The sequence below is a fragment of the Ambystoma mexicanum genome, chromosome 3q (genome assembly GCF_040938575.1).
Source record: "Ambystoma mexicanum isolate Mex_15411 chromosome 3q, UKY_AmexF1_1, whole genome shotgun sequence".
In the NCBI taxonomy this organism is placed as follows: domain Eukaryota; kingdom Metazoa; phylum Chordata; class Amphibia; order Caudata; family Ambystomatidae; genus Ambystoma; species Ambystoma mexicanum.
Window position 1 is genome coordinate 1,306,145,177 of NC_090926.1, and position 70,468 is coordinate 1,306,215,644.

Below are 70,468 nucleotides of genomic sequence, written 5' to 3' on the forward strand. Positions count from 1 at the left end.
TAGTGCATGTTGTCGTGAGTGCAACGTGACTTGTTAAAAAGGTGAAGGAGAGAAAGGGGTTGCAATGGACACAAACTTAAAAAAGTTAGGTTAGGTCTCTATCTTAAGGGGGATCACTAGTTGTGACTAAATAGCGCTTTTAAATAAACTACATGTGGGGCCCAGAATTGTTGGCAGTCTTACCTCTTACTCTCGAGTGAGTGTCTGTGTAGTCTCCTGGTCTCTCAGTGATCTGCTCCAGTGATCGACACCACAAAAATGCTACCATTAAAGTGTAAGCTGCCCATCCATTGGTCCCAGCCAAAAAGCGTTCCTATTGGTCCATGGTCAGCTGTTTGGGATGAGCCAGTGACGCGGCTCGATTGTTCCCCTCATTGCACTGGGTAGTATTTGGGGCCCATTTGTGCAAGGAAGTTACAGTTTTGACAAAGCCCCTTACGGTATTATAAAAGGGGGAGAGAAGAACTGTGTTCTGCTGGGAATACTCAGTTTCAAACACGGCTCCTGCGGTGCCTTGTTTCAAAATATTTGTAATAAAATTGCGAACATGATGTGTGTCACAATACGGGTGTTTGGGTGTTCCATTAGTCCCACAAAGAAGGTGTTCCATAGACCCATGGTGAAACCTAACACTCCTTAATTGAATGGGTCAGTAATTTATGTCTGTGGCCACACTAGATGGTGGGTCAACATCTCTAGTGATTGCTGTTCGTTAGGTGGTCCCTGAAGAAAGGGTCACACTGGTAATGGGGGCATACATGACAGGTCCTCTCCACTGGTAAAACCAGCTAGAGGAGGCTTAAGGTGTTCTCAAGGATGTTAATATACAAGCCTTGAGAAAGACCGCAAAGGTTGAAACTAGTGTCGGCACTAATGGAATAAAAGTATATCACATACTCTGTACCACATATGAAGTTTTAGCAAAGAATATGTTGGTCACAAGAGTGACAACCAATGCGTGATTACTGAAGGAAAAATAAATCAACAAATGTTGCAAACACCTAACATGTGTGGAAATTGATACTCATTGGATACTAAGAAACCACTGTCCAGTGCCTAATTTCAAGTTTTTGGATCTCAGGAACCCAGAACAACCCTTGCAAACATTGGGAGTTTAGGAGCTTGGTCCCTCCTCTGAGATCCACCTGACAGGCGGCAGGCAACGTAAAGAAGATAGCAACGCACACACTAGCGCAAGACCCACAGTCCTAACAAGCTCTCAAACCACTAACTAGTAAAAGTGAAAGGACTTAAGTACTGGTTGCACCTGTCAAATTGTCACAGGTTTCCCCCTTTCTCACCTGTCTTTGTTGTTTGTTGGAATCCTTTGAAGGAGTCTTCTTGCACACAGTCCGGGTCTTGTATAACCCAGTGCGAGCGTCTTCGGGTTTCAGCGTGCATTCGTGTTCCGAATCCAGGAACGCTTACAATGTCCGGGAAATCCAGGAAGTGCAGAAGGGTGTACTCGGAGACGCTTACAATGTCCGGGAAATCCAGGAAGTGCAGAAGGGTGTACTCAGAGACGGGTACACAGGAGTCTGGGATTTAGGATAGAATACATAGGAAGGGAATGATTGAGGAAAGGGAAATTAAGGGCCAGGAACCAGGAATCAAAGAACTCAGCGAGGGCGAACTACGGAGCACACGTCTAGCCACAGTAAGCGGTAGCGTTGAGACGCGGAGGGCCGCGTGGGCGTGGCTTCTTTATAGAACGTGCTATGTGTGACGCGGAAGCTGGTAGGCAGCGTTCATTGTTTGACGGCCATGTTGGAAGTACTGCAGAGTGCAGTCCCCGATGTGTCAGGGACCAGGAAGTCCAAAAGGGACGCATCCGACGGTTCATGACAGCATGCCTCCTCCGAAAACCTGTTCCACCGGGTTTGCCCGGGTGTATGAGGTGATACCGTCTGAGTAATCTGGGAGTATTTAGGTTTGAGGTTGGTTCCCAGGTGTGTTCACTTGGAGGGTACCCCTTCCACTCAATCAGGTATTGTAGCTGACCACGTCTGTACCTGGAGTCACATATTCGGGATACTTCATATTCCAGTTGGTCATTGACGATTATGGGGTTTTGGCCGGAGGGCAGCCCTGGATGTATGGTTTCATTAGAGACGCGTGAAAAACTGGGTGGATCCTCTTCCAGGAGTCTGGTAGCTTGAGTCGGAAGGCCACTGGGTTTATGATTTCTTTTATGGAAAAGGGCCCATAGTACCGGGGAGCCAACTTATTTGGTCGTAGATGTCGAGGCAGTAGTTTTGAGGATAGCCAGACCTCATCACCTACTGCGTACGAGGGCCCTAAATCTCCTCTTGGAGTCCGCATAATGCTTGGAGTGAGTTCGGGCCTTTTCTAAGTACTCTTTGGCTTCCTTCTGTACATTGATGAGGGTCTCAATCCAGGAATAAACTGTAGGAACTGGTGTAGGATGTGGGAGAACAGAAGGTAGAACTAAAGGGTGAAATCCCTGGCTACAGAAAAAAAAAGGGCTGGTCTTAACAGCCGAGTGATCCGAATTATTGTAGGCGAATTCAGCCACAGGTATTAAGAGTGACCAATCGTCCTGGAGCTTGGTAGTGAAGCAACGAAGATATTGTTCTAGGGTTTGATTCACACGTTCAGTAGCTCCGTTGGTCTTGGGATGATAACCCGAGGAGAGGGCGCGTTGAATTCCTCGTATCCGGCAAAGGTGTTTCCAAAACTGAGAAATGTATTGAGGCCCTCTGATATGATCTTGGAAGGGAGTCCATGAAGTCGGAATATGTGTTCCAGGAAGATTCCAGCACGTTCTGATGAGGATTGTAGTTTATATAAGGGTGTAAAATGAGCCATGTGAGTGAATACGTCAATGGTGACCATGATAGTTGTGTATCCCCTGGAAGGTGGCAATTCTACAATGAAGTCCGTAGCGATAATTTCCCAGGGCCTTGTTGGTAGCGTAGGCTGCAGTAGGAGACCCGCCAGTCTTTTGTTATGTTTGTTTTGACTGCAGAACAGGCTTGGATGTACAGTTGTACATCAGTTTTCGTTCTAGGCCACCAAAATTGTCTTTGTATTAGACGGAGGGTGTTGGTGATGCCACAATGTCCGGAGTGAAGGGTATCGTGGAAGAGGTTTATTATCCTTTGTTGTAGTTTCTGTGTGGAGATGACTAGAGCATTATCCTTGAACAAATATCCATCCTTGGTTCTCAAATTCCATTGATTCTTCCCTGAAATTTCCTTCAAGAGCTCAGAGGACTGGGTTTGCATCCAAACGTCTTCCAGGAGGCCGATTGCTTGAGCTACAAAAATCATATGGGGAAACATCTTAGGGAATAACCTATCTTCAAGTGTTTCGTAGTCGGGACGTCGGGATAAGGAGTCAGCAATGATATTCTGTGTTCCAGGGACATGATGGCTGGGCAAAGAAGAAGGCCCAATGGGCTTGCCGGCTATTTCTACATTCCAGAGCCTGTAAAACTTGAAGATTCCGATGGTCCGTGTGGACCTGAACAGGATGTTTTGCTCCTAGAAGTAAATGACACCACTCTGTGAAGGCTTGACGGATGGCTAACAGTTCCTTTTCCAAAATGGAATAATGGGTTTCGCTGGGAGTTAGAGTCTGTGAAAGATAAGCAATGGGATGTTCCAGCTTGTCCTCGAATTCCTGGTTTAGAACTGCTCCAATAGTGTAGTTAGAAGCATCCGTTTCCACTAGGAAGGGTTGATTGATGTTAGGTTGAGCCAGGATGGGAGCTTGTGTAAACTCTGTCTGTAGCCGTTGGAATGCTTCGTCTTGGGCTGTTGTCCAGAGAAAGGGAGTATCTTTTTTCAGCAATGTAGTGATAGGTTGAACTATCTCAGAAAAGGAAGGCATGAATTTCCGGTAAAAGTTGGCAAGTCCCAGGAAGGATTGGACTTGTTTCACTGTTGTCAGAACGGGCCAGGATAGTATGGCCTTTACTTTAGAGTGGTCCATTCCGATTCCTTCTGGACTAAGGACAAAACCTAGATGGTGAACAGTAGAGACATGGAAAAGGCACTTCTCGGGTTTAGCTAGGAGCTTGTGTTCACGCAGCCGCTGTAGCACTGCCTTAACATGCTCCTCATGCTTAAAATGGTCCTTAGAGAATATTAGGATATCGTCCAGGTGTACTATGACGAAGAGGAACAGCATATCAGAAAACACCCGATCCATGAAGCGTTGGAAGACTGCTGGGGCATTGGCGAGTCCGAAGGGCATGACCAGGTATTCGAAATGACCAAAGGGTGTTCTAAAGGCTGTTTTCCATTCGTCTCCTTCTCTAATACGGATCAGATGATCGGCACCTCTTTCTTAGGAACAAAAAACAATGAGGCTCCAGCTGGCGATTTGGATGGTCGTATGGTGCCATTTTCAAGGTTGGTATCCAAGTATTCACGGAGGGCCCTCTTTTCGGGTTCGGATAAAATGAACATTCTTCCAAAGGGAATTACAGCGGAGGGTTCAGTATCAATGGCCCAGTCTTCAGGTCTATGAGGGGTAGGGCCTGAACTACAGCAGTTGAGAATACATCAGTGTAGTCCTGATAGGCCCTAGGGACCTGGATGATATTTGAGACCGTGAGTGGGCCTTGCTGGTCTGTCAGTGTACTTCCAGAGGGTGTCGGCAAGGAATCCAGGAATAGACAATGAGACATGCAATATTCGGAACCCAGGAACAAGGATCCTGCCGCCCAGTTGATGTACGGGTTATGCCTTTGTAACCAGGGCATACCCAGCACCATTGGGTAATGAGCAGACTTTATGATGTTAAATTTGATCATCTCTTGATGGTGGTTTACTGAGAGCTGTATCTCCATATCTCTTTATGGGTCCTGAAGAGATAGGTCTTCCGTCAATTGCCTCTACAGGTTGCATGATGTCTCGGGTTTCATACGGAATGCAGTGGTTAATGACCCAATCTTGATCTATAAATATCCCCATGGCTCCACAATCCACCAATGCCAAAATAGGGTGGTTTCGTTCTTGGATGGCAATAGAAAGGCCTGTAAAATCACTAGGTTGTTTTGTCCAGGAGAGTTCAAGGATGGAATAGATGTGGAGCAAACATCTCTCTCCCGAAGCTGTGCTCCATCTAGGATCGGGAGTTGGTGTTTCCCGAACGCCATTGAGGAGCTAGAGGACATTCTCTCACTAGATGTTTATCAGAGGCACAATACATGCATAGCCCCGTGTGAATCCTTCGCATTCTTTCTTGCTGGGATATGGGTCCTCGGAAAGCCCCTATTTGCATGGGTTCTGGTTCGTTAGCAGGGGCAGGAGTGGGCTTCGAGGGAGTCTCTATGGAGGTCTTCTGGAAAGGCATTCTGGTTTCTTCTTTTCAGCCTTCCTTTCCTGGATACGGAAGTCTATCTGTAGAGAGAGATCCATAAGAGCCTGGAATGAACCTGGGTGAGCCACTCTGGCTAGTTCGTCTTTGATATCTTTATTTAACCCTCTTCGAAAAAGAGTAAAGCAGGCTTCTGGAGGACCAATCTGCTTCTTTAGCAAATTGTTTAAAGCGGGTTACATACGTAAGCATGTCTTGGGAACCTTGTTGGAAATCTAGTAGGTGTTCCTGGGCACTATAGACGTGTTCTGGGCGGTCAAACATGGTCTTTAGAGCCTGTATGAATCCGTCGTAGTCATCCAGGAGGGCATCTCCGGAATTAACTAAAGGTGTAGCCCAAGTTAATGCATTCCCGGAAAGATGCAAAATCATAAAGCCCACCTTAGCCCTGGGGGTAGAAAAGTAGTAGGGCTTAAAAGTAAAGTGGACTAAACATGAATCAAGGAATCCGTGAGGGGTTTTTGCGGAACCGTCGTATTTATCTAGTACACCGCCCAACAATACGCTTTCCTTGGTCGTGGAATCACGGGACAGGACTAATTGTTTTAATGCGGCATTCTCGGCTTTCAAATTCTTCACTTCAGTCCTTAATACCTGCATGCCGCGCATTAGATCTTGAACAGCCGCCTCCATGTCTGTATCGATTTCAGTTAGTTGCCGTCTCAATCTGTTACAGGTTTTCCCCTTTCTCCCCTGTCTTCGTTGTTTGTTGGAATCCTTTGAAGGAGTCTTCTTGCGCACAGTCCGGGTCTTGTATAACCCAGTGCGAGCGTCTTCGGGTTCCAGCGTGCGTTCACGTTCCGAATCCAGGAACGCTTAGAATGTCCGGGAAATCCAGGAAGTGCAGAAGGGTGTACTCGGAGATGGGTACACAGGAGTCCGGGATTTAGGATAGAATACAGAGGAAGGGAATGATTGAGGAAAGGGAAATTAAGGGCCAGGAAACAGGAATCAAAGAACTCAGTGAGGGCGAACTTCGGAGCACACATCTAGCCACAATAAGCGGTAGCGTTGAGATGCGCGGGACCGCGGGGGCGTGGCTTCTTTATAGAACGTGCTACGTGTGACGCGGAAGCTGGTAGACCGCGTTCTGTGTTTGACGGCCATGTTGGAAGTACTGCAGAGTGCAGGCCCCGATGTGTCAGGGACCTGGAAGTCCAAAAGGGATGCATCCGACGGTTCATGACACAGATGTCAGGAAGGGCAATGACAGCATAGCAGTAGAAACTCCCCAAGAAACTGAGAAAGATGTGGCAGTGCAATAAACAGAAAAATTAAAAAAAAAAATACAAAAACAGCAGCACGAGAAATAATACGATATATATGAGAAGAATTGTAGATGGAGAATAAAAATGTCGATGTAATGTGAAATGGGTTTCTTTCTTCAATATCCCCTTTCCATGTCTTTTTATTTTTGCCGTTTCATTAATCCCCGACCCCATTTTTTGTTTCTCTATAGGTACTACAATGATGGAGAACATGCCTTTGACAACTGAAATTCCTCAAATAGCTATCAATAGGAATAGAATAAGTGTGACGAGGGCTTACAGTTATGACTGTGGGCTCTATTTTGTAGCAATAGTGTTTAGTATTGTAATGTTAGGATTAAAGATTTTTTGGGGAGTGTCTTTTGTTATGGGAGATAAAAGCAAAGGGGGCAGGGGGAATAGCCAATTCAAGACGGGGGACACCTTTTATGGGATGGAATAAAAATAAAACCACACAATGCTCCCTTACACTACTAAAAACACAACCAAGGTAGCCTCAGAAACAGAAAGTGACATGTTTAATGAAAGTATGAATGTATTTTATGGGAATGATAACTTAGAACAGTTACGTCATTACAGCCTACCTAGCAACTGAACAGTATAACCACCTATTTGCTGGCCCAAATGTATAATATGTTCGTCACAGCTACCCCAAGTGACCTTTCAAATACTCCTTATTGGCAACAAACTACTGACCCTAGTGGAATTGTAAAGGCAAAAACATTCCCAATGTTCCGCCCACTGTCGTTCAATGCACGAAAGACATTATGTACCTCAGACAAATTGTAAAAGGTCTTTAGGATGAAGGAATACTTTTCAGAAAAATAGAAACAAAAGTGCACTCAAAATTATTATTGTCCTGAGCGTTCGGGCATGTGTTTTTAAGCATCCGTTGATCGATCGTAAAAACATTTCCTATGCACCTTACCGTGGTTTTCGTCACTTTTACACATGCGAAATCAGACAGCAGGGTGCAGCCATCTTGTGCTAATCTTATCCATTACTGCATCGCCCTAAGCTCAAGTGCCCTACCGGCACTAAATCATATGCTCCGCCCCAAAGCTGACATCACCATTTCTAGCGACATTCACCGCCTATCTCTGCGACGCTACTGTGCAGCGTCGCCAAACGTGCCCAGTCATCACCTACGTCCTGACGTCAGTTGAGGCAGAATCCGGAATATGAACACATCCTCTCACAACACAGCGCATTCAAATTCTGATTATAAAACACCATTTTTAAAGGAAACCGCAATACTGTGCAATTTCCAACGTGCCTTTATTTCACAATAAACGCTCTGAGAACATAAGCCGAATTCCAATCAACAATTTTGTTTTTTCTTTCTTTGTTCTGGATACACAAATGTTTATCGTGGGTCAAAAGGTGTTCCTTTGGGTATAAGCGCATTGGATGCACCGTGATTTTCAAGGATTCAGCATCAGCTTGTTGCTAGACCACTATAAACATGCGAAAGGGCATATGGGCACGGGGCGATCGTCCCAAAGGAGCGTGATGGTCATCCAGCCATGGAGGTTGATCAGCAACTGCCGGCTGAGGAAGCCATCAATTGGTATCTGGAAAAGAGGACATTTGCAGAACGGCAGAATGTAGCTGTGTAGAAAACATAACAGAAATGTGTCTCAGTAGCCGTTCTTTATTGTAATCGATCCATTACTTATGCACTGTGTCAAAACTAATGATGAACACAAATGTGAAACAATGCAAACACAGAGAAAAACGTGCAATGTTGGAGTCTACGATGTGCTTGCAAGGTTAGTGCTATGATGTATGTTTTGCTCGCAATGCGATGCTGATGCAGAAGAATTTGAAAAACACAGACAGCATTTTAACGCAACATTAGCCTAGAATTCGGCGTTGGTGGAACCTGTGCGTACCCAGACGTGGACTACATGCATTTCGGTGCTGGACTGGCCATGTGCCTGGGAACAATACAAGTCCTTTCTGTTTGTGCGTGTCCTCACAATATGCCAAAAACAAATTTGTCTACAGTAAAACGTACATAATATTTGCCATTTCCATTCTCTCGGCGTAACACAGAGTGTCCGTTCAGATCAACACATTTTCATAAAATGACATTACAGGTTCCTTTGTGCAGTTTGGAATGCTGAACCTTATCATATTTGATGATTTTACATACCTCCCCCCATTCTTTACATTTCCTTATGAATCCTCTGTTTATGCCAAGTTCGAAAAACAATACAAGGGATTATGCATAGCCACAAAGTTACTTGTTACCACGCATGGGAGTCGACAACTCAAGGCAGTGACCTTGATTCTTGAAACTAAATGTTAGCTGGCATACACCAATGCCGCTCGAAATTTCTGGAAAAACAAGACGTCCAGAGCGGGTCCCGCGAGGGGACCTCGTAATGGTGCGGAGTGGGTTTAACGGTGCCGGCACCATTACCGGTGCTGTTAAACCCATTCCCGCACATGTTGTAATGAGGCCCTATGTAAACAAACGGCCGTATATGTAAACTATTTCACATTATTTAGAATTGCATGTATAATACAATTGTGTAATCATAAAACTACCCCATAGGTGCTCGAAGTGGCTGTGGATTCTTGAAAAAAGGATGCAGAATCTTGCTCCTTCATTTTCAGTGCATTGCCAAGTGGTAAAGGGAAAATTAGATTTGCATTAGATATGTGGAAAGATCCAACTGTCAATAACATGAACTTTTGCAAGTATGTATGGCTCACCATTGGTATAATGGACGTGTCAGTGATGTGGGCAGTAATGAGGGTCTTTGCTTGTCAATATGCTCACCTAAAAGAATTGAAATGTAAAACAACCGATTACCATAATGGGGAAATAACGGGCCCTCCAAGGTCGGAATGGCCCGGTATATCCCCATTCCAGGAACCCGGAACCGGTATCCGGTATGGGGGTAGCCATGCCATTAAAAGTGTCTGGTTACCTCCATACTCGGAATGAGGCCCAGTGAAACGACTGAAAAAGCAACTCTGATGTTGTCTGATGAGAAGCGCTCCGTTTATGCTTATTGAGGAAAGAGGCGTCCCGCCATTTTCGTGGAGACACGCCATTAGCAGAGAACGTTGACACAAGACGTGCATTCGGATTGTGAAATGGGCCGTACGCGTCTAGCGATGTCAGCTTCAGGGGCGGGGCATATGATGTAGCGCCGGTAGGGCACTTGAGCTTAGGGCGATGCAGCAACAGATAAGATTAGCACAAGATGGCCACGCCCTGCTGCCTGATTTTGCATGTGTAAAAGTGACGAAAACCACAGTAAGGTGCATAGGCAATTTTTTTTTTACGATCGATCAACGTATGCTTAAAAACACATGCCCGAACGCTCGGGACAATAATATTTTTGAGCGCACTACTCCTTTAAATATGATGCATATAATGGCTTGGGATTAGACAAAATGGAAGCTCTATGCCACCCAGGGCAGTCAAACAAATGGTACTCAGACTACGACTGGGTGGCAAGCAACTAATGGCAGTTGTTACGTTTGCTCATGTTAGGCAGAAACCTGTGCAGTTCCCTCTGGGACCACTGCAAAAAGTTTAAGTCTACAGGAGTTAGCAGTAAACCCAATTGGTAGCAGTTTGTACCACCCAGATTTACCTGGTAGCTGTGGCTGAGCAGTCAGACTTCTCTCAAGAAGAGTTAGGCAGTATACAGAGTATTCACAATAGGTCAAAAGAACACAGTTGAACAAGCAAACACTGACCAGAGCTTGGTGTAAAAGAGATATAATTATTTATTAAAACCACATCTAGATAAACACACTGGCACTAATATTGAACAGTTCAAAAACACGATCACTAAAAAAGATATACACTCCCTTCAACGATTATTAGACAAGTCTTAAGTAAAGCAACACTTATTCTCAGACAGCGGTGAGCGCTTAACTAAGATGACACTCTAATCAATCAGGTTAAAAAGGGAGAGAAAGGCCGAGCAAAGAATGAAACAGATCAACACTTTTGAAAGAACACAGTAAGAGAGAAAGGCAGGTTAAAACCGTAAAGTCAAAGTTCAAAAGGCCGGACCCACTTTAAGAGGCTCCGGTCGAAAATGTGTCCAAGATCACACGGTTGAAAGCGCACAAAAGTCTCGTAAAAGGTTCGGAAAAGAGTTGGACCAAAGAAAGGGACCAGTTACAAGGCGGCCAGCCCAATCCAGAAGGTTAAGGAGTTATTATTACCTTGTAGCAATCTTTAGAAAGGGAGGCCTGGCGGACACGGTACCTTGAAATGGTGAGAACGCTCCAGCGGGGGAAGTTGTTCCTGGTAGTGGGCGCAAGTCGGTGCTTCGTCCAGGGGAAGAGAGGATCTCGACGTAGAGGAAAACGGGAGTCTGTTGCACTACCAGGGAAGAAACCAGCCGCGGAGTTCCCAATTAAAAGGAGCGGTCCTTTTATTTGCGGTCCAGGTGCAAGTGGCTATTCAGTTGCTGGGGTGCTTGGCACGGGCAATTCGACCACGAGACGTCCGGAGTGGCAAAGAAGAAAGCAAACTGGTTGTGCCCACCAGTCAAGGGAAGAAGACTCTCCAGCAGGGAGATCTCCTCTGTCGTTGGGAAGTGGTGAGTCGATTCAGCAGGGCTCCACCGGTGGTGTCGTCGTAGCAGGTCGGCTCAGTTTCTCCCTCTTCGGATTCTCAGGTCCTGTGGCGACTTCTGAAGTTCCAGTCCCCAAAGCCCTGCTTTTATGCAGAAAACCCCCATTCATTCAGCCTAGCTGTCAATCAAACATGCTAAGTGGTGAGCGGGGTCGCTCACCACTTGGGCCAATCACACAAGAGTGCGACCTGAGTTGGCAAGGCAACTTGGTCCAAGGTGCCTAAACCCCCTCCCACACCCGTTATGGTTACCCAGACAGTGGCACCACTTTGGAGGGCGTCTGTGTAGAAGCCCGCCAAAAGTGCAACAAAGGGCTCGACCTTTGGTTTGGAGTTACAAAGGCGAACACAAACGCCATTTTAAAACAGAGTTTTGGCAGAAAATACCAACCGGTGAATTAATATTAAATAAATAAACCGGCAGTATGCTAGAGGCTATGTTAAAAAGTATTAGCCTCGAACAATGGGAAAATCCCATAGAGATATTCACGGTTGAATATAAAAAGTAGTATCCACTGCCACCAGCCAAAACTCGACGAGGGAGGACGGGACAGTGCCCCCCCCCCTCGAACAACAGACCCAGGGGCAATCGAATTGCCCCAACCAGTACATCTACAATATGATGGTTTGTACAATTTGGGACTAGTAAAGCCAATGGTGACTTTACATGCCCTGGGAGACAGTAGTCAGTCCCAGGGTATGGAGTCTATGGTGGGGGTCACCTAGGACACCCCTGTGTTACTGCACGGAGGGTGCTGTGTAACACACATGAGACCCTATGGAGTAAAAGACCCCATAGCCCATCAAACACATTGACATTCAAAGAAATACCACAAATCATGTCCAAGAGTGGGAGAAAAAGAGTCTCACTCTTGGCAGGAGAAAAAAACAAACTCCAGAAATCTAGCAAAGCTGCTGGGGGACTCACTAGGTTAGGAAATGCAGCCTAAAGAGAGAATTCTCCCTAACACTCACCCCCCCCCCTCCAGACTAAGGGACAGGAGGATTTAATCCACTCCTGGATGAATCTTACACCTCTAGTCCATGACATACATCCTAGAGAGACCGTCAGCATTTTGGTGGTGACACCCTGACCATCAGTGCTTCACTCTGCTCAATGGTGAAATCAAACCCTTGCAGGCAGATTGAGCATCTCAATCGTTTTGGGTTTTCCCCTTTCATTTGCAATAACAATCTCAAGGTTTGGTGGTCAATCTGAATGACAAAAGTAGAACTTTACAAGTATAGCACTAAACTTCTTCAGAGCCCACACAATAGCAAAACACTCTTGTTCAATGGTTGCCCACCTTTTTCTACTGATGAAGCAAATGGGGTGCTCCCTACCTTTCCCATCCAGTCGACTGAGGACTGCACCTATTCCTACATTTGAAGCATCTGTTTGCACAATGAAAGTTTGGTGGTACTCAGGAGCTCTGAGTACTGGGGCTTGGCAAAGAGCCTTTTTCAGGGTTTCAAAGGCCTGATTGCATTCCTCATTCCACCTAACCTTTTTAGGGAATTTAGGAGAGGAGATGACATTCAGTGGAGAAGCTATGGACCCATAGTTCTCAATGAAATTCCTGTAATACCCAGTGAGGCCTAAGAAGGCTCTCATCTGGGTCTGAGTAGTAGGTGTTGTCCAATTTTGCACAGCTTCAATCTTACTGGGCAAAGGCCTTATTTCTCCACCTCCTACCTCATGTCCAAGGTAGACCACTTTACTCTGTCCAATCTGGCATTTACTTGCCTTTATGGTCAGATTGGCCTTTCCAAGAGCCTGCAAAACATGTCTCAGGTGGTCCACATGTTCTTCCCAGGAGTTGCTGAACACTGCTATGTCATCCAAGTATGCCATGCAGAAGTCCTCCATCCCATTCAGAACCTGGTTTACCATCCTTTGAAATGTAGCAGGTGCATTTTTCAATCCAAAATGCATAACCTTAAACTGGTATAAGCCAAATGGGGTAGAAAATGCAGTTTTCTCCTTGGCATGGTCTGTCAGGGATATTTGCCAATAGCCTGACATCGGGTCAAATGTGCTGAGGAACTTGGCTGCACCAAGTCTATCCACCAACTCGTATGTCCTTGGCAAAGGGTGGGCATCAATCTTAGTGACTTCATTAAGAGCTATGTAATCCACACAGAATCTCAGTTCTTTAGATCCTGCCTTTGGTACTAACACAACTGGGCTAGACCATGGACTAGTAGAGGGCTCTATTACCCCGAGATCAAGCATCTTGTTGACTTCACCTTTGATGTGGGTTCTTACATTTTCTGACATTCGATATCCTCTGCTTTTGACTGGCAGTCAGTCACCAGTGAGTATGTCATGCTGTCCCCAAGGGGTCAATCCTGGTGAAAGTGAGAACAGAGAGGCAAACTGATTTAACATAGTTTTGCACTCTTCTTGTTGCTCAGGAGTCAGATTTGAAGAGAGATTTACTCCTTCAATCTTTTCATCTAAAGGTAAGCCTCTGAGGAGATCAGGAAGAGCTTCACTCTCTTCTTCTTCCTCCTCTGTTGATGCTAGAAGCAAAGCTCCTACATCTGGTCTGGAGACATACGCTTTTAGTCTGTTGGTGTGGAAGACTGTTGGAGCCTCCTTGGGATTGCCCAAGTCCACCAGATAGTTGACCTCTCCAAGTTTACCCACAACTTTGAAGGGTCCCATCCATTTGTCTTGCAAGGCCCTCTGCCTTGTTGGAATCATATCGAGAACTAGCTGGTCCTGAGTAAACTCAACCATGTTAGCCTTTTGGTCATGCCAGTGCTTGACCAATGCTTGTCCAGCTTTCAAGTTATCACTTGCTTCTGCCATCATTTGTGACATTCTCCTTCGGAGACCTATCACATAGTCAGTCACTCTGGCTTGGGGGAAGGAGCACTCTCCAACCCCTCCTTGATCAGGGCCAATGGACCTCTGACCGGATGACCATAAAGAAGTTCGAAGGGAGAATAACCTACTCCCTCCTGAGGGACTTCTCTATAAGCAAAGAGAAGGCATGGCAGTAGAAGGTCCCACTTTCTTTTAAGGGGGTCCTCTAAAGCACCTATCATGCTCTTCATGGTTCTGTTGAACCTTTCAACCAGCCCATTTGTCTGAGGGTGGTATGCAGTTGAGAACTTGTAAGTAACTCCGCAGGTTTTCCACATGGCTTTCATGTAGTGGGACATAAAATTCGACCCCCTGTCAGAGATTACTTCCTTAGGAAACCCAACCCTGGTAAAAATACCAAGGAGGGCCTTAGCCACAGCCGGAGCTGTAACAGTCCACATAGGAATTGCCTCAGGGTATCTAGTAGCATGGTCTACTACAACAAGTATAAACCTGTTGCCTGAGGAAGTTGGAGGATCAAGGGGACCAACAATGTCAATCCCTATTCTCTCAAATGGGACTCCCACTACAGGGAGAGGCACTAAAGGTGCCACATTCTTGGAGCCAACCTTACCAGAAGTCTGGCAGGTGTGGCAGCTCCTGCAGTATTTATCTACTTCAGCCCCCATCTTTGGCCAATAAAAGTAGAGTGAGAGCCTTTCCTTACTCTTCTTGAAACTCAAGTGACCAGCCAAAGGAATCTCATGGGCTAACTGCAAGAACTGTGGTCTGTTCTCTTGGGGTACTACAAGTCGTTTGTTGTCCCCAGGTGCATACTCCGTTGGTTCACTGTAGAAGAGGCCATCTTCCCAGTGTAAAATATATTTGCCAGGCTCTTGCCCTTCAGCCTGAGCATCTGCCTGGTGGCGAAGACCTTCCAGAGTTTGACATTCTCTGTGTCCCTTACTGAAGTCTGCCCTGTTGGGTCCACCTTCTGCCAGTAAAGACTGCAGCTCAGGATGGTCAACAGGATCCAGATCTCCAATGAGTTCCTGGCCTTCCACTAGCTCTTCTTCAGATTCTAGTTCAACCACACAGGGTTGTACCTCCCTCTCAGCCTCAGCTGGAGGGGGAGTTACTGGTGTAACTTTGGACAACCTAGGGGAAGTCCTTGTTGGCTGTTCTGGAGTGCTGGCTGTGAGGTTCTTTTTAGAAGCTTTAGGTTTCCCTTTTCCTTCTAGTTTTTTAGAGACAGCAGCTGACATCTCCAGTGGAGCAGGAGTGATCTCTTTCTTCATCATCTCCTTGGGAGTACCTCTCATGGTTCTCTCCCTTGCAGGTCTGGTGAGCTCCTATAACCTTTTACTAGGAGGCCTGGGGGTATGTGACACTACTCCAAGAGTTTTCAGTCATTACCCAGCAGAACCCTTCCTGGCATCTCACTTTGTATGCTGACAGGTATCTTCACAGACATGTCATTACTCTGGATGAGAACTGGTAATTGGGGAAGCATCTGCACAGGCCCTCCAGCTAACTTGGTGAGGTGTTTGGGTGCCTTAGAAACATCCTCAGCCTGGAAAAATGATTTGTCCACCACGGTTATGCTGGCCCCAGTGTCCCTAATGGCAGGAGTCTCCTGACCATTCACCTGGACACTGTCATTATAATACTCTTTAGTATTATCTGGGATAGAATTATAGATATCTAAATTCTGTTGTTCCCACAAACCCAGAGACACTAAAGAAACACTGGCTGAGACTCCAATGGGTTCATCAGCCAGTAATAGAAAGTATCCACTTGTCATGTGTACTTCCTCCTCTGGAGCGAAGGCTAAGGAGACAAGCTGGACCCCTGAAGGTTTACCCTTACATATGGGATCTCCTTTCACATGGTCAGTAGAGCCACAAACAAAGCATTTACCAAATGCTTTCTGGAATGGTGGCTTGTTCTGACCTCCTTCTGGTTTGGCACCAGGAGGTACACTAGCCTGATTTGGTTTCCCTTGTGGCTTACCCTTTTGGTTTTGTTTGGGGCCCTCTTTGGAATTGGAATTATTAGAATGCTCTTTGGAGTCCTTTTTTGGCTGTTTTCCCTCATCCTTTTTCTGAGTAGCCCCAGAATCCTTGTGAGTGGCCCTGTTGGCAACCCACAAGTCAGCAGCCTTAGCTAACTTCCTGGAATCTAATTCCTTTGAATCAGCCAAGTACTGTCTGAGCTCAGGAGAGCAGGCATCATAAATTGACTCCAACATTACAAGATTCTTCATTCCTTCATAAGTGTTAACTCTGTAACCCTTAATCCATCCCTCTAAGTTTTTCAAACTTCCACTCGCCCAGGTAGCCCAAGGGGTACCATCATGCTTTTTGAGGGTCCTAAACCTCTTAACGTACTGGGAAGGGGTCTTCCTAAATCTAGCTATCAAAGCTAGCTTCACACATTCATAATCCTTCTTATCCACCTCCCCCAACTCCATTACCACATCAGTTGCAACAGGGGGAAGCCTAGAGAACAACCAGGGAAGTAACTCATTCCCTGTGATGTCCTGGAGCCCATGATTATACTCAAACATTTTTAACAAATTCAACACATCCAACTTAGGTTCATACATACCCACTAATTCCTTAGGCATCCGTGGTCTTTTGGGACTGGAACTCCTAGAGGAACCAGAGGAGAGAGAAGCATTTTCCACAGACAACTTCTTCATTTCTAGTTCATGATTAAGCTCTATTAATTCAGCTTTCTTCTGCTCAGCCTGGGCATTCATTCTTCTGAACTCTAGCTCTTGGTTTCTTTCAGATTGAGCAATAAAACGTTTGTACTCTAATTCAAGCTTCATTTTTCAAGTTCAAAATAAGCAGGGTTACATGTAGGACCTGGTATAGGCCCAGTAGGTATAGTAGGTAAGTCAGACACAGGCTCAGAGTGGCTAACTTCATTAGGTTCACTTTCCTCGTCTGACTCATTATCAATACTTTGATTCAGATCAAAACCCTCACTGTTTTCTACATTTGCTGTGTGGGTAGATTCCTCTGTACCACCCAGACTTTGGTTTTCTAACAATCTTTCTATAAGTTCCATTTTCTTGCCCTTCTCAGAGAGATTTGTATGTCTACACAATACTTTTAGGCAATCAGCAGTTTTGGCAGACAATGATTCTAGGGTATAACTCTCCATAGCAGACATAGTTAGAAAATCAGCTTTTTTTAGTGCTAAACTCTGTGGTTAGTTATCCTAAAGTGTTCAAAAAGCACTCTAAAGTGTATACTCAATACAAATCCCACCGCTGTACACCAGTGTTAGGCAGAAACCTGTGCAGTACCCTCTGGGACCACTGCAAAAGTTTTAAGAGTACAGGTGTTCGGCAGTAAACCCACACCACACAGATTCACTTGGTAGCTGTGGCTGAGCAGTCAGACTTCCCTCAAGGAGAGTTAGGCAGTATACAGAGTATTCACAATAGGTCAAAAGAACACAGTAGAACAAGTAAACACTGACCAGAGCTTGGTGTAAAAGAGATGATTATTTATTTAAAACCACATCTAGAAAAACACACATGCACTAATAGTGAGCAGTTCAAAAACGCGGTCACTAAAAGATATACACTCCCTTAGAAGAATATTAGACAAGTCTTAAGTAAAGCCCCACTTATTTTCAGACAGCGGTGAGCACTTAACGCAGATGGCACTCTAATAATTTGTTTTAAAAGGGAGAGAAAAGCAGAGTATAATTTAAAACAGATCCCAACACTTTCACAAGAACAAAACAAGAGAGGAAGGCAAGTAAAACCGTGAAGTTAGAGTTCAGAAGGCCGGATCCACTTTCAGAGGATCAGAACGAAATGTGTCCAAGGTCACATGGTTGAAGTGCACAAGAGACTTGCAAAGGTTCAAAAAGAGTTGGACCAAAAAAAAGGGACCAGTTAGAAGGTCAAGGCGGCCAGCCCAGTCCAGTCCAGAAGGTTAAGGGATTATTATTACCTTGTAGCAATCTTTAGAAAGGGAGGCCTGGCGGACACGGTACCTTAAAGTGGTGAGAATACTCCAGCGGGGGCAGTTGTTCCTGGCAGCGGATGCAAGTCGGTGCTTCGTCCGGGAGAAGAGAGGATCTCAGGTAAAAGGAGCGGTCCTTTTATTCGCGGTCCAGTGGTAAGTGGCTATCCGGTTGCCGGGGTGCTTGGCACAGGCAATTCGACCACAAGACGTCCTGGGATGCGAAGCAAAGAAGGTAAACTGGTTGTGCCCACCAGTCAGGGGAAGAAGCCTCTCCAGCCGGGAGATCTTCTCTGTCGTCGGGAAGTGGTGAGTCGGTTCCGCAGGGCTCCACCGGTGGTGTCGTCGTGGTAGGTCGGCTCAGCTTCTCCCTCGTCGGATTCTCAGGTCCTGTGGCGACTTCTGAAGTTCCAGTCCCCAAAGCCCTGCTTTTATGCAGCACACCCCCATTCACTCAGCCTAGCTGTCAATCAAACATGCTAAGTGGTGAGCCGGCCGGCTCAAAACTTGGGCCAATCACACAAGAGTGCGACTTGAGTTACCAAGGTAACTCAGTCGAGGGTGCCTAAACCCCCTCCCATACCCCCTGTGGTACCCAGACAGAGTGGCACCACTTTTGGAGGCTTCTGTGTAGAAGCCCGCCAAAAGTGGAACAAAGGGCTCGACCTTTGGTTTGGAGTTAAGAGGCGAACACAAACGCCATTTTAAAACCGAGTTTTGGCAGAAAATACCAACCGGTGAATTAATATTAAATAAATAAACCAGCGGTATTCTAGAGGCTATGTTAAAAAGTATTAGCCTCGAACAATGGGAAAATCACATAGAGATATATTTGCGGTTGAATATAAAAAGTAGTATCCACTGCCACCAGCCAAAACTCGACGAGAGAGGACAGAACAGTGCCCAAGAGTGGGAGAAAAAGAGTCTCACTCTTGGCAGGAGAAAAAAACAAACTCCAGAAATCCAGCAAAGCTGCTGGGGGGCTCACTAGGTTAGGAAATTCAGCCTAAACAGAGAATTCTCCCTTACAGCTCACTGATACCTCATGCGTCAGGGATGCCTAAGGTTTTAGTGCCTCAAGAAACTCCCATTGTGGAAGCACAATGTCTGATTCATCTTGTACTATGTAGGATAAAGGGCACTTTCCAGGCACACACAATCAAAATGAAACTGACGGGACGATATGTAGAAAAGGGACACCACCTGCAAAATGCTTCAGAGAACCCTTCCTGGCAATAGACGGAACAAGATTAACAGAAAACAAATGGCAGCAGTCAACATTCATGTGCAAGGCAGAAGGGTTGCGTGGCGTGTTGGAAAAAAGACTGCAATGGATGAACACGTGCGCCCAAATATGGACTGATCATGTCGCCAAACTAACGTGGGTTACCGCCCTGGAGAAACCAATGCAAATACACTGTGAAAAGAAATTTTAACTTTGTTTCCATGCAGAAGGAGACGTAACCATGGGTTCTAAGACGTATTGCAATAGAACTCTCATCATTCCTGACCAGCAAAAACGAACTGCGGCTCTAATGGACCATTACTGGGTATGTGGCAAACAGCCATATTTGCACCTCCCGCCTTCATGGAAGGGCGACTGTGCTTTGGCAACGCTACATTCCGCCCTGCTGGTGGTCCCTGAGGAACATATAGTAGGGGAACAAGATGCAACAGGAACTATCACAAGCACCCCAACAGGAAGAAGAAATATCACCCCTTGTGAACGTGCTGTCAGAAAATAAACTACAGGAGCAAGTATCCCGAAGGAAGGGAGCATCCAACTACATCTCTAAAGACTCTTCTGACCTCCTGGCACAGATGTCCGCAGAGTAAAAACTATTCAACTCTGCTGAAACCTTCTTTGCATAACTGATCCCCAGCACCCAGGCCCGCGCTAACACCAAGTGGCTCCAGATCGTGCGCTGGGTACTCATAGCTGGCAAACGACACGGAAGAAGGGTGCAATGTCATCAAGGTGGAACTAAGAGCACTGAGACTAATGACAATGCCGAATAGGTATGTGCTCGACCTACTCACAGCAATGAAAGGCAGTGTTCAACGAAAAATCGAGAGCGCATGCACTGTTTTGGGGTGTTTGATGTGGCGGGTTGTGTGTTGGGGTGTTTGAGGGGGGGCGATTGAGGGGGCAGGGGGGTTTGGTGAATGCTAAATAAATCTTGTTCACATTGCATAGAAGGCTTGGACATTGATTGCGTTGAAGAGCTATTAATTTGACAAGTGATGTTTGTGACATGCACCCATCGACCAGTTCTGTAATCCTTGTCAATCAATGCCTCTCTGGCCAACCTCCCCTCCCTCACCCCATCCCTGTGTGCATTGGCCTCAGGTACAGGCACATGCTCATCGTCACTAACAACCACAGGTGTTTCTGCTTCAGCATCCGGGGGTAGTGGAACATGCCTGCGGGAGCAGATGTGCAGCATGGCAGAGGGGAGTACAATTTACCCCACTTTCTCAGGCGCATACATCAGTGCCCCTCCTGTATGGTCTAGGCACCTGAAACGTGCCTTAAGCAAACCAAATGCCAACACAATGCGTGTACGCCTATGGGCAATGTTATATGATAAGTCATTTATAACGCGCCTATACACAAGTGTTTCAAGGTGCAACGAGGCAAGGGAGAGGGAACAGAGGGAAGACGGACAACGATCCTACTAGGCCAGGTGCCATTCAGATTGCGCAAGTGCATGGGAAGGGGGAAGGAGGAGGGGCCAGTGCAGTACATGGGATAATAGAATAAATAATATAAGTAAATGTACGACCAGCAGGTGGCAAGTGTAAGGGCAAGTGCAGGCAACAGGTGTCAAGTGCTGGTAGTGGGACTGTAGGGATACAGAAACAGTCCCAAGTGCGGGGGTTGCCAGGAAGGCAGTGCAGGTGTGCGACTGGTGGGGGAGGAGACCTGGGCCCGAGATCAGAAAGTGGCCAGGTAACCAGTGCAGTTTCAGCCAGGAAGTCAGCAGGGGAGAGGAGGAGAAAAAGCAGAAGCAAAGAGAAAGGTTTTGAGGTGCTTCCGGAACCGGAGATGATTCTCCACATGTTTCAGGGAGGCAGGGAGGCTGTTCCAGAGTGAGGCCCCAGCCGAAGAGAGATCTACCACCAACTCGTTGCTTGGAGAAGAGCCTGACCCTGAGGGAGGTGGATGAATGAAGAGCTCAAGAAGGAAGATATTTAGGAAGAGAGAGTTCAAAGAATTGAGGCCCCAGAAGGCCTTGTGGACAATGCAGAGGGTTTTGAACTTAATCCTCACAGCCACTGGGAGCCAATGAAGAGATTTCAGTCCTGGAGAGATACGATCCCTGGGCTTGAGGTCAAGGACAAGTCTTGCAGTCCTGTTCTGGATGAGTTGCAGAGGGCGAAGAGTAGAAGGAGGCAGATTTAGAAAGAGGCTGTGGCAATAATCCAGCCTAGAGAGAACCAGAGCTCTGGAGACAGGGAGCTTCTGGGGGAAGGAGAGGAAGGGAAGAATATCTCTGAGGAGGTGCAGCTGGTAGTGTGACTTCTTAGAGACGCCAGAGATGTGAGAAGAGAAGGAGAGTGTGGAGTCGAAGATGACCCCGGGGTTCTTAGCCTCACAGGTGGGAGCAGGAAGAGGGCCACGAGAGGCCGGCCAGAGAGTGGCAGGAAAGGAGGGAGCGGGTGTGCCAATGAGGAGAATCTCAGTCTTACTGGCTTAAGCAGATCATTGACGGCACACCACTCTTGGATGGCGGACAGACAGTCAGAGATGAGAAAGGGAGAAGTGGTGGCTGAGGGTAGCCTGAAAATGAGCTGAGTGTCATGCGCATAGCACTGGAAGTTGGGGCAGAGCGCGGCAATGCAGAGGGCAAGAAGTGCCAGGTATTGGTTGAACAGCCAGGGAGAGAGGTTAGACCCCTGGGGAACACCACAGGTAGAGATGGAGGAGAGGAAGGACCCAAGTTGAACCTCAGTTCAGCTCAGCTGGATTTTGACAGTTACGGACAGGGGTCATGAGCCAGGTGTACTGCGGGTATCTGGAATCACCTGCAGGGTGTAAAATGTGTATATTAGGGCTAGGTTGGTTCAGTGGATGTGCAAGGGATATACATCATTCACTAAGCACTATGGTCAAGTATGTGTGCAACAGCTACATGCTATCTCATTGCAATATCTGTATACATCCATCATATTTAGGGACATGCATGGGCTGACGTATACATGCAGCCTGTGTAAATGAGTAAGGTCTAATGTGGCAGGTTACTTTTGCATGCACTTGGTGCCAATGTACATGCAACAGTGTATCAAACACCAAGTTTATTGATCTGTGTGTGACACTCATGCTGACCAAGTAGGTTCTTGTTTCAATTGGTCCTTTGATTGTGGTGTCTTCATGTGTACCATGTGTGCTCTGCAATGTGCCCCATTTCCTTTGTGGTGACCTTACTGCATGCACCAGCCCCTGTGCCTCTTTGCCACAGTGGTGCATCCCTTAATTCAGGATGAGCCTCCCGTCATATCTGCCTGCTCACGTACTGTATTGTTGAGTGATGGGTTGTGCCAGTCTCCATGGCTGTTGGTGCGTTTGGTACATGGAACATTTGTCTACATTTGGACAGGCTTGTGAATGCCTATTCAGGGGTCATTATCTCAGGGATGCTCATGGTCGTGCCTTCACCTGCTCATCTACAGTGGTGTTGTGGATGTGCTTTCAATTGGACTCTCTAGGCATTCCTGTGGGGTGGCCAGGGTGAGATTGCTCTTTGGTGTCAGGGCGAGTAGCAGCATGGCAACACAGACAAGATGCAAGTGTGTGGAATTCACCTTATGTGTATTATGCCGTGGGGAACATGTGCAGGGGTCTTTGCGTGACACATGCATGTAAAACAGTGCTATGCTAGTGCTGGCTGTGTATCCTGCTGGCATGCAAGGATACCTGTGTGTCTGACCCTCCCCCCCTTCATCTGGTGAATGTTGGCATGCATTTCATGCAGGAATTCTACTCACCCAATAACCATGTGCGTTGGCCTTGGTGCCTCTCCATGTAGGCTGGCAGGGTACTGTTGCGCTGCAACATGGAGTCGTCGGTAGAACCTGGGTAGCGGGTGCAGCAGTGGCTGAAAGTCAGATCGGGGCTACAGGTCATCTGCACGTTGAGGAAATGGAAACTCCTCCGGTTCTTGTAAGCTGCCTCATGGTCCCAGGGTGCAACATGTGTGCAGTCTAGGGCTGCAATGATGTTCGGCACTTGGGCAATGGCATGGATATCTGCCTTGACTTTGTTGACCTGTGCCTGTGTGGCTGCCAATGCTATGTGCTCATTGACATGGCACAGCAGTGCATCCAGCACCTGCCCCAGCATGGCACTGAAGGTGCACTGGGCCATACCATGCATCATGGCAACTGTGTGTTGGAAGCTGCCAGTCCCGAGGTACTGTAGGATGGACACAAGCTTCACAAGTGGGGGCACGGCGGTACTGATGGATATCCAGCTGGCTATGTCATCCTGGATTGTGTCCAGCAACTGAGTGATGGTTGCCTTGTTCTGCCTGTACTTAGACACCATCTGCCCATCAGTCATGGCCCAGGTTGTTGGCCTGACCCTGGGGATGTCTGGCTGCCTTTCTGGTGTTGGTCTCCTCCTCCTCCTCCTCCTCCTCCTTCTCCTTCTGTGCTCCCAGGGCCCTGGACTGGTTTTCAGGACTCTGTAGTACCAGGCATAGCATGTACATGTCCACATCAAGGCTCCAAACGGAAACATGGTATTGGGGAGGGTGTGTGGGCCATAGGTGGGTCTTGTGTAGGCCTCTTGTGTGCATTGGTTCCACCTGGGCCCTTACTGCTGTCTCCTCCCTGCTCCCAACGGCTGCATGGTGTTGGGGAGGGTGTGTGAGCCATGGGTGGGTCTTGTGTAGGCCTCTTGTGTGCATTGGTTCCACCTGGGCCCTTATTGCCGTCTAATGTGTTCTTTTACCTCCAGCATTTGGCAGGGGGTATTTTCAGTGGTATTAGCGCTGGTTTTCCGGTGCTATGAGCACCAACGCTGTACTTGTGATAGGTCTCTAATAGCGCGTTTGGTTGCCGGCGCTATGACAGCCGCCTGTTTTTTGCACCGGTTGTAATAGCGCCGGCAGGATGTACAGTCGTGATCCGGAGGAGCGGTATTGGCGGTGCTAATACTGGAGCGGTATTGGCGGTGCTAATACTGTTTCCGCCGGATTTAAGAGTTACCGCCCAACTCGTGATGAGGCCCTAAGTCTCAGCAGGGGTGAGATTGATCGGAAGCCCACAATGAGCGCACACAGTAACAAACACAAATTACTCTTAGACAAGTGTATATGAAAAATATCTACACATTTATTTTCGGCGGACCAATAGACACAAGGAACTTTAGTTATGCAAATTCAGTCATCACACAAAATCCTTATACTATACAATATTTATACACATTACATTTCCTAATGCACTACAGTGGTAAAATACAGTCACAACCTGTAAAGAGAGGGTTGAGTTGACACATTTATAGCATTAGACAATTCTTCAGAGTAGTTCCCTAACTTTCGTGTTCAGCTCCAAGAAGAGTGGTGTCTTGTGCTCAACTTTACAGTTGTGCGTAAACGCGCAGGTGAAGCCAAAAAGTTGCCTTTTCTCAGCTTCCGAAGCAGGTATGAAGAAGATTCCGGTGCAGCAGGCTTCAGGGCACAGAAGGGCAGAAAAGCAAGGGATCTACAGTGACCGTCACCAACAGCTGGTGACACGGGAATCACGGATGTGGGCAGCGTTATGCACTCTCCTAATTTGGGACCCAGAGGAGCTAGGCCTGCAAAACGTGGCAGGAGAATGCTCGGGACCACAAGCAAGCAACGTCCCAAGTCTCAGGTTTGCACTCAAGACGATGGTGGTTCTGCAGGATACCCTAAGGTAGAGCTGGACAGTTCACTGGATCGCCCAGGAACACTTCCGAAGGAGCTCGTTCGGTGGGTAAGCAGGGGGCGCCGAGGGTAGTGGTTCTCACTACTCCAAAGGGGCGAAGTGCCTTGGCAGGCCTTCTTGATCGAAGAAGAAAGCAGGGATCCGACGGGACAGCAGAGGACGGAGGGTGCCAAAACCTTCCAAAGCGTCGTCAGTGGTTTCACAAGTCTGTTTCTTCATGCAGGAGGCTTGGCTCCTTCTGTAGTTCGGTGAGAACTCAGGTGATCGACCTAGAATGGATGCAAAGCCCCTTCCTCTTATCCAAGATTAGTTTTGCGCCAAAAATTGAGGACTTCCAATCGAAGATCTGCTCTCATGCAGGCATCCCAGTTGTGGACCAATCACGGTCGTCTCAGTCATTCAGGCACTCCAGACATCCTGGCACCAGTAATGTGGATTGGGACTAGACAGTCCCAGCCCTCTTGATGGGCACACACACGTGTCAGGCAGAAGCCCGCCAAAGAGATCGGTTTTTGCTGGAGGCTACATGCCCAAATAAGGAAAACCCGGGTTACTCCACCTGGGTGAAGGCAAGGGACAAAATGTCCATGGGACAGAACAAAAGACTTTGTGGCTCTGCCATTTTCGGACCTTGCCACAGTCTTGAACCAAATGCAGTAAACGCGGCATGATTCAGTAAAAAGAAGTAAAACATTATAAAAAAGTAACTGCTGCCACCAGTTAGTCCCAGATACACTCGTACAATCACTAAAAAATCCTCCAAGGCTGTCTAGGGTCCTAAAATAAAAAAGGACCTCAGCGCATGGTACTGGAAGGTACAATTTGCACTGTTAAAAAGTTACCAAGAAATGGCAACATAGTCAAAGACCAAGAGAAACATAGTTTCCCAGTACTGACAGTGTGAAGGACGAACCAGTTTCCCCCATGACAAGTGAGCAAAAGCCCAGGGGAGCACAGCGGAAGGCTATGCTCCAATGGCAAAAGTCAGGTTAGGATAGCCAGACAAAAGCAAACAGTTTGGGGGGTACATAAATGGAGGGGAAATGGCACCTGCCGCGCCTCATGGGAAGGAGCTCCCCCTCAGGGAGAAGTGATGACATCCAGGGATTGGTTTCAGGGGTTGTGTTCACTGGAAAGCTTGATGAGTTTAGGAAATGTATTCTATGCAGCATGCACAAGATAAGAGATTGCTTAAGCAACACGTTTGGCCACAAGCCTCGTCCAGTTTGCGGCCTTGGTTTACAAAACAATCTCGATTTGCTTAAATGAGTGCGTGGCCACTATCCGTATATGTATTGCATTGCACGCAGCAACTTGCTAGCACCATTTTTAAAACACAAGCAACAGAGACAAAATTACAAATAACCAATGGAACCCATTCCATCTGAAGCCTAACTCGGATATCATTCCCAACTAATTAAAACAAATGGTGTGCCTATGTTCCAGGAAGTGGCCTGTCCATGAGCAACGACAGACAAAAGAAACTGATCAAAACATACAATGGAGGCTCTAATAAGATAGGATTTTTAATGTTATTACACAATGGCTGAATTTCTGGTATGACATTTTATCACGCACAAAATATTTTGTCCAATAGTCCTTATTCAAATTAATATAGAACCCCTTTAACATTGGTAAGCCAACAACTAGCCATCTTTTTATCAAGAAAAGATACCATTTGATTTCCAAATTTGCAGGAATTAGATTTCATCAGAGCACAGCGAATATTTATTGAATTTGCTGTTACTACCATATTCACAAAAGGTACCTTTTTAAAGACATTTACATATCCTACAATGGAAAACCGGTGAGATCTTCAGCTTGCTCATCACACCAACAACGTGCTTGTAAAAATAGTGCTTAAATAGTGGGCATTGCACCCATTCTTCTATAATGCGCTCCCAGTTAAGCCGATCCTAGGCCAGGCCAGTGTCTCCAAATCTCAAGTAGTACAATCGCAGGAGGCAATGGTGTTGGACATTTTTCTGGATCCTGGTGGTAGGGGGAGACTAGAGTTGAAGAATTCTCCACAAAAGGGGAAAGGCTGCAGAGGTCAGTTAGAAGACACGCTTTCCTGGGAAATTGAGAGCAGTGCTTTACATCTGCAGCCTAACGGGAGATTACAGGTTTATGAACTGCCCAGGGCCTGGCTCAGCCCTGCTGTGAACAAAAGCAATCGTACTAAGTACGGCCGGAGACAACGTTTTGAGGTTGCAATATTTTACTCCAGTTTTTGAAGTTGGGAGTAGAAAAGGAATCTGGCACCTAGTGATTCATGAACAGCAAAGGATGCTCGTTACTGCAGAGTTGATCTTCAGAGCAGGCAGTCACAGCTGTATAGCTCCTTTCTCTGGCACAGCACTGATGGCACCACTGATATGGATGGACGTATTGTTACTTTCTTTGCCATCTCAGAGAGTGGGCATTTCAGACACAATGAACTGCATTATTAGATATAAATAAACTTCTGAAATGAGATACCCCAATGGGGAGAGGCGAGGTAGATGTAAGGGCACAGGGAGGGCACTAGGGCTGAAGGTTGGACTGCAGAAAGGAGTCCCTTGGCCATACAAAGCATGTTAGCAAAGAACATACTTAACAATCAGAGGTCACTGGCAGCCGATGCCAATAGCAAGGAACTGGTGACATGCCACAAATTCCCAACACCCGAGAGGAGGAGGGCAGCAACATTAGGCGCTACTTGAAGACATTCTGTAACACAAGATAAAAAGCCAAGATAAAGGGCACTGCTGCAGTACAGCATGGAACATGTTAGGGTTTGTAACCACTTGCAAAACCTTAAGGCAGAACAAACTTCTGCCAACCAGAGTATTTATTGAGGGCTAGGTGAAAGCAAAGCACATGATCAATGTGGACCTGCAGATAGGCAGTGTGGGCAGATTTGTATTTATTGTGTTTTATATAGCGCCTTTGTCATAACCGCTTTACATAGGACAGTCAACAATATAATGAATCTGAATGCAAATCAGCGTTCATAAACCGTAGCAATCAATCAGCGTTCATAAACAGTAGCAATCAATCAGCGTTCATAAACAGTAGCAATCAATCAGCGTTCATAAGAGTAAATGAATCCGCGTTCAAAGCAGATTAAATCAATTAGAGCAGACAGCCACACCAATGCTACGCCGCCAAAGAAGTGGCTCAGGATCTGAGGCATCGGCAAAGGAACAGAACCCAAAGTCATACAAGCGGATGAGCTCTGCCAATAGTAGAATAGGCGACAAGGAGCAGCCCTGAGGCATGCCACATCCTGTAGGCAGAGGCTTCGGGACTAAAGAAGGCATTATAGTGGTATACGTTCCATCAGCCAGCAGAGGCTTAGAAGGCATCATCATGGCATATGCCCATCAGCCCACAGGAACTGTAAGCAGGAGTTGGGGTGTCCTAGATGCCTCTTAGTCTATATAGAAGGGTATATAGAAGCCCAGAGGCATGCCACCTCCTGTAGGCAGAGGCTTAGAAGGCATCATAATATAGAGGGGTATATAGAAGCCCTGAGGCATGCCACCTCCTGTAGGCAGAGGCTTAGAAGGCATCATAATATAGAGGGGTATATAGAAGCCCCGAGGCATGCCACATCCTGTGGGCAGAGGCTGAGAAGGTATCATAATATAGAGGGGTATATAGAAGCCCTGAGGCATGCCACCTCCTGTAGGCAGAGGCTTAGAAGGCATCATCATGGCATATACCCATCAGCCCACAGGAACTGTAAGCAGGAGTTGGGGGTGTCCCAGATGCCCGCCTCTTAGTCTATATAGAAGGGTCTGATGGTCCAAGGCAGCAGAGATCTGGAAGGACAAGAATACTTTCCCTACATTCGCCACTGATGAGGATTCACCCATTTGTACGCTCTCTAGTGCCAAGTGACTACTAATTTAGTGCAAAGTAACATCTTGGTACTAAATGAGTCTGACATCACTTCGCAGTAGTCGACAAGAGTCTATGGCTACTGATTTAATAGGAGAACCTTTAGGCATTGTCAAAATGTCCAGTGGTCATTAATTTGCCATAGGCCTTCAAGCCGTCGTCATAGCATGGGTACCTTACCACAGAAGACAGGCACCCCCATTCTAATATTCCAGGACTGTGTTACCAGCAATCATAACCAGGAACTTGTAAGATCACTGTGCGATACACAGGGATTTTGTTGCAAGTTAAAACCGATATATGGCATTTATAACGCACCTGTACACAAGTGTTTCTAGGCGCGACAAGACAAGGAGGGGGAAACAGATGGAGGAAAAAACAACAATCTTACTAGGCCTTGTGTCATTCAGATCGTACATGCACAGGGAAGGGGAGGAGTGCAAAGGTGGAGAGGGAAAGGAGAAGTGCAGGCAATCAAAATGTGCAGCCAGTGGGTGGCTAATAAGTGCAGGGAGAGGGGACTGTAGTGTTACAGAAACATACCACAAGTGCTGGGGGAGCCAAGAGGCACTGCAAGGTGCATTTGGACAGGCAGGGACCTGGGCCCAGGTTCATAGGGTGGTCAGGTGAACCAGGGCATGGAGCAGATGGGTCATCAGCAGGGGAGAGGAAGAGAGAAAGCGGAAGCGAAGAGGAAGGCCTGGAGTTGCTTCCGGAACCGGAGATGATTCTTCTCAAGTTTGACAGAGGCAGGAAGCTGCTCCAGAGGGAGGTCCCAGCTAAAGAAAGAGATCTGCCCCAACTCTCTGCTTGGAAAATCGACTGACCCTCAGAGAGTTGGATGTGGATGAGTGGAGAGCTCGAGAAGGGAGATACCTAGGTAGAGAGAGTTGGAGGTAGTGCAGTGCTAGGCCCCAGAAAGCCTTGTGAACGATGCAGAGGGTCTACAAATTGATCCATGTCACCAAAGGGAGCCAATGAAGAGGTTTCAGGGCCGGAGAGATATGATCCTTGGGCTTGAAGCCAAGAACTCGCAGTCCTGTTCTGGATGAGTTGCAGAGGGCGGAGAGAAGAAGCAGGCAGATTTATTAAGAGGCTGTTGCAATAGTCCAGCCTAGGGAGAAACAGAGCTCTAGAGACAGTGAGCTTCTGGGGGAAGGAGAGGAAAGGAAGAATACCTCCGAGGAGATATGGCCTTCATAGTAAATAGCCTTGCATCTCAGTCATATTTTGTTTTTAAAATCCCCCACCGCTGTGCTTTCAAAATTGTGAGTGTAGGTGAGGTTTTTCATCTCTATGTGTTTAAGTGGTGAGTAAGAGATTGCTTCGAACTGAACCTTTTCCTGCATTCAGTGCCCTGATGAGGTTTTTCACCTGTATGTGGTCTTATGTGATTACTAAGTTCTCCCTTGCGAGTGAAGCATTTCCCACATTCAGTGCACTGATGAAGTTTTTCACCTGTATGTGTTCTCCCATGGATAATAAGCGCCCCCTTGTGTCTGAATCTTTTCCCGCATTCAGTGCACTGATGAGGTTTCTCACCTGTATGTGTTTTCTGGTGACGAATAAGAGATCCCTTCTCACTGAACTTTTTCCCGCATTCAGTGCACTGATGAGGTTTTTCACCTGTATGTGTTTTCACATGGCTAATAAGATGACTCTTATTGCTGAACCTTTTCCTGCATTCAGTGCACTGATGAGGTTTTTCACCAGTATGTGTTCTCAGGTGACGAATAAGAGATCCCTTCTCACTGAACCTTTTCCCGCATTCAGTGCACTGATGAGGTTTCTCACCTGTATGTGTTCTCAGGTGGATAGTTTGATATCTCATCCGACTGAATCTTTTCCCGCATTCAGTGCACTGATGCAATTTTTCCCTTGCTTGGTGAATATGAACTTTCTCCATACTATAACATTTCCTGCATTCAGGGTACAAACAAAGTTTCTCATCCGTAGATTGTCTCTGGTGATAAACACGGTTTATGCACGTTCAGTGCATGGATACTATTTGTCCATTTCAATTCACAGATGATTAACACAATCATTTAAATAAACTGCCTTCAAACTATATATAAAATGCCACAAGGCTAAGCAATAGATGTTTCTTGCAGAAAAGAATACACTGTCCTTATGATCAGTCTACTATTCCATATATTCATTTGTATCTAGGCCGTAGGATGCTCAATGTTACCACACGGGTGTTTGCAGAAAACCTTCAGGTATTCAATAGGCTTCTCCAATGCCAGTGTCTCGTTACTTTGAAAAGCCAACTAGCTCCTAGACGTCTATGCTTCTGGATGTGTAGATCATGCATAGTCTCTCAATGAAGCGTTGCACTGTATTAGTCCAATAGAGAAAGTAACAGAATGGCTGCTGTCTTTTTCTGAGCATCAATCACCTATAGAATTAATTAAAAGGAGAGTCACATTAATAATGAATACAGGTTCAAGACCACTGGCATAACATGTACCAGATACACTGCTTCCCAGTACTAGTGACGCATGCAGTCAATTGCCTTCATGTCATCTAATGGGGACAAGTATCTCAAGGGGTGGTAGTGAAGTTATGCTCAAATTATTTAAAAATAATGCAACACTAATGGAGCAGATGTGACGTCAGCCGAAATACCGTGAATTGTATAGTTATGCTTCACTTTTAGTATCCAAGATTGGGGGTGCAGAGTAAAAGTATTCATGTAAAAAAGAAAAAAAGACTGGAAGAAACAACATTGTATGCCGATACTCTACTTAGCAGGACTGTGCATTGATGTTCCATAATCATATTTATTCAGCAAAGCCTCCAATAGCACATGAAATCTCCAGATTTCCAGATATCAATGGGAAGGCCATACTTGTTTAAGACTAGGTCAGCAGCTTGGCACTAATGAATATACATCACGCAACAATTAAACTGGCGCTGCTGTTGCAGAGGCAAGTTGTTGCAAGCCAGTCGCCAATATTTATGGCACATGGAGTGGTGCTGTCGGAGCCGTATGTGTGCCATAATTCTAACCAGTAGATTACCTACCAGGCTGAAGTGCAAAGCTCTGCTACGTCAGAGCCATCATGCGTGCCATCACCTACCAGGCTGAAGTGCAAAGCTCTGCTAAGTGAGAGCCATCATGCGTGCCATCACCTACCAGGCTGAAGTGCAAAGCTCTGCTACGTCAGAGCCATCATGCGTGCCATCACCTACCAGGCTGATGTGCAAAGCTCTGCTAAGTGAGAGCCATCATGCGTGCCATCACCTACCAGGCTGAAGTGCAAAGCTCTGCTAAGTGAGAGCCATCATGCGTGCCATCACCTACCAGGCTGATGTGTGTTAGGAAAGATTTCGTAATTGTAGGTAATTTTCCTTCCATGTGGCAACCCCTAAACTTTTTGCTGTTTTTCACCTTGTTCTCGACTTTGCCAGAGAAGTGCAGCTTTCTGCCGCACTCCTCTGGGCTTTCGCTCCTTTCTTACGGGGAAACTGACATGCCCTTAAGACAGTCAGTACCGGGGAATGCTGTTTCCCGTAGTTTCTTTTATCATGTTGCGGCTTTCGTGCAACATGACACAAGAGGGCACTGTAAGCTAAGTTACAGCTCTCTTGGGTCTCTAGCCTTCTACAGGCCCTAGATACTAGTTTAGGATTGTATCTGATCGGTGCAAGTGATTCAGGGACGGGAATGGTGGCAGCGATCGTTTCTTGTGTTTTGAGCTCCTTTTGGCGTTCTAAGCGCGTTTCTCGCGCTTAACCCAAAATGGTGGCCTGGCTCCCAAAATGGCCAGACCACGAGGCTCCTTTGTCCTGTCCGCTGACCGTCTTGCTCCCTTCACCTTCCCCAGGTCGAGCCGACCCGGGGCCTTCCTTATTTGGGCATGCACTTTCCCGCGAAACACGGATGCTTTCGCGGGCTTCTACACATCTTGTGTGTGCCTCCAGGATGTGGGCTGGGATGTCTGGTCCCAATACACATCCTGGGTGCCAGAGAGTCTAGGGTGGTGTGAATGCCTGGGACCACCGTGGTCCGTGATTGGTCCACGAATGGTGTGAGTGTTGATGAGCGGATCTCCCATTGGGTCCCCTCCGTTTTGGCGCGAAGGGAACCGTGGATAAGAGGGGGCTGTAAACACCACTACCATGTCGATCTCCTGAGTTCTCACGAACGAAGGAATACAGGAGCCAAGTATCCTGCAACCAAGAGGCTGGACCGAGGAATCGCTGGTGACCCGCTGAAGGACTTCTCCTCTGCACTGCTGTCGCCTTGTGAAACCCTTTTCACCTTTGATCGAACCAGAAGGCCTGTACTGGTACTTCGACCCTTTGGAATAGCGGGAACAGCTATTCTCGGCATCTTCACCATCTCCTGCCAGTAAGCCTTCGGAAGCGTCTCTGGGCCATCCAGCTGACTGACCAGCTTACACGGGAGTCTTGCTCTGTAACCGCCGCCAGGTTGTGTAGTATTTCGAGTCCTTGTCACTCTCACACGCTTCGTACACTTGGCATTCCCAGGTCTGAAGTGAGTAGTGTACATTGGGCTCAGATACACACGGCCGCTCCGTTGCCCTGCTGTGGTAACAAACTGTGCGGGTTTCTTCGATTGGGACGTCTTTTTACTCAACACGACGACGAGGCGTTCCCTGCTCTTCTGAACCTGCCAGCTACTGAAACTGACGCGGAGAAGCCTGGGTCTGCTTGCATCGGGGACCGGTGAGTAGCATAGCTAGGATCTGGTCGCCCTCCTGCAGGAGCCCATTGCTTTTCCCCGCTGTGTCAAACAGCACCCTTTGCCGTACTCGCGCTCTGCTTCTGCCCACTGTGGAGGCTGCGCTTGAGTCGCGGAACTTCTTCTTCTTCTTTTGTGCTCTAAACTGAACTGCCTGATTTCCCTCGAAGAGCTTCTCCTTTTGCCCGTTGGCACCAGCGTGTGCAGGTACTTTTGAGCACAAGGCTCCACTCTTCGCAGGGCTCGGACTTCCATCTAGTTAGGTGCCTCTGAAGGCGAACTGGGTCTAAGCATTATTTTGCACTGCCTGTCTTCCTTCCCTTGTAGGTGGACTACCCATTTCGTGCATCTAACGCTTGAGACTGTCGTATTTGTATATATATTGTGTTGATATGGTATGTGTTGGTTTACTATCGTTATATTGTGATTGTCTCGCTACGGTCATTGTTTTAAAGGCCTTGAAATAAATGTGTATATATTTTTACTATAACAACTGTTTGGAGTAGTTTGTAAGTGATCTTGCTTTGTGTGCTCATTGCGGGCTTTCAGTCACCCTCACCCCTCTTGAGACCTAGTCTTGACCGCCGCGATCGCTACCTTGATTGGTCTGGCTCGTCCAGAGGTTACCCTGTTCCAAGTAATTAGGTTGGCCTTCTGAACTTCTGCGCCACCAGGACAGAGTTCAGAAATCCGTCTTAACAATGTGCAAAGCTCTGCTAAGTGAGAGCCATCATGCGTGCCATCACCTACCAGGCTGAAGTGCAAAGCTCTGCTAAGTCAGAGCCATCATGCGTGCCATCACCTACCAGGCTGAAGTGCAAAGCTCTGCTAAGTCAGAGCCATCATGCGAGCCATCACCTACCAGGCTGATGTGCAAAGCTCTGCTAAGTGAGAGCCATCATGCGTGCCATCACCTACCAGGCTGAAGTGCAAAGCTCTGCTAAGTGAGAGCCATCATGCGTGCCATCACCTACCAGGCTGAAGTGCAAAGCTCTGCTAAGTGAGAGCCATCATGAGTGCCATCACCTACCAGGCTGATGTGCCAAGCTCTGCTAAGTCAGAGCCATCATGCGTGCCATCACCTACCAGGCTGAAGTGCAAAGCTCTGCTAAGTCAGAGCCATCATGCGTGCCATCACCTACCAGGCTGAAGTGCAAAGCTCTGCTAAGTCAGAGCCATCATGCGTGCCATCACCTACCAGGCTGAAGTGCAAAACTCTGCTAAGTGAGGTCTTATTTTGCATTTCAATAATAACAATAGCAAACAACCTCGTTCTGTTTAAGTTTCTTAGTCTTTATATTTTATTTTGTATTTTATTGAATTTATATAGCACTTTAATCCAAGTGCTTTACATGAGAACAGGATGAAATACAACAAGAATAAGATGATAAATGAATCACAACTCGAAAACAGTATAAGGAACAATTTACATTAATGCTGAGGTGAGGAGGGAGGGGAGAGGGACAGAGGAGTGAGAGGGGATGGGAGGGATAAGTGGAGGTGGAAGCAGAAGTAGGAAGGCAGGCGAGAGGGTGTGAGGAAGAAGAGAGGAAGAATAATACTAGATAAGAGCAGGAGGTAGGATAAAAGGAGTGGAGGGGAAGGAGATGGTATAGAGGTAGGGGAGTAAGAGGTGAGGCATGGGCGACGGGAGAAGTAGGAGAGGAAGTGAGAGGTGTTAGGGGGAATGGAAAAGATAAGATTTTAGAGAAGAGCGAAAGGAACGGTAGGTGGGAGAAGAGCGGATGGGTAAGAGGAGGCGGTTCCAGTGGAATGGAGCAAGGAGTTGGAAAGAGCGGGAGGGGCGCAGGGAGGCGGAGGAGGAGAGAGTAGGAAAAGAGGGGGGGGGGGCAAACCCATGGAGGGATTTGAAGACAAGACAGAGGAACTTGAATTTAAGCTGGGAGTGAAAAGAAAGCCAGCCTAGGGATGTGAGAGAAGAGGAGATGGAGTCAAAAGGTGAGAGAAGGAAGAGGGAGCGGATGGGGGAGTGGTAGACAGATTTTAGTGGGGAGAGGTGAGAGGAGGGGAGTCAGAAGAAAAGGGAGGAACAGTAGATAAGTCTGGAGAAGATGAGGGAGGTGATTAAGAGTTTAGTAGCATGAAAGGTGGGGGGGGGGGTCGAATTGTACGAATGTTGTAAAGGTGAAAGCAACAAGACTTGGCAGTGATAGAAATGTGGTGAGATAGGGAGAGTTGAGGGTCAATATGAAGACCAAGGTTACGGGCATGGGGAGAGAAGGAGAGTTGGGAGGGAGAGTTTATATAGGCTTACATTTGTATAATCACATACACAGAACTTCAGCACACAATCAGTAGGCATTAGAAGCTGCAATTAAGACATTAAATCTCAGGAGACTGCTTTAAAATAACGCTGGTAGGCCATATACAGAATAAAGACTGAAGTTACTGTTTGACAGAGGTAGTTCAACCAGATCCAGTTGGGTGTTTTTTGGGAGGGGGGGCTTGTAGCGGTTTAAAATGGCCATAAGGGCTAGCATGGTACGGGGCGGTCAATGGGTGGGTAAATAACCAAACACCCACAGGCTGTTTGCCCCTCCTCACATGCCATCTCTCTCCTCTCTGTACTTCCTAGGACAATAGTTTTGGCTTATAGGCAGCGCTTTTGTCACCACCTAATAGCTAGCGAGTGGAGATAGGGTGTGAGCGTTTTATTCAGCTATGCGTCAATTTAGAAAGGAAGGCATTTCAAGAGTGAACTGGTGAGGTTTTACTCTGATAGTGCACACCACGTAGCACGACCAATCGTACACCAATTGAAATCACGTGAGACAGACTTGACTGGCCGTCTACAGGCAGAAATGTGGTATGCATGTGTCGCGAAAAGTTTGTTAGGAAAGATTTCTTAATTGTGGGTAATTTTCCTTCCATGTGGCAACCCCTAAACATTTTGCTGTTTTCACCATGATCTAGACTTTGCCAGAGAAGTGCAGCTTTCTGCCGCACTCCTCTGGGCTTTCGCTCCATTCTTACGGGGAAACTGACATGCCCTTAAGACAGTCAGTACCGGGAAACACTGTTTTCCGTAGTTTGTTTATCATGTTGCGGCTTTCGTGCAACATGACACAAGAGGGCACTGTAAGCTAAGTTACTGCTCTCTTGGGTCTCTAGTCTTCTACAGGCCCTAGATACTCTTTTTGCATTGTAAATGATCGGTGCAAGTGAATCACGGACGGGAATGGTGGCAGCGATCGATTCTTGTGTTTTGAGCTCCTTTTGGCGTTTTAAGCGCGTTTCTCGCGCTTAGCCCAAAATGGTGGCCTGGCTCCCAAAATGGCCAGACCACGAGGCTCCTTTGTCTTGTCCGCTGACCGTCTTGCTCCCTTCACCTTCCCCAGGTCGAGCCGACCCGGGGCCTTCCTTATTTGGTCATGTACTTTCCCGCGAAACACGGATGCTTTCGTGGGCTTCTACAGGCCTTGTGCGTGCCTCCAGGATGTGGGCTGGGATGTCTGGTCTCAATATACATCCTGGGTGCTAGAGTGTCTAGGGTGTTGTGAATGCCTGGGACCACTGTGGTCCGTGATAGGTCCACGTATGGTGTGAGTGTTTGATGAGCTGATCTCCCATTGGGTCCCCTCCGTTTTGGCGCGAAGGGAACCGTGGATAAGAAGGGGCTGGAAACGCCACTACCATGTCGATCTCCTGAGTTCTCACAAACAAAGGAATACAGGAGCCAAGTATCCTGCAACCACGAGGCTGAACCGAGGAATCGCTGGTGACCCGCTGAAGGACTGCTCCTCTGCACTGCTGTCGCCTTGTGAAACCCTTTCTACCTCTGATCGAACCAGAAGGCCTGTACTGGTACTTCGACCCTTGGAATAGCGGGAACAGCTATTCTCGGCATCTTCACCATCTCCTGCACGTAAGCCTTCGGAAGAGTCTCTGGGCCATCCAGCAGACTGACCAGCCTACACAGGAGTCTTGCTCTGTAACCGCCGCCAGGTTGTGTTGTATTTCAGGTCCTTGTCACTCTCACACGATTCGTACACTTGGCATGCCCAGGTCTGAAGTGAGTAGTGTACATTTGGCTGAGATACACACGGCCGCTCCGTTGCCCTGCTGTGGTAACAAACTGTGTGGGTTCACTTTGTTTGGGACATCTTTTACTCTAACTCTGCTGCTGCAGAATCTACACGACGACGAGACATCCCCTCCTCTCCTGAACCTGCCAGCACTGAAACTGACACGGAGAAGCCTGGGTCTGCTTGCATCGGGGACCGGTGAGTAGCATAGCTAGGAACTGGTCGCCCTCCTGCAGGAGCCCTTAGCTTTTCCCCGCTGTGTCAAAACAGCACGCCTTTCCGTACTCGTGCTCTGCCCACAGTGGAGGCTGCGCTTGAGTCGCGGAACTCTGTTCTTCTTCATTTGTGCACCAAACTGAACTGCCTGATTCCCTCGAAGAGACTCTCCTTTTTGCCCGTTGGCACCAGCGTGTGCAGGTACTTTTGAGCACAAGGCTCCACTCTTCGTAGGGCTTGGACTTCCTTTTAGTTAGGTGCCTTTAAAGGCGGACTGGGTCTAATCATTATTTCGCACTGCCCGTTTTCCTCCCCTTCTAGGTGGACTACACATTTCGTGCATCTAACGCTTTAGACTCGTTTGAATTTGTATATATATTGTGTTGGTTTACTAGAGTTTTATTGTGATTTATCGCTACGGTCATTATTGCAAAGGCCTTGGAATAAATGTGTATATATTTTTAATATAACACCTGTTTGGAGTAGTTTGTAAGTGTCCTTGCTTTGTGTGCTCATTGCGGGCTTTCAGTCACCCTCACCCCTCTTGAGACCTAGTCTTGACCGCCGCGATCGCTACCTTGATGGGTCTGGCTTGTCCAGAGGTTACCCTGTTCCAAGTAATTAGGTTGGCCTTCTGAACTTCTGCGCAACCAGGACAGAGTTCAGAAATCCGTCTTAACAACGTTCCATCAAGAAATGTGCACGAGCCAGAGGCAGACCGTGACCGATAATAAAGTGGTGTCCGATGAGGTATATTTTAATAAAACAATGCAGCAACTTGCATTTCAGATTAGATAAAGCAGCCACCTAAAATGAATAGAAATCCCCTGATATCTGGCTTGGAGCAGGCTCAGAAGGGACACGATCCAGTGGTATTTTTGGCAGATGGCAAGTCATTCAGAAGATGGGAGCTGGTCGCTAAACTGTGCATAAGTCGCAAACAAATAACTGGCAGCAAACACCTTCTGCTATTATGGCAGGGAATGGCGTGAGAGGAATTAAGGGAAACTCGAATCTGAACACATGCAAGCATGGTAAGCAGTGCTTACAATTAAAAGTAAATGCTGCCTGGCATGCGAGCATGGCAGGCAGCGTTTACAATGATTTCCTATGGAAACTGCCTGTTTTTTCTCATTGTTCATGTCAGCATGAAACTCTCATGCTTGTGACAAACCAAGTTGCTGTCCTAACAATGACAATTAGCTGTAGTGTGAATGGAGGCATTGCAGCTCCATTTATGCTACAGGGACTTCCAAAATGAGCTCCTGAGTGTTTGTTGCAGAGAACACCATAGTTGACCCTTTTCTCCACCTTCCATGACTGTGTGCAGGCTCAGAGCTGTAGGTGTTCGCCGTTTTCTTTGCATTCTCCGCCGAGGTGCACATAGAAGAGGGAAATCTCAGGGCAAGGCGTGTTCCATGAAGGCACTCATCCTGAAACATGGGCATTCACTGGCAACACTGCCGGCGTTACTATCGAAGGCCTCTGTCTTCAAATGAGTGCCACCCTCTACACTAGTGATGACCGTGTGGGGAATGTCTGTGGGGGCTGATGGCAGCCGGCGGTTTAGTTGGGTAGACTGGGTAGCTAACTGTCTTGCAGTTAAAACAGAATGTTTCTTTTCACAGCCCACAGCTATGTGCAATTGCATCTCTAGAAATCAAGATTCATCTCTAGAAATCAAGAAATCAAGATATTTGCAAGGAAATGGTTACATACAGGAGAGCAAGTTTCCCCATATACGGAGACAATATCTTAACAATGAAATTGACTTGGGCAGAAACATTACAGGTTACGCACAAGTAAATCGTTAACAACGGTTACTCTAGACATTTCTAGTAATATTACTAGGGCATACAGCAGATTCCGCTCGAAAACGAGGGTAGATCAAGGAAACGGGTGCGGAGTGACAAGCCGCAAATAAGGCCTGGGTGAAAGGGGGAGTATGTTAAGTGGATGAGGTAGATGGGTCTAACTCGAAGAGCCAAAGGTTGATTTTGTTCTTGAAGGAGTGGAAGGTCGGTTTTGTTCTGAGTGTAGTAGGTATAGTGTTCCATAGTTTGGCTGCAAGGACTGGGAAACTTGCTCCCCCGGCTGTCTGCAGCTTAAAGCTAGGTAGAGTCAGTGTGTGTACATGGGCTGACCTCAGGGGTCTGTTGGGGGCATGCAGCGTAAAACGATTGGCTAGATACGCGGGTGCCAAATTGTTTTGGGCCTTGTATGCCAAGGCAAGAGTTTTGAGCGATATTCTGTGCACAACGGGGAGCCAATGTAGGTTACGTCGAGTATCAGAGATGTGTGATCTCCTAGGGAAGTTGAGGGCAGCCCTACTGGCATGATTTTGGGTGACTTGTAACTTATCAATGTTTCTTTGGCTAGTTCCTAAATAGAGGGCGTTACAGTAGTCAATTTTTGCCATGATTAGAGTTCTGGCGAGAATGATACAATTCTCGGTCGTCAGGAGAGGTCTACAGGCTGTGATAAGTTTGCACGTGTAAGCCGAAGCCGAAGCTACCGCATTTGTTTGTCTGGTGAGAGAAAGTGTCGAGTCTAGGTAAATACCTAGTGTTTTTGTGTCGTTGGATACTTTAATAATGTTTCCATCGATAACAAATGATTTGTAGGCGGGGTCTAGTTTAGACAGTTTGGAGGTGCGAACTGAGGACAAGCAACTGTTTTTTCATCATTAAGGCAGAGCCCATGATGTGCCATCCAGGCCTGGATGACGGAATAGACTTCATTGAGTGCTTTAGAGTCAGTGACAGTCACCTATGATGGGGATGAGTATCTGGGTGTCATCCGCATAATTAGTGTATGAGACACCCAGCTAGTCAAGTATATCAAAGAGTGGCTTTGTAAATACATTGTATAATGTAGAGGAGACACAGGAACCTTGCAGGACTCCACAAGGGACAGGTGCTGGTTCAGCAGATGCAGACGGCAAGAAAACCGTCATGGTTCTGTTAGCCAGGAAGGAGGTTATCCATGAAGAAGCCACGTCTGAGAAATGAGCTGCAGTTTTGAGGTGGTGGCAAAGAATGTTATGAGCTACCAGAGAAAAAGCTGCTGAGAGATCAAGCAGAAGGAGGAGAGACAGCTGGCCCTTGTCTTTTAGGTCCTCGATTTGTTTTTTTAAGTCGATCAAGGCAGTTTCTGTACCGTGTCTGGGACGGAAGCCTGATTGACAGAGACCCAGTAGTTGGTTAGCTTCGAGGTAGTCCTGAATTTGTAGGTAGGCAGCGTGGTCCAGAATGTTTAATAAGTATGACACAGTAGTAATGGGCCTATAGTTGGAAGGGTTACTCGGGTCGAGAGTGGGTTTTTTGATTAAAGGAATCACCCAGGCATCCTTAAGGTTGTCAGGGACAATGCCAGATCTGAAGGAGGCGTTTATGAAGGTGGTGATAAAGGGTGCGAGGTCATGAGCTGCCTCCTTGATAATAGGAGCAGGACATGGATCACCTTGACAGTTTGAGGGCTTCAGCTTTTTAATAATATTTTCAACTTCCCAGATAGAGAGAGGAGAGAAGCTGAATGGTTTAAAGGCATGTTGAGGAGAGGGGGAGTTGAATGATGGTAAGTTCATTGCAGAGTCTGAAAGGTTACTTCTTTTAGCATTGATTTTAGTTTGGAGTGTGGAGATTTTGTTTAGAAGTGCCTTTTGAATGTTGGTACACCAGGACGTGCCAGGGGTGCAGGTGTCCAGAGGGGCTACAGGGGACTCTAATGCCTTTAGGATCTTAAAGGGTTCCTTGGTGTTTGTTTGTGCTTGCAAGATACGTTTATTGTAAGCGTCTTTTTTGGCTGCTAGGAGAGCAACTTTATAAGTAGAGGAGGCAATGGTTAGGTTGTTTTTGTTAATGAGTGATGGTAAACTTCTTCAGTGTGACTCAGCCTTTCTTTTTTCTTTACGTAGGTCTCCGAGTTGAGGAGTGAACCAGGAGTTAAGATGAGTATGCGGTTTTTGTTTACGTAATTTTAATGGAGCAATGATGTTGAGGGCTTTTAGCATAGCCGGATTATATTAATCCACAAGAACTGTGGGGTCAGAGAAAGTGGTGGACGCTGTATTAAGTTAAGGAAAAAAGATGGGGAGAAGATTCTCTGTCGTGATATCCTTCTTGTTGCGAGTTTGGATGGAAGGGGCTAGATTGGGTTTGGATGTTTGGGGGTTGGAGTTGATTGCGAAGATTATTTTATGATGGTCCGACCAAAGACAAGGAGTCACTGAGATTGTGTTGAGAGTACAGTTCAAGTCAGCTACCCAGTCGAGGGTGCGACCTTTGATATGTGTAGGTTCATTGAAGTGTTGTGTAAGACCGAAGTCTGTTAGCGTATTTGCGAGGTCTGATGCTTTAGAGTCGTTCGCATCTTGGAATCCAAGATTGAAGTCGCCTAGTTGAAGGATTTGAGAATTAGGCTTGGTATTAGAGGCAAGGATAGATGATATATCCTCGATGAATGAGGATATGGGACCTAGGGCCTGTAGGTGAGGTGTAGTGTAGCAGTTTGGTTGGGGGATATGGGTAATTTAATGGACAGTAGTTCTGCAGATGGTATCTGGATGTTAGGGATCGCCCCAAGTTCAAGAGAACTTTTGAAGATAAAGGCTAATCCTCCACCTTTTGATCGGTATCCCTGTCGCGTCTAATAATTGAGTAGTTGTCAGGGATTGCCAGAGATAGAGATGGGCCAGCAGCTGCATGCAACCAGGTTTCAGTGACAGCCAGGAAGTCTAAGTTTTCTGATGTAATCATATCCGCTATTTCAAGGGCATGTGCGGGAAGAGATTGGGCATTGATGAGCGCACCTATGAGCTTCGTGTCTTTGGCTTTGATACAGCTAGCAGGCAGGTGAGGAGGGGAGTTTTTGTTGGGAACCAGCGCAGTGATTGAGGAGTCGTTGGTCGGCACTGAAGGTTTAATGTTAGGATGAGAGTACTGTTGGTTGGACTCATGGTGGGATCTGGATGCTAGTCTCTGGTTTCTAGCGTGCGTAGGACAAGGTTGGCTAGCATGCGTAAGTGTGAACTGATTAATAAGAGTTTGGTAGGTGGCTCGGGGTGTGAGTGTTAGGCTTTTTATATGAGAGAGAGAGCACAACTAGAGGTCAGAGAGTCTGGTGCCTAGTCTCCGATTTCTGGCCTGGATGGTGGGGGCAGAGAAGGGAGGACTTCACTGTCTGTAATAAAGGACTGATTAAGCGTTGCATGGCGGTGTCTTGAGCCAAGTCTCAGGTTTCTGATGCAAGTAGTGCAAGGTTGATTGGGGGTGGGTTTGGAAGCAAAGTGTTGGCGCATTCAGATAGGGGTTGGAGGTAGTCATGTTAGCAGGCGTCTTAAGATCATGCGCGTAAATTGTGTGGGTAATTGGCGGAGGTGGGTGATAGTGTTGTGCAGAAGTGATGTGAGGCGTGTAAGTCATGCAAGGTGTCCTAATCAGGACCAGACAAGAGAGCTGGGCGTAGGATCTCACGTGTAGTGTTGGCCAATGGGTGGGCTGCAGGAGAGGTTTACATGAGCTAAGCAAGAGGCAAAAGAAAATGAAAGTCCACAGCATTTTAATCATCTACAAAGGTGACGGCTAGCAGGAGTATATAAGCTAAAAATAAGCTAAGGTGAAGAGCAAGGTAATTTGCTTGAAAAGGCTCACACGATGGTTTAGTATCTTATTGAGTCCTATAGCTTAGTACACGCAGGTATATGCAATGGTAATATCAAAGTACACAAATAGGAGGACAAGTGGCTCAATCCTGTGAGCAGAAGTAAGGGAAAGGTACAAGCATACAATATCCGCTTTCCCAGAGCTTTCCCAGAGCTTTCTCAGCATGTAGCACAAAGCATAAGGTACGAGGATTGGGTTCGTTTAGGTAACAACCAGATGTCAAGTGAACAGTGCAAATGGAATCAGAGTAAATAGAGCTGTATGCAAGCAGTGTAAGTGTAGCTAGGCATGAATGGAGTTATAAAGGCCTGGCCGGTATATAGATGGTATGCAAGTGCCACAGCGGGCAATAATAGCTAAACAAGTTGTGCGTGCTAACAACGAGGGACATGAATGCCAAGTACAAAATACAAACGAGATGCAGATTCGGGCGAGGGCATTTCCTTACCAGTGTGATAGCGATAGTCTCGTAAATACATGCAATGTTAGAGAAGCACACGCTGTAGAAGAAATGCTGCAGAGAGAATCGGCAATCATTGGAATTGTGAGTGTGGGGACATGGCGTACACCAGATAAGAGACAAAGGGCTTCATTCCCAGTTTGGTGGCTGCCTACAAACCCCTTCCGACTCCTCCATGGTGAACGGAGGTATTACCGCCCCATTCCAAGGTTGGAGGGGGCGGTAATTCCCCATTTGCCCTTCCCCATAGGGCTCAATGGGAATGGGGAAGGCGGTAATTACGGTACCGTAATTACCTCCAAAGTCCCTTTGCGGGTTCGTTTTTTAACGCCTGCTAAAAGCAGGCATTAAAGTACAACCCGCAAAGGGAACTCGGAATAAGGGTTTAACGGCACCGGTCTCGTTACCGGTGACCGTTAACCCTTACCGCCCAACTCGGAATGAGGCCCAAAGTACCTTATCGATGGGGTCACACTTCTAAACTCTGCGGGACATAAGCAGAGCAGGGTTTCTGGCCAACAGCTGGGAAGGCTTGGACAGGCTGGGACAGGAAATCAGCCTTGGTGAGGAGGCCGGCTTACGCCTCCAGGTTGGTAATTGGCCCAAAAGAATGGTAAGGTAGCCAATGGGGAGAGCCAGCAGCCTGGGAGGGTCCAGGCACGGTGAAAAGGTGACTAATAATGCCGGGAGGCCATCTTGGAAAGGGCGCCCACAAGATCCGCAATATTGGATCGAAGTAATGAACGCAGTTAACTAAGAAAAACGATGGTCATGGCTGGTGCTGTAATTCTGAGAGCGGAACGGCGTCGGAGCGCATTCAGAGGTGCTTTGCTGGGTGATTTTTGCAAAATCAACAGCGGAGGTAGGGATTTCCCACAGACCTACCTCGATGTAGGACACAGCTGTTTGAACTTGCATGTCACCATTATAAATGCAGATATAAGTATATAAAAAGGTTTGCATCAAGTTAATATACACCCTAACAAGTTAACATAAATTTAACGGTTGCAAAAAGGCCCTTAAAAAAATATAACGCCATTCGCTATTACAAGTGCTTTCATGTGTGTTTTTTTTCATTGAACACATTGGGTCTCATTATAAGGTTGCCCGTCCGGAAACAGCGGTACCGGTAAGTTTGCTGGTACCGTTGTTTCTGGACCGGCGAACTACGAGTTCTGCGAGCGGGTGCCTTTTGCCTGCGCGCAGACCTCGACGGATGCACCGGCACGATTCATGAATGGTGGCGGTGCATCCGACCTCACCATTCCCATTGAGTCCAATGGGACTCAAATGGGGAGTAATATTTTCCGGCGGCTGGGAATGGGCAATTACTTGGTCTGCAATGCCCCGGTAATTGCCCATTCCCGGGCGCCAAAAAGAAAATGACTCAAGAAAATTGCTGCTGTACCTTTAAACGAGTTAATGAAAAATACATAAAATAAATGACCGGTCTGGATCACCCCCCTCCTCCTCTTCATCAGGTACCTGCAAGATCAGCACCCTGAACTGCACCCCAGGCAAACATACATCACACTCCAGAACTACATTTCGGAAACCTTCCTTAAGTGTCCACTCAGGGCTGTGAGCAGATAACACTGTATAGGCGCGTTATAAATGCCATATCATATCATAACCCATAACAATGTTCCATGAAACCCTTTTCCATTATTTTAAGATGAACAATAACAAGATTATCACTTTATGTTGCGTTTCATGGAGGAGATCTCCCTCGTCTTATTGCTTTAATAAGTGGCATTACTACCCAAATTATGGGTAATGTAAATTGTTCTTGTTTAGTGAATCTCTGAAATGTATGGTGGATCTGTGGCATGTGGTTCTGCCCGAAAGAGAAGGGGTGGGTACAAGAGAGTGGCAGGTGATGTATGGTGGATCTGTGGCATGTGGTTCTGCCCGAAAGACAAGGGGTGGGTACAAGAGAGTGGCAGGTGATGTATGGTGGATCTGTGGCATGTGGTTCTGCCCGAAAGAGAAGACGTGGGTACAAGAGAGTGGCAGGTGATGTATGGTGGATCTGTGGCATGTGGTTCTGCCTGAAAGAGAAGGGGTGGTTACAAGAGAGTGGCAGGTGATGTATGGTGGATATGTGGCATGTGGTTCTGCCTGAAAGAGAAGGGGTGGTTACAAGAGAGTGGCAGGTGATGCATGGTGGATCTGTGGCATGTGGTTATGCCTGAAAGAGAAGGGGGTGGTTACAAGAGTGGCATGGTGGATCTGTGGCATGTGGTTCTGCCTGAAAGAGAAGGGGGTGGTTACAAGAGAGTGGCAGGTGATGTATGGTGGATCTGTGGTTCTGCCTGAAAGAGAAGGGGGTGGTTACAAGAGAGTGGCAGGTGATGTATGGTGGATATGTGGCATGTGGTTCTGCCTGAAAGAGAAGGGGTGGTTACAAGAGAGTGGCAGGTGATGTATGGTGGATCTGTGGCATGTGGTTCTGCCTGAAAGAGAAGGGGGTGGGTACAAGAGAGTGGCAGGTGATGTATCGTGGATATGTGGCATGCGGTTCTGCCTGAAAGAGAAGGGGTGGTTACAAGAGAGTGGCAGGTGATGCATGGTGGATCTGTGGCATGTGGTTCTGCCTGAAAGAGAAGGGGTGGTTACAAGAGAGTGGCAGGTGATGTATGGTGGATCTGTGGCATGTGGTTCTGCCTGAAAGGGAAGGGGGTGGTTACAAGAGAGTGGCAGGTGATGTATGGTGGATCTGTGGCATGTGGTTCTGCCTGAAAGAGAAGGGGGTGGGTACAAGAGAGTGGCAGGTGATGTATGGTGGATCTGTGGCATGTGGTTCTGCCTGAAAGGGAAGGGGGTGGTTACAAGAGAGTGGCAGGTGATGTATGGTGGATCTGTGGCATGTGGTTCTGCCTGAGAGAGAAGGGGTGGGTACAAGAGAGTGGCAGGTGACGTATGGTGGATCTGTGGCATGTGGTTCTGCCTGAAAGAGAAGGGGGTAGTTACAAGAGAGTGGCAGGTGACGTATGGTGGATCTGTGGCATGTGGTTCTGCCTGAAAGAGAAGGGGTGGTTACAAGAGAGTGGCAGGTGATGTATGGTGGATCTGTGGCATGTGGTTGTGCCTGAAAGAGAAGGGGTGGTTACAAGAGAGTGGCAGGTGCACCACTATTGGTGTTGAGTGTGGGCTGGAAGTAACCGAGTGCTGGTATGATTCTACGTGGTTGGAGGCATTCACGCTTGGGCAAGTGTTCTATCCAGAGGGAAGCACTCAGCTTCCACTAGGTGACAGAGCTAGGAGACAGATCCCCTGGTAGGGCGCAGTATGTGACAGAGCTAAATATGTAGCAGGCTGTGTGAAGAGCTCTGAGCTGCAACCCCTGGGGGGGTGGTTGCGTACATTAATCTGCCACGTGTGTAGTGGTCCGTGCGTGCAGTTTAAGGCTAGTATAGAGAAAGGGGAGTCGATTATTTGTGGAAGGAGGAAGTGGTTCAGGGCTCCTGATGAGTCCTTTTATTGGAATTCTAGGACCAGAGTGAAGTGGCACAGGTCATGTCGTATTGCTAGCCATTGAGATGAGGTAGTGTTACTGTTGTGAGTTCCATTTTGTGATGACTGTGAGGTGATGCAAGTGTCTTAGGTCTGATGAGGAGGAAGAGTTGGAAGGCCAACCCTAATGGTTTCCAATCTCCAAGAGGATATTTATTTCAGGTTGTGCACACTCCAGCTCCATTTCATCCTGGCTCGCATGTTTGATGCAATGAAAATCTGTGTCCATATTTGTGATGGCTGTTATGCTATGATATGGCATTTGTAACGCGCCTATACACAAGTGTTTCAAGGCGCGACAAGGCAAGGAAGGGGGAACAGAGGGAGGACAGAGACAACGATCTTACTAGGCCAAGTGACATTGAGATTGTGCAAGTGCAGGGGAAGGGGCAAAGTGCCAGGGCAAAGGGGAGGGGGCAGGGCTGTACATGGAATCAAAACAATAACCAGAAGTGCTGCCAGCAGGTGCAAGGGTAAGTGCAGATAGCAGGTGTCCAAAAGTGCAGGTCGGGGGACTGTAGGGTTACAGATACAGACCCAAGTGCAAGGGTTGCTGGGAAGCAGTGCAGTTGGGTGGCTGGGTGGGCAGGGACCTGGGCCCGAAATCAGAGGGTAGCCAGGTGACCAGTGCAGTATCATCAGCAGGGGAGAGGAAGAGAGAAGGCAGAAGCAAAGGGGAAGGTCTTGAGGTGCTTCCGGAAACGGAGATGGTTCTCCTAAAGTTTCAGAGAGGCTGTTCCAGAGGGAGGCCCCAGCAGGAAAAGGAGATCTACCACCAACTCGTTGCTTGGAGAAGCGACTGACCCTGAGGGAGTTGGAGGAGCGAAGAGCTTGAGTAGCATGGTATTTAGGAAGAAAGAGTTTAAGGTATTGAGGACTGAAGCCTCAGAAGGTCTTCTGGACAATGCAGAGGGTCTTTAACTTAATCCTTGAAGCCACTGGGAGCCAGTGCAGAGATTTCAGTGCTGGAGAGATACGATCCCTGGGCTTGAGGCCAAGGACAAGTCTCACAGTCCTGTTCTGGATGATTTGTAGAGGGAGGAGAGTAGAAAGGGGCAGATTTAGAAAGAGGCTGTTGCAATAGTCCAGTCTAGAGAGAACCAGGGCTCTGGAGACAGTGAGCTTCTGGGGGAAGGAAAGGAAGAATACCTCTGAGGAGGTGCCGCTGGTAGTGTGACTTCTTAGAGACATCAGAGATGTTAAGAGAAAAGGAGAGTGTGGAGTCGAAGATGACCCTGAGGTTCTTAGCCTCACAGGTGGGAGCAGGAAGAGGGCCAAGGGAGGCTGGCCAGAGTGACAGGGAAGGAGGGTGTAGGTGTGCCGATGAGGAGAATCTCTGTATTACTGGCATTAAGGCAGAGATCACTGGTGGCACACCACTCCTGGATAGCAGACAGATGAGAGAAGGAGAAGATGTGGCAAATGTGAGTGTTCCATCCCTTGGGAGTTGAAGGACCATGCTGGTTCATCAGAGTGGTTCTATTGAGTCTTAGAAGTCTTAACCTGGGGTGGATGAAAGTTGAAAGTTCCGTTTGATTTGGTCTTTAGAGGGTGGCATGCTAGTTTGAGTCTTCAAGTCTACAAAAAAGTCAGATTTGGGGAAGATTTTGCAAAGACTAGGTAATCTTTCTTTGTGTGGAGTCAGCAGGGCCCGGAGTTACATGGTTTGGTTGATGGCAAATAGGAGAAGGTTCTTAAAAGGTACTCAATGCATCCATTTCTGAAGGATGACAGGATGAGGTTACCCTACCGGAATGCAAATGTGCGACTACAGATTGCACACAGATGTCGGAGGTAAGTGCCTCATTAGTCAGAAATCATGCAGCAAGAGGTCTTCGGTTTGAAAGAAAATCTGCCCACACTACCCCTGCAATCTCTATACTGGCCTCACAGACAATGAAGGGTCAGCTCTCAAATATTGGGCTTTACTAACTCACAAGGAACACTGGTCTGAAATAACCAAATACCTATACAAACTACAACTTGCCTCAGAATCTGTGGTCCACCCTGGAAGGAAAAAATACTCCAGCTTCATTCAAAATTAAACGTGGAGGGGGCAAGTCTCGGGTGCCGGTGGGTTACCTTACCTGCATCGAATAAAAAATCCTTACTAAGCACTGAAACTACAATACAGTTGGGAGAGGTCAGGGAGGTAGAGAGAGCGAGGTGGGAGGGGTCAGGAGTTGGGAGAGAGCGAGGTGGGAGAGGTCAAGGAGGTGGGAGGGGGTAGAGAGAGCGAGGTGGGAGGGGTCAGGGAGGTAGAGAGCGAGGTGGGAGGGGTCAGGGAGGTAGAGCAAGAGGTGGGGAGCCAGAGGTGGGAGAGGTCAGGAGTGAGAGAGAGCGAGGTGGGAGAGGTCAGGGGGTAGAGAGGGAGGAAGGTCAGAAGGTAGAGAGAGAGGTGGGAGAGGTCATGAGGGAGAGAAGGGGAGTGACAGAGGTCAGGGGGTAGAGAGAGTGAGGTGGGGAGGTCAGGGGTGGAGCCAGAGGTTGGAGAGGTAGAACAAGCGAGGTGGTAGAGGTCAGGAGGTGGAGAGGGAGGTAGGAGAGGTCAGGAGGTAGAGAAAGAGTGAGCGAGGTGGGAGAGGTCAGGGAGGTAGAGAGCGGGGTGGGAGAGGTCAGGAGGTGGGAGGGGGTAGAGCAAGCGAGGTGGGAGAGGTCAGGGGGTAGAGAGGGGTGGGGAGCCAGAGGTCAGGAGGTAGAGAGAGAGGTGGGGAGCGATCAGGAGCGAGAGAGAGCGAGGTGGGAGAGGTCAGGGGGTAGAGAGGGAGGTAGGAAGGTCAGATGGTAGAGAGAGAGGTGGGAGAGGTCAGGAGGGAGAGAAGGGGAGTAACAGAGGTCAGGGGGTAGAGAGAGGTGGGGAGGTCAGGGGGTGAAGCCAGAGTTCGGAGCGGTCAGGGAGGTAGAACAAGCGAGGCGGGAGAGGTCAGGAGGTAGAGAGAGAGCGAGGTGGGAGAGGTCAGGAGGTGGGAGGGGGTAGAGAGAGCGAGGTGGGAGAGGTCAGAAGGTGGGAGGGGGTAGAGAGAGCGAGGTGGGCGGGGTCAGGGGTTAGGCACTAATGGGTTAACGGCGCCGCAGCCTTTTACGGCGCCGTTAACCCATTAGCGCCAGGGTCGTAATGAGGCTGGTCTCCGGGAGCCAGACTTGCTGACATTCGGGCAGTAAATGGATGGGAGCTCGGAGTAAAAGTCTAAGCATCCATGAAATGCCCAGTGCCCAGTATGCCAGGATCCTGGAGGGCAGGAGGGGGTCTGGCGAGCACTTCCTTCTGGGGGGGGGGGGCGGGGGGGGGGGGAGGAGGAGATCACAGCGAGACTTAGGAGGGGGGGGGTGCAGGAAAGGTGTGTAGCAGTGGCTTCCATTAGTAATCAGCGCACCTACCTGCCAAGGAGTGTCAATCCGCGCCCCCTTTATCCTCGGGGTCCCATCCTGGCAGGGGCGAGTCGGGGTGTGTGTCCTCGCTGCACTCGGCCCTGATGGGAACATAATGCCCTAACACGCCCCCGGTGCTGATCCTTGCACCCCCCAGGCCGCTGCGCTCCAGCTCTTCACTTTCCTCGCAGGGTAGCGCTGCGAAGACGGTAGCGCTCCTCCTTCGCCAAACCTGGGGAAAGCGCGCCTTTGGAAGACGCCGCGCGACGCGAGCCCTCCGATGCGCGGCGCTTAAATACCCAGTCAGCGCCCCTGCCTCCCTCGCCATCATGGAAAGGAAGATGCCGCCCCGACCGCCATTGTTAAGAAGTGGCCCATAACGTCTGCTCCAGTGCGGCTGCCACAGCCTACCTGCTAACAAGATGGGACAGAGAGGGGGTGGGAGAGGTCAGCAGGTGGAGAGGTCAGGCGGTGGAGAGGGAGGTGGGAGAGGTCAGGAGGTGGAGAGGGAGGTAGGAGGGGTCAGAAGGTGCAGAGGGCAAGGTGGGAGAGGTCAGGAGGTGGCCAGGTGGAGAGGTCAGGGTGGGAGAGGTCAGGAGGTGGCCAGGGTGAGAGTTCAGTAGGTGGAGAGGGAGGTAGCAGAGATCTGAAGGTGCAGAGGGCAAGGTGGGAGAGTTCAGGAGGTGGAGAGTTCAGGAGGTGGAGAGGGAGGTGGGAGAGTTCAGGAGGTAGAGAGGGAGGTAGGAGAGGTCAGGAGGTGGAGAGGGAGGTAGGAGAGGTCAGCAGGTGGCCAGGGTGAGAGGCCAGTGGGTGGAGAGGTCAGGAGGTGCAGAGGGCAAGGTGGGAGAGGTCAGGAGGTGGAGAGGGAGGTGGGAGAGGTCAGGAGGTGGAGAGGGAGGTAGGAGGGGTCGGAAGGTGCAGAGGGCAAGGTGGGAGAGGTCTGAAGGTGCAGAGGGCAAGGTGGGGGAGGTCTGAAGGTGCAGAGGGCAAGGTGGGAGAGTTCAGGAGGTGGCCAGGGTGAGGAGTCAGTAGGTGGAGAGGGAGGTAGGAGAGGTCTGAAGGTGCAGAGGGCAAGATGGGAGAGGTCTGAAGGTGCAGAGGGCAAGATGGGAGAGGTCTGAAGGTGCAGAGGGCAAGGTGGGAGAGGTCTGAAGGTGCAGAGGGCAAGGTGGGAGAGGTCAGGAGGTGGAGAGGGAGGTGGAAGAGGTCAGGAGGTGGAGAGGGAGGTAGGAGGGGTCAGAAGGTGCAGAGGGCAAGGTGGGAGAGGTCAGGAGGTGGCCAGGTGGAGAGGTCAGAAGGTGCAGAGGGCAAGGTGGGAGAGTTCAGGTGGTGGAGAGAGAGGTCAGGAGGTAGAGAGGGAGGTGGGAGAGGTCAGAAGGTGCAGAGGGCAAGGTGGGAGAGGTCAGGAGGTGGCCAGGTAGAGAGGTCAGAAGGTGCAGAGGGCAAGGTGGGAGAGGTCAGGAGGTGGCCAGGTGGAGAGGTCAGAAGGTGCAGAGGGCAACGTGGGAGAGGTCAGGAGGTGGAGAGGGAGGTGGAAGAGGTCAGGAGGTGAAGAGGGAGGTAGGAGAGGTCTGAAGGTGCAGAGGGCAAGGTGGGAGAGGTCAGGAGGTGGAGAGGGAGGTAGGAGGGGTCAGAAGGTACAGAGGGCAAGGTGGGAGAGGTCAGGAGGTGGCCAGGGTGAGAGGTCAGTAGGTGGAGAGGGAGGTATCAGAGGTCTGAAGGTGCAGAGGGCAAGGTGGGAGAGGTCTGAAGGTGCAGAGGGCAAGATGGGAGAGGTCTGAAGGTGCAGAGGGCAAGGTGAGAGAGGTCAGGAGGTGACCAGGGTGAGAAGTCAGTAGGTGGAGAGGGAGGTGGAAGAGGTCAGGAGGTGGAGTGGGAGGTAGGACGGGTCAGAAGGTGCAGAGGGCAAGGTGGGAGAGGTCAGGAGGTGGCCAGGTGGAGAGGTCAGAAGGTGCAGAGGGCAACGTGGGAGAGGTCAGGAGGTGGAGAGGGAGGTGGAAGAGGTCAGGAGGTGGAGAGGGAGGTAGGAGAGGTCTGAAGGTGCAGAGGGCAAGGTGGGAGAGGTCAGGAGGTGGAGAGGGAGGTAGGAGGGGTCAGAAGGTACAGAGGGCAAGGTGGGAGAGGTCAGGAGGTGGCCAGGGTGAGAGGTCAGTAGGTGGAGAGGGAGGTAGCAGAGGTCTGAAGGTGCAGAGGGCAAGGTGGGAGAGGTCTGAAGGTGCAGAGGGCAAGATGGGAGAGGTCTGAAGGTGCAGAGGGCAAGGTGGGAGAGGTCAGGAGGTGACCAGGGTGAGAAGTCAGTAGGTGGAGAGGGAGGTGGAAGAGGTCAGGAGGTGGAGAGGGAGGTAGGAGGGGTCAGAAGGTGCAGAGGGCAAGGTGGGAGAGGTCAGGAGGTGGCCAGGTGGAGAGGTCAGAAGGTGCAGAGGGCAACGTGGGAGAGGTCAGGAGGTGGAGAGGGAGGTGGAAGATGTCAGGAGGTGGAGAGGGAGGTAGGAGAGGTCTGAAGGTGCAGAGGGCAAGGTGGGAGAGGTCAGGAGGTGGAGAGGGAGGTGGAAGAGGTCAGGAGGTGGAGAGGGAGGTAGGAGGGGTCAGAAGGTGCAGAGGGCAAGGTGGGAGAGGTCAGGAGGTGGCCAGGTGGAGAGGTCAGAAGGTGCAGAGGGCAAGGTGGGAGAGTTCAGGAGGTGGAGAGAGAGGTCAGGAGGTAGTGAGGGAGGTGGGAGAGGTCAGAAGGTGCAGAGGGCAAGGTGGGAGAGGTCAGGAGGTGGCCAGGTAGAGAGGTCAGAAGGTGCAGAGGGCAAGGTGGGAGAGGTCAGGAGGTGGCCAGGTGGAGAGGTCAGAAGGTGCAGAGGGCAACGTGGGAGAGGTCAGGAGGTGGAGAGGGAGGTGGAAGAGGTCAGGAGGTGAAGAGGGAGGTAGGAGAGGTCTGAAGGTGCAGAGGGCAAGGTGGGAGAGGTCAGGAGGTGGAGAGGGAGGTAGGAGGGGTCAGAAGGTACAGAGGGCAAGGTGGGAGAGGTCAGGAGGTGGCCAGGGTGAGAGGTCAGTAGGTGGAGAGGGAGGTAGCAGAGGTCTGAAGGTGCAGAGGGCAAGGTGGGAGAGGTCTGAAGGTGCAGAGGGCAAGATGGGAGAGGTCTGAAGGTGCAGAGGGCAAGGTGAGAGAGGTCAGGAGGTGACCAGGGTGAGAAGTCAGTAGGTGGAGAGGGAGGTGGAAGAGGTCAGGAGGTGGAGTGGGAGGTAGGACGGGTCAGAAGGTGCAGAGGGCAAGGTGGGAGAGGTCAGGAGGTGGCCAGGTGGAGAGGTCAGAAGGTGCAGAGGGCAACGTGGGAGAGGTCAGGAGGTGGAGAGGGAGGTGGAAGAGGTCAGGAGGTGGAGAGGGAGGTAGGAGAGGTCTGAAGGTGCAGAGGGCAAGGTGGGAGAGGTCAGGAGGTGGAGAGGGAGGTAGGAGGGGTCAGAAGGTACAGAGGGCAAGGTGGGAGAGGTCAGGAGGTGGCCAGGGTGAGAGGTCAGTAGGTGGAGAGGGAGGTAGCAGAGGTCTGAAGGTGCAGAGGGCAAGGTGGGAGAGGTCTGAAGGTGCAGAGGGCAAGATGGGAGAGGTCTGAAGGTGCAGAGGGCAAGGTGGGAGAGGTCAGGAGGTGACCAGGGTGAGAAGTCAGTAGGTGGAGAGGGAGGTGGAAGAGGTCAGGAGGTGGAGAGGGAGGTAGGAGGGGTCAGAAGGTGCAGAGGGCAAGGTGGGAGAGGTCAGGAGGTGGCCAGGTGGAGAGGTCAGAAGGTGCAGAGGGCAACGTGGGAGAGGTCAGGAGGTGGAGAGGGAGGTGGAAGATGTCAGGAGGTGGAGAGGGAGGTAGGAGAGGTCTGAAGGTGCAGAGGGCAAGGTGGGAGAGGTCAGGAGGTGGAGAGGGAGGTAGGAGGGGTCAGAAGGTACAGAGGGCAAGGTGGGAGAGGTCAGGAGGTGGCCAGGGTGAGAGGTCAGTAGGTGGAGAGGGAGGTAGCAGAGGTCTGAAGGTGCAGAGGGCAAGGTGGGAGAGGTCTGAAGGTGCAGAGGGCAAGATGGGAGAGGTCTGAAGGTGCAGAGGGCAAGGTGGGAGAGGTCAGGAGGTGACCAGGGTGAGAAGTCAGTAGGTGGAGAGGGAGGTAGGAGAGGTCTGAAGGTGCAGAGGGCAAGATGGGAGAGGTCTGAAGGTGCAGAGGGCAAGGTGGGAGAGGTCTGAAGGTGCAGAGGGCAAGGTGGGAGAGTTCAGGAGGTGCAGAGGGCAAGGTGGGAGAGGTCTGAAGGTGCAGAGGGCAAGGTGGGAGAGGTCAGGAGGTGACCAGGGTGAGGAGTCAGTAGGTGGAGAGGGAGGTAGGAGAGGTCTGAAGGTGCAGAGGGCAAGATGGGAGAGGTCTGAAGGTGCAGAGGGCAAGGTGGGAGAGGTCTGAAGGTGCAGAGGGCAAGGTGGGAGAGTTCAGGAGGTGCAGAGGGCAAGGTGGGAGAGGTCTGAAGGTGCAGAGGGCAAGGTGGGAGAGGTCAGGAGGTGACCAGGGTGAGGAGTCAGTAGGTGGAGAGGGAGGTAGGAGAGGTCTGAAGGTGCAGAGGGCAAGGTGGGAGAGGTCTGAAGGTGCAGAGGGCAAGGTGGGGGAGGTCTGAAGGTGCAGAGGGCAAGGTGGGAGAGGTCAGGAGGTGGCCAGGGTGAGAAGTCAGTAGGTGGAGAGGGAGGTAGGAGAGGTCTGAAGGTGCAGAGGGCAAGATGGGAGAGGTCTGAAGGTGCAGAGGGCAAGGTGGGAGAGGTCTGAAGGTGCAGAGGGCAAGGTAGGAGAGTTCAGGAGGTGCAGAGGGCAAGGTGGGAGAGGTCTGAAGGTGCAGAGGGCAAGGTGGGAGAGGTCAGGAGGTGATCAGGGTGAGGAGTCAGTAGGTGGAGAGGGAGGTAGGAGAGGTCTGAAGGTGCAGAGGGCAAGGTGGGAGAGGTCTGAAGGTGCAGAGGGCAAGGTGGGGGAGGTCTGAAGGTGCAGAGGGCAAGGTGGGAGAGGTCAGGAGGTGGCCAGGGTGAGAGGTCAGTAGGTGGAGAGGGAGGTAGCAGAGATCTGAAGGTGCAGAGGGCAAGGTGGGAGAGGTCAGGAGGTGACCAGGGTGAGGAGTCAGTAGGTGGAGAGGGAGGTAGGAGAGGTCTGAAGGTGCAGAGGGCAAGATGGGAGAGGTCTGAAGGTGCAGAGGGCAAGATGGGAGAGGTCTGAAGGTGCAGAGGGCAAGGTGGGAGAGGTCTGAAGGTGCAGAGGGCAAGGTGGGGGAGGTCTGAAGGTGCAGAGGGCAAGGTGGGAGAGGTCTGAAGGTGCAGAGGGCAAGGTGGGGGAGGTCTGAAGGTGCAGAGGGCAAGGTGGGAGAGTTCAGGAGGTGGCCAGGGTGAGGAGTCAGTAGGTGGAGAGGGAGGTAGGAGAGGTCTGAAGGTGCAGAGGGCAAGGTGGGAGAGGTCAGGAGGTGACCAGGGTGAGGAGTCAGTAGGTGGAGAGGGAGGTAGGAGAGGTCTGAATGTGCAGAGGGCAAGGTGGGAGAGGTCAGGAGGTGACCAGGGTGAGGAGTCAGTAGGTGGAGAGGGAGGTAGGAGAGGTCTGAAGGTGCAGAGGGCAAGGTGGGAGAGGTCAGGAGGTGACCAGGGTGAGGAGTCAGTAGGTGGAGAGGGAGGTAGGAGAGGTCTGAAGGTGCAGAGGGCAAGATGGGAGAGGTCTGAAGGTGCAGAGGGCAAGGTGGGAGAGGTCTGAAGGTGCAGAGGGCAAGGTGGGGGAGGTCTGAAGGTGCAGAGGGCAAGGTGGGAGAGTTCAGGAGGTGGCCAGGGTGAGGAGTCAGTAGGTGGAGAGGGAGGTAGGAGAGGTCTGAAGGTGCAGAGGGCAAGGTGGGAGAGGTCAGGAGGTGACCAGGGTGAGGAGTCAGTAGGTGGAGAGGGAGGTAGGAGAGGTCTGAAGGTGCAGAGGGCAAGATGGGAGAGGTCTGAAGGTGCAGAGGGCAAGGTGGGAGAGGTCAGAAGGTGCAGAGGGCAAGGTGGGGGAGGTCTGAAGGTGCAGAGGGCAAGGTGGGGGAGTTCAGGAGGTGGCCAGGGTGAGGAGTCAGTAGGTGGAGAGGCAGGTAGGAGAGGTCTGAAGGTGCAGAGGGCAAGGTGGGAGAGGTCAGGAGGTGACCAGGGTGAGGAGTCAGTAGGTGGAGAGGGAGGTAGGAGAGGTCTGAAGGTGCAGAGGGCAAGGTGGGAGAGGTCAGGAGGTGACCAGGGTGAGGAGTCAGTAGGTGGAGAGGGAGGTAGGAGAGGTCTGAAGGTGCAGAGGGCAAGGTGGGAGAGGTCAGGAGGTGACCAGGGTGAGGAGTCAGTAGGTGGAGAGGGAGGTAGGAGAGGTCTGAAGGTGCAGAGGGCAAGATGGGAGAGGTCTGAAGGTGCAGAGGGCAAGGTGGGAGAGGTCTGAAGGTGCAGAGGGCAAGGTGGGGGAGGTCTGTGTCATGTCTCGCTGGCGCCGCGGCTCCCTTTGGCGGCGCTGGAGAATGCGGACTTTGTCCTTGTTTCCGTCTCCCTGCATGGCTCCTGTTACTACGGGTAGCGTTGCAGTATTCCCGTCTTCGGTCAGACGTCCTCTGACGTCACCGCGCTGTTCCAAGGATCCCGGATATGGTGCTGCAGAACCACAGCTCAGCGCGTCGCTTCTCTCCTCAGACGCTCCGTAAGTTCGCAGCTAGGGTGCATGTTACCTACATCCTTGTCCTTAAACTTACCTTTTCTCTTTACCTACCTATCTACATATCTACAGACTTGTGTCCGTCTCCAGCCTCCCTCTCCCGACCTCCGAGACTCCTCAAGACTCCTCCTCCATCCAACCCGCTCGGTACTGCTCTTTTCTCACTTCTATCTGTTTTCTCCGTGATAATATTTCAGCTCATACCCTGTTTGTTTAAATTAGAATACAGAAGCAGACAGAGTCCTGCAAATAGAATCCTTCCCACGTTGAAGATCGACGTACCGAGGACGATTGGATCCATCTCCGTTCCGGCAGGGTTTTCTCCCCCAGGAGGGTTTCCCTGGGATCCCTTACACCACCACTTGTTTCCTAATCAGGAGAGGGGAGGTGTCAGGGTCCCTAGGGGGCTCCCCAACTGCCTCGTTGATTGCTGCACCAGCAGGTTAGTGTTTGAAAATCTTACAGCAAGCGACGCCCGTAAAAAAGAAAGATAAATTTCTGATCATGACAACGCTGCAAGCAGCGTTAGACCAGGTGCAGCAATTAACGACTGTGGTACAAGGTTTGTCCCATGAGGTACAAGCCTTGAAACATGAGAACGCTTATCTGAAACAGCAAATGTCAGTGAAGCCTCCCACAAGTTCGGAAATCCCTCCGGGTCCATTACCAGGAGGGAAATATGACGGAAATCCTCAATCACTAAGGGAATTTCTGGACGCTTGCACAGTGCAATTTGCTTTTAAAACATCTTTTTTTCCCTCAGATAGAGATAGGGTAGGATACATGATTACCCATCTAACAGGACCCGCTCTAGCTTGGGCCACCCCTATTGTAACTTCTAATAACGCCATTCTTGATTCAGTGCCCGCTTTTACTGCCAGCCTGAAGGCTATGTTTTCAAGAAAAGAGTACCATGTCTCCACTCAGGAGAAATTGCTAGATATCAAGCAAGGATCCTTAGGTATTCTAGAATACATCACTCGATTCAAACAAATGGCGGCCGGCACCTCTTGGGCCGATGACGCTCTGATAACTTTGTTCAGAAGGGGGCTTCATGAAGAGTTAAAAGACGAACTCGCGCGGATCTCTAGGCCCAATACTCTTGCGGAATTGGTCTCCCTCACCATGCAGTTAGACTATCGGCTACAAGAACGACAAACGGAAAGGAAGAAAGGGAGAAGTCACCACTTTGGGCCAGACATAGTTTCAGTTCCTAAAACCACTAATTCAGATGAACCTATGCAAGTGGGAATTACTCGGGGACCTCTTACTCCAGAGGAACGGGCTCGCAGGAAAAACCAAGGGCTATGTATGTACTGCGGCTCTTCCTCTCATACAGTACAAGAATGCCCTATTGCTCCTCTTAGACGGCAAGCACGTTCGGGAAACGCCAGACCCCAACCGCAAAGGGAACAACGGTCGGGGCAGCGGGTGCTGGTTCCCACTCTCCAACCCTGATTCCTCCATCATTGGACATGGTAGTTTTACGGGTCTCTCTATCCTTACCAGATAGAACCGTAGTAACGGTACCCGCCTTGATAGATTGCGGTGCAGCGGGATTGTTCATAGACGATTTGTGGGCTAAATCACAGAATTTACCTCGCTCTCCCAAAGCCTTTGCCATACCTGTTGAAGGGGTGGATGGCACGCCTCTAGTTTCAGGACCTATACGGGAACAAACGTTCGCCTTAAAGATGTCTATCGGTTCCCACAGAGAAGAGATCATATTCGACATTATTAAGGCCGCCCACTATCCCGTCATTTTGGGATTACCCTGGTTAAAGCTACACAATCCATTCATAAATTGGTCAGCTGGTTCTATCTTTTTGGGGTCAGAACATTGTGTTCAACACTGTCTGGCTGACAGCTCTGTAGGATTCTTTACTCCTCCTTCACCTCCTGAAAGATCCCAGAAAATAGTGGACCAGATCAGTCTTCTTCCTCCCGAATATGAGGAGTTCCAGGACATTTTTTCTTCTTCTCAGTTCTCGGACCTTCCGCCTCATAGAAGAGACGATTGTTCGATTCGACTTGAATCTTCACAACCCATACCCTTCGGTAAAATGTACATCCTTTTGGAGAAGGAAAAATCGGTCTTAAGACAGTATCTGGATACCAACCTCAAGAACGGTCTGATAACGGAATCAATCTCTCCGGCAGGGGCATCGTTGTTTTTCATAGCGAAGAAGGACACAGAAGAATTAAGGCCCTGCATAGATTATCGGGGTCTTAACAAAATCACCATTCCGGATCGTTATCCGATGCCACTCATCCCTGATATTTTGGAGGCCGTAAAGGGAGCCACAATCTACACTAAACTAGATCTCAGAGGAGCCTATCACCTCATCAGGATTAAGGAGGGGGATGAGTGGAAAACAGCCTTTCGCACCCCTTTTGGTCATTTCGAGTACCGGGTGATGCCCTTTGGTTTATCAAATGCTCCTGCTGTTTTCCAGAGATTCATCGACCATATATTTTCTGATCTCCTTCTCCACACAACAGTCGTATATCTCGATGACATCCTGGTGTACTCCAAGGACCCAAAAGAACATCACCAACATGTGAGTCAAGTCTTACACAGATTACGGAACAACCACCTATTCTGTAAACCAGAAAAGTGCAAATTTCATCAGACTACAGTTACTTATCTAGGGTTCGTCCTGTCCTCCTCTGGGATTTCAATGGATCCCAGCAAAGTAACAGCAATTCTAGAATGGTCTCCACCTCGTACCGTCAGAGAACTCCAAAGTTTTCTGGGATTCTCAAACTTTTACAGGAAGTTTATTGCAGGGTTTTCTTCTGTTGTTTTACCTCTAACAAGGCTGCTTAAGAAGGGGAAGACTTTCGAATGGACAATAGAAGCTCAGTCTGCCTTTGACACTTTGAAAACTCTTTTTACGTCAGCCCCAATCTTACGAACTCCAGACCAGAGCCTACCCTTTATTGTAGAAACAGACGCCTCTCACTTCGCCTTGGGAGCCGTATTGAAACAGACTCAGGCACTTGGATTAGAACATCCTGTGGCCTATCTTTCTAAAACCTTCTCTCCCTCGGAAATCAACTACACAGTATTAGAGAAGGAACTATTGGCCATAAAACGAGCATTTCAGGAATGGAGACATCTCCTATTGGGTTCCCAACATCTTATCGAAGTACGCACGGATCATCAAAATCTTAAAAGCCTCCAGTACGCAGAAACCCGTAACAGTCGGCAAGCTAGATGGGCACATTTCTTTTCTCCCTACAACATAACATTCACAATCATTCCGGGCAACACCAATCTACAAGCCGATGCATTATCACGCAGAGATCCAACATGCAAACCTGGTTTTCAGACCGAAAAACTGTTTCCTCGGGCTACATTTATTGCGGGAGTCCAAGATTTCCTTCACTCAATTGCATCCCAAACCTGTCTCATCAAGGATTCTATCAGTCTTCAAATGGGAAAGTGGGGTCTCTCCTTTGAAGGCGGATGCTATTATCAGAACCATCGAGTCTATGTCCCTACTCTCCAACTCCGTACTGAAGTGATGCATATGTGTCATGATTCTGTCATGGCCGGACATCGCGGGATAGCCAGTACTCGGGAGCTTGTTTTAAGGCATTTTTGGTGGGAAACCCTGGGAAAGGACGTGAAAGACTATGTTTCATCATGCATGGTTTGCCTCCAAGCCAAAACCCCTCGCAGCAAACCGTTTGGGAAACTGGCAACAGTACAAATACCTACCCGTCCCTGGCAACTGATTTCTACGGACTTCATTGTCGACTTGCCTACGTCTAAAGGTTGTACCACCATTATGGTAACGGTCGATTATTTTACCAAATTGGCCCATTTTCTGGCTTTGCCCTCCATACCAACTGCCTCACAAATGGCCAGACGCTTCATCAATACCATATTTTCTCAGCATGGTCTTCCAGACAGTATAGTGTCCGATCGAGGTTCGCAGTATATCTCCCGATACTGGAAGCAGGTCTGTTCCGCTTTGGGGATTAAAAGAGCTTTAAGTTCAGGCTACCATCCTCAAACTAACGGACAGACCGAACGTCTGAATCAAACCCTGGAAACTTATCTGCGTTGCTTTGTGTCTGCGGCTCAAGATAACTGGATGGAACTGTTACCCTTGGCAGAGTTTGCCTATAACAACGCTCCTCATGCATCCATTAAAACAAGTCCATTTCATTGTACCTATGGATACCATCCCTCCTGTTCTCCTTCCTCCCTTCTCAAAACTTCGGCATTTCCAGATGCCGACGCCCTTATGGGGGACATCCATCAGGGACATCATTTGGCCAGGACTGCTTTGCTAGAAGCTCAGGAAAGCTCCAAACGCTTTGCGGATTTGCATCGTTCACCATCACCCAAGATTACTCCGGGGGATCTGGTTTGGCTCTCGGCAAGATTCCTTCCTAGACACTTGATTCCGTCTAAATTGTCTCCTAAATTCTTTGGACCTTTTACTGTTTTAAGGTCGAAGGGCTCGCTAGCCTTTGAATTGCAACTTCCTCCATCTTGGTCCCGGATTCACCCAGTGTTTCATGTGTCCCAACTCAAGCTCCATGTTCCAGATCGATTCGGTCGTTCTACGGACTGTCCTCCACCTGTGTCAACTGAAGATGGTCCCGAATTCGAAGTCTCCGGTGTTTGTGATTCTCGTTATCATCATGGTCGACTTCAATATCTGATCCACTGGAAGGGGTATACTATAGCGGACCGTTCGTGGGAACCAGCCTCTGCTGTCCACGCACCTTTGCTTGTTCGCCGCTTTCATAGGTTGCACCCCGACAAACCCGGTGGGGGGACCCTTGGAGGGGGGCATACTGTCATGTCTCGCTGGCGCCGCGGCTCCCTTTGGCGGCGCTGGAGAATGCGGACTTTGTCCTTGTTTCCGTCTCCCAGCATGGCTCCTGTTACTACGGGTAGCGTTGCAGTATTCCCGTCTTCGGTCAGACGTCCTCTGACGTCACCGCGCTGTTCCAAGGATCCCGGATATGGTGCTGCAGAACCACAGCTCAGCGCGTCGCTTCTCTCCTCAGACGCTCCGTAAGTTCGCAGCTAGGGTGCATGTTACCTACATCCTTGTCCTTAAACTTACCTTTTCTCTTTACCTACCTATCTACATATCTACAGACTTGTGTCCGTCTCCAGCCTCCCTCTCCCGACCTCCGAGACTCCTCAAGACTCCTCCTCCATCCAACCCGCTCGGTACTGCTCTTTTCTCACTTCTATCTGTTTTCTCATTGATAATATTTCAGCTCATACCCTGTTTGTTTAAATTAGAATACAGAAGCAGACAGAGTCCTGCAAATAGAATCCTTCCCACGTTGAAGATCGACGTACCGAGGACGATTGGATCCATCTCTGTTCCGGCAGGGTTTTCTCCCCCAGGAGGGTTTCCCTGGGATCCCTTACACCACCACTTGTTTCCTAATCAGGAGAGGGGAGGTGTCAGGGTCCCTAGGGGGCTCCCCAACTGCCTCGTTGATTGCTGCACCAGCAGGTTAGTGTTTGAAAATCTTACAGTCTGAAGGTGCAGAGGGCAAGGTGGGAGAGGTCAGGAGGTGACCAGGGTGAGGAGTCAGTAGGTGGAGAGGGAGGTAGGAGAGGTCTGAAGGTGCAGAGGGCAAGATGGGAGAGGTCTGAAGGTGCAGAGGGCAAGGTGGGAGAGGTCTGAAGGTGCAGAGGGCAAGGTGGGGGAGGTCTGAAGGTGCAGAGGGCAAGGTGGGAGAGTTCAGGAGGTGGCCAGGGTGAGGAGTCAGTAGGTGGAGAGGGAGGTAGGAGAGGTCTGAAGGTGCAGAGGGCAAGGTGGGAGAGGTCAGGAGGTGACCAGGGTGAGGAGTCAGTAGGTGGAGAGGGAGGTAGGAGAGGTCTGAAGGTGCAGAGGGCAAGGTGGGAGAGGTCAGGAGGTGACCAGGGTGAGGAGTCAGTAGGTGGAGAGGGAGGTAGGAGAGGTCTGAAGGTGCAGAGGGCAAGGTGGGAGAGGTCAGGAGGTGACCAGGGTGAGGAGTCAGTAGGTGGAGAGGGAGGTAGGAGAGGTCTGAAGGTGCAGAGGGCAAGATGGGAGAGGTCTGAAGGTGCAGAGGGCAAGGTGGGAGAGGTCTGAAGGTGCAGAGGGCAAGGTGGGGGAGGTCTGAAGGTGCAGAGGGCAAGGTGGGAGAGTTCAGGAGGTGGCCAGGGTGAGGAGTCAGTAGGTGGAGAGGGAGGTAGGAGAGGTCTGAAGGTGCAGAGGGCAAGGTGGGAGAGGTCAGGAGGTGACCAGGGTGAGGAGTCAGTAGGTGGAGAGGGAGGTAGGAGAGGTCTGAAGGTGCAGAGGGCAAGATGGGAGAGGTCTGAAGGTGCAGAGGGCAAGGTGGGAGAGGTCAGAAGGTGCAGAGGGCAAGGTGGGGGAGGTCTGAAGGTGCAGAGGGCAAGGTGGGGGAGTTCAGGAGGTGGCCAGGGTGAGGAGTCAGTAGGTGGAGAGGCAGGTAGGAGAGGTCTGAAGGTGCAGAGGGCAAGGTGGGAGAGGTCAGGAGGTGACCAGGGTGAGGTGTCAGTAGGTGGAGAGGGAGGTAGGAGAGGTCTGAAGGTGCAGAGGGCAAGGTGGGAGAGGTCAGGAGGTGACCAGGGTGAGGAGTCAGTAGGTGGAGAGGGAGGTAGGAGAGGTCTGAAGGTGCAGAGGGCAAGGTGGGAGAGGTCAGGAGGTGACCAGGGTGAGGAGTCAGTAGGTGGAGAGGGAGGTAGGAGAGGTCTGAAGGTGCACAGGGCAAGATGGGAGAGGTCTGAAGGTGCAGAGGGCAAGGTGGGAGAGGTCTGAAGGTGCAGAGGGCAAGGTGGGGGAGGTCTGAAGGTGCAGATGTCAAGGTGGGAGAGTTCAGGAGGTGACCAGGGTGAGGAGTCAGTAGGTGGAGAGGGAGGTAGGAGAGGTCTGAAGGTGCAGAGGGCAAGGTGGGAGAGGTCAGGAGGTGACCAGGGTGAGGAGTCAGTAGGTGGAGAGGGAGGTAAGAGAGGTCTGAAGGTGCAGAGGGCAAGGTGGGAGAGGTCAGGAGGTGACCAGGGTGAGGAGTCAGTAGGTGGAGAGGGAGGTAGGAGAGGTCTGAAGGTGCAGAGGGCAAGATGGGAGAGGTCTGAAGGTGCAGAGGGCAAGGTGGGAGAGGTCTGAAGGTGCAGAGGGCAAGGTGGGGGAGGTCTGAAGGTGCAGAGGGCAAGGTGGGAGAGTTCAGGAGGTGGCCAGGGTGAGGAGTCAGTAGGTGGAGAGGGGGGTAGGAGAGGTCTGAAGGTGCAGAGGGCAAGGTGGGAGAGGTCAGGAGGTGACCAGGGTGAGGAGTCAGTAGGTGGAGGGGGAGGTAGGAGAGGTCTGAAGGTGCAGAGGGCAAGATGGGAGAGGTCTGAAGGTGCAGAGGGCAAGGTGGGAGAGGTCTGAAGGTGCAGAGGGCAAGGTGGGGGAAGTCTGAAGGTGCAGAGGGCAAGGTGGGAGAGTTCAGGAGGTGGCCAGGGTGAGGAGTCAGTAGGTGGAGTGGGTGGTAGGAGAGGTCTGAAGGTGCAGAGGGCAAGGTGGGAGAGGTCAGGAGGTGACCAGGGTGAGGAGTCAGTAGGTGGAGAGGGAGGTAGGAGAGGTCTGAAGGTGCAGAGGGCAAGGTGGGAGAGGTCAGGAGGTGACCAGGGTGAGGAGTCAGTAGGTGGAGAGGGAGGTAGGAGAGGTCTGAAGGTGCAGAGGGCAAGATGGGAGAGGTCTGAAGGTGCAGAGGGCAAGGTGGGAGAGGTCTGAAGGTGCAGAGAGCAAGGTGGGGGAGGTCTGAAGGTGCAGAGGGCAAGGTGGGAGAGTTCAGGAGGTGGCCAGGGTGAGAAGGAGGTAGCAGAGATCTGAAGGTGCAGAGGGCAAGGTGGGAGAGGTCTGAAGGTGCAGAGGGCAAGGTGGGGGAGGTCTGAAGGTGCAGAGGGCAAGGTGGGAGAGTTCAGGAGGTGGCCAGGGTGAGGAGTCAGTAGGTGGAGAGGGAGGTAGGAGAGGTCTGAAGGTGCAGAGGGCAAGGTGGGAGAGGTCAGGAGGTGACCAGGGTGAGGAGTCAGTAGGTGGAGAGGGAGGTAGGAGAGGTCTGAAGGTGCAGAGGGCAAGATGGGAGAGGTCTGAAGGTGCAGAGGGCAAGGTGGGAGAGGTCTGAAGGTGCAGAGGGCAAGGTGGGGGAGGTCTGAAGGTGCAGAGGGCAAGGTGGGAGAGTTCAGGAGGTGGCCAGGGTGAGGAGTCAGTAGGTGGAGAGGGAGGTAGGAGAGGTCTGAAGGTGCAGAGGGCAAGGTGGGAGAGGTCAGGAGGTGACCAGGGTGAGGAGTCAGTAGGTGGAGAGGGAGGTAGGAGAGGTCTGAAGGTGCAGAGGGCAAGGTGGGAGAGGTCAGGAGGTGACCAGGGTGAGGAGTCAGTAGGTGGAGAGGGAGGTAGGAGAGGTCTGAAGGTGCAGAGGGCAAGGTGGGAGAGGTCAGGAGGTGACCAGGGTGAGGAGTCAGTAGGTGGAGAGGGAGGTAGGAGAGGTCTGAAGGTGCAGAGGGCAAGATGGGAGAGGTCTGAAGGTGCAGAGGGCAAGGTGGGAGAGGTCTGAAGGTGCAGAGGGCAAGGTGGGGGAGGTCTGAAGGTGCAGAGGGCAAGGTGGGAGAGTTCAGGAGGTGGCCAGGGTGAGGAGTCAGTAGGTGGAGAGGGAGGTAGGAGAGGTCTGAAGGTGCAGAGGGCAAGGTGGGAGAGGTCAGGAGGTGACCAGGGTGAGGAGTCAGTAGGTGGAGAGGGAGGTAGGAGAGGTCTGAAGGTGCAGAGGGCAAGGTGGGAGAGGTCGGGAGGTGACCAGGGTGAGGAGTCAGTAGGTGGAGAGGGAGGTAGGAGAGGTCTGAAGGTGCAGAGGGCAAGGTGGGAGAGGTCAGGAGGTGACCAGGGTGAGGAGTCAGTAGGTGGAGAGGGAGGTAGGAGAGGTCTGAAGGTGCAGAGGGCAAGGTGGGAGAGGTCAGGAGGTGACCAGGGTGAGGAGTCAGTAGGTGGAGAGGGAGGTAGGAGAGGTCTGAAGGTGCAGAGGGCAAGATGGGAGAGGTCTGAAGGTGCAGAGGGCAAGGTGGGAGAGGTCTGAAGGTGCAGAGGGCAAGGTGGGGGAGGTCTGAAGGTGCAGAGGGCAAGGTGGGAGAGTTCAGGAGGTGGCCAGGGTGAGGAGTCAGTAGGTGGAGAGGGAGGTAGGAGAGGTCTGAAGGTGCAGAGGGCAAGGTGGGAGAGGTCAGGAGGTGACCAGGGTGAGGAGTCAGTAGGTGGAGAGGGAGGTAGGAGAGGTCTGAAGGTGCAGAGGGCAAGGTGGGAGAGGTCAGGAGGTGACCAGGGTGAGGAGTCAGTAGGTGGAGAGGGAGGTAGGAGAGGTCTGAAGGTGCAGAGGGCAAGGTGGGAGAGGTCAGGAGGTGACCAGGGTGAGGAGTCAGTAGGTGGAGAGGGAGGTAGGAGAGGTCTGAAGGTGCAGAGGGCAAGGTGGGAGAGGTCAGGAGGTGACCAGGGTGAGGAGTCAGTAGGTGGAGAGGGAGGTAGGAGAGGTCTGAAGGTGCAGAGGGCAAGATGGGAGAGGTCTGAAGGTGCAGAGGGCAAGGTGGGAGAGGTCTGAAGGTGCAGAGGGCAAGGTGGGGGAGGTCTGAAGGTGCAGAGGGCAAGGTGGGAGAGTTCAGGAGGTGGCCAGGGTGAGGAGTCAGTAGGTGGAGAGGGAGGTAGGAGAGGTCTGAAGGTGCAGAGGGCAAGGTGGGAGAGGTCAGGAGGTGACCAGGGTGAGGAGTCAGTAGGTGGAGAGGGAGGTAGGAGAGGTCTGAAGGTGCAGAGGGCAAGGTGGGAGAGGTCAGGAGGTGACCAGGGTGAGGAGTCAGTAGGTGGAGAGGGAGGTAGGAGAGGTCTGAAGGTGCAGAGGGCAAGGTGGGAGAGGTCAGGAGGTGACCAGGGTGAGGAGTCAGTAGGTGGAGAGGGAGGTAGGAGAGGTCTGAAGGTGCAGAGGGCAAGGTGGGAGAGGTCTGAAGGTGCAGAGGGCAAGGTGGGGGAGGTCTGAAGGTGCAGAGGGCAAGGTGGGAGAGTTCAGGAGGTGGCCAGGGTGAGAGAGAGACGGAAAAAGATGAAGCAGTTTTAGATGCACATTGCAATTTCTGTACCTATTCTCTATAAAAGAAGATGTTTTCATTTCTGCTACTCAGGAGGTCAGGCTGCCCATGCACCCTTGTTGACTGTTCTGCACTTAAGCTATTTCTGCTGTTGGGTGGGAGAGGTCAGGAGGTGACCAGGGTGAGAAGTCAGTAGGTGCTACTCAGGAGGTCAGGCTGCCCATGCACCCTTGTTGACTGTTCTGCACTTAAGCTATTTCTGCTGTTGGGTGGGAGAGGTCAGGAGGTGGCCAGGGTGAGAAGTCAGTAGGTGCTACTCAGGAGGTCAGGCTGCCCATGCACCCTTGTTGACTGTTCTGCACTTAAGCTATTTCTGCTGTTGGGTGGGAGAGGTCAGGAGGTGACCAGGGTGAGAAGTCAGTAGGTGCTACTCAGGAGGTCAGGCTGCCCATGCACCCTTGTTGACTGTTCTGCACTTAAGCTATTTCTGCTGTTGGGTGGGGGGGCTGCATTGGCAGGTTAATTGCAAATGCTCAATGAACTCTCCGTAGCTGGGCCGCCAGTCCCTCGGCGCCTTGATTGGGATCATGTTGATAATTATGTGCCAGTGGGGGAGGGGGTGGTTATGGGGGAGGGATTCTCTAGTTTTTTTCATCCTGGTAAAATCCCAAAGCTGCGGCTCTCCAAATGTTAAGGCCTCCTAATTCCATGGCCGCTCCTGATGAACTAGAATGGAGAGGGCTGATGTGAGCTGTAGACCAAAACATCTGGAGGGCCACTGGTTGCCCACCACTCGTCTGAAGGAAGGGCTATGGAACAAAGGACAAACCAACTGCTGCTTATTTACACAATGTTTGAATAATATGCAGAAACACAGCTCTTGAAATGCCCCCTTCTGGGGTTGAGATGTCCAAGCGTTTGCTTTCAGTAACTCCATTCAGTATTCATTACAGTCATTGTAGTTTTAGTTTCAGACTAGAAAGCCATGTTTATAAGCACCAGAGCGCAATATGATGACGAGAACTGGTTTAGTAGCTCCTGGGGGACAGGGGTGCATTGCAGAATGGGATGCTGGATGCTGGACCCGATCTGACTCCAGCTACGAAGCCCTCTGCGGCAGCAGCTAGACAAGCGGGTGGCGCGGGCCATCCGTGCGGCCTGACTCACGGGCATGTCCGCAATTAAAATGCGCACCTTTCAAACAGTAGATAAATCCTGCGGGACAGGAGGGGCCTCGGAGCCCAGGGAGAGCTGTGGCGCGGGGCCAATGTCATGGCAGTCCGTACGTCGCTGGGATTGTAGAAGAAGGGGATGGAGCTACCACACATGGGCAGGGGGTGGCCACACCAGCAAAAGCAGTCTGGGATTTCACCAGTCGCTATGAGACCAGAGCAGGTGGATACATTGTATCATAGTGTCACTGGGCCTAGCAAGATCGCTTTTTTTGTTTCACCCCTGTTCCTCTCCCTTGCCTTGTCGCGCTCTGAAACACCTGTGCATGAGCGCGATAGAAATAAAATATCAATTCAATTCAATTTATCAATTCATTCTAGGAAGGAAAGGCTACAGAGGAGAGCTCTGAATAGCATTGGGCTTATTAACCCCCAGAGAAAGAGGAGCAGACTGAGGGTCGCTGAGATACTTCTCTATTACCACAGAAGACCAAACAGAGCTACTGGTGAAGACACCCAGCAGACTGAGGGTCGCTGAGATACCCCACTATTACCACAGAAGACCGAACAGAGCTACTGGTGAAGACACCTAGCAGACTGAGGGTCGCTGAGATACCGCCCTATTACCACAGAAGACCAAACAGAGATACTGGTGAAGACACCTAGCAGACTGAGGGTCGCTGAGATACCGCCCTATTACCACAGAAGACCAAACAGAGCTACTGGTGAAGACACCCAGCAGACTGAGGGTCGCTGAGATACCCCCCTATTACCACAGAAGACCAAACAGAGATACTGGTGAAGACACCCAGCAGACTGAGGGTCGCTGAGATACCCCCCTATTACCACAGAAGACCAAACAGAGCTACTGGTGAAGAAACCCCTTCACACCGAAGCATTTCCAACATTCAGTGCACTGATGAGGTTTCTCACCAGTTTGTGTACTCGCTTTGTGAACATGCTCTCTCTCCATACTGTAACGTTTTCCTGCATTCAGGGCACAAATGAAGTTTCTCATGTGTAGATTTTTCAATGCCACAGGTGTTGTATCGTGAATAATGAGCTAAGCAATAGGCGTTTCTTGCAGAAAATAATACACTGTTTTTATGCTGGGGCGGCCAGTGACCAGTCTAACATTCTGTATATTCACTTGCATTGATGCTGGATGTCAGCATGAGGCGGCCAGTGACCAGTCTAACATTCTGTATATTCACTTGCATTGATGCTGGACGTCAGCATGAGGCGGCCAGTGACCAGTCTAACATTCTGTATATTCACTTGCATTGATGCTGGACGTCAGCATGAGGCGGCCAGTGACCAGTCTAACGTTCTGTATATTCACTTGCATTGATGCTGGATGTCAGCATTAGGCGGCCAGTGACCAGTCTAACATTCTGTATATTCACTTGCATTGATGCTGGACGTTAGCATGAGGCGGCCGGTGACCAGTCTAACATTCTGTATATTCACTTGCATTGATGCTGGACGTCAGCATGAGGCGGCCGGTGACCAGTCCAACATTCTGTATATTCACTTGCATTGATGCTGGATGTCAGCATTAGGCGGCCAGTGACCAGTCTAACATTCTGTATATTCACTTGCATTGATGCTGTACGTCAGCATGAGGCGGCCAGTGACCAGTCTAACATTCTGTATATTCACTTGCATTGATGCTGGATGTCAGCATGAGGCGGCCAGTGACCAGTCTCACATTCTGTATATTCACTTG

At 49.8% G+C, this 70,468-nt stretch overlaps 1 protein-coding gene across 2 annotated transcripts; it reads right to left on the reverse strand.

Moving 5' to 3' along the window:
* Positions 1–7,882: 7,882 nt before the first annotated feature.
* LOC138447920 (gastrula zinc finger protein XlCGF57.1-like) lies at positions 7,883–51,224 on the reverse strand. Of its 2 annotated transcripts, none has more exons than XR_011259971.1 (2): positions 50,830–51,224; positions 7,883–8,228 (listed from the first exon to the last, which is right to left on the reverse strand). XR_011259971.1 is itself a non-coding variant. In XM_069604441.1 (2 exons), exon 2 carries the CDS (start codon positions 30,743–30,745, stop codon positions 30,134–30,136), a length of 612 nt encoding a protein of 203 aa, XP_069460542.1. In that variant the 5' UTR covers positions 30,746–31,237; positions 50,830–51,217; the 3' UTR covers positions 26,465–30,133. The 2 variants fall into 2 exon arrangements, 1 of the variants encoding a protein (XP_069460542.1); XM_069604441.1 differs by lacking the exon at positions 7,883–8,228 and adding an exon at positions 26,465–31,237 and having other exon boundaries at positions 50,830–51,217.
* Positions 51,225–70,468: the final 19,244 nt, after the last annotated feature.

Excerpts from the sequence above, each read along its gene's own strand:
- LOC138447920 (XM_069604441.1), bottom strand. The coding sequence starts at position 30,745 with ATGGAGAAAGTTCATATTCACCAAGCAAGGGAAAAATTGCATCAGTGC.